Source organism: Bos grunniens, chromosome X, assembly GCF_055505025.1.
Source record: "Bos grunniens cultivar Pamir isolate PY7600 chromosome X, Bosgru_T2T1.0, whole genome shotgun sequence".
Taxonomy (NCBI): domain Eukaryota; kingdom Metazoa; phylum Chordata; class Mammalia; order Artiodactyla; family Bovidae; genus Bos; species Bos grunniens.
In genome coordinates, this window is record NC_141194.1 from 38,193,657 (window position 1) to 38,265,745 (window position 72,089).

Below are 72,089 nucleotides of genomic sequence, written 5' to 3' on the forward strand. Positions count from 1 at the left end.
CCACAAACCTGGGGTTTCTCTCTACCCTTTCGCTGCATGGATGGGCTGCATGCCCATGACTTCCTGTGTCCCTGGTCCTGCTGGTGGCTCTAGCCAAACCTCAAGCCATCAGGGCGGTAAATACTGTGCATTTCTTCTCTCCTTGGAGCGCTTCCTGGGATCCGCCCACACCACTGCCTTAACCTTGTACCCTGCCCTCCCCCAGCGCTCATCCCTGTGGGCGACAGTGTAACCTACAACCCCTGCCACTTTTCCCACCATCACCCAGGTGACTGAATATCTAGAATGAGTCATCAGGGGCCCAGCTCTGCTGAAAGGAAGGAAGGCAGCATATCACCATGTGTCCTGCGTTGTCCCTTGTGAATGGAGCCCAGAACTGACACCTTCCAAGATCCCTTCTCATTCAGGCGGTGTGATAATAGCAGCCATTTGTCAAGGCCCCCGTCTGTTCCAGGCTCCTTAGAAACATTATTGCTCTTCCTCCCAGCACCTCCAAAAGACAAGTGTCATTATCCTCTTTTCTCTACCACTTTAGAGGGAGGAAAACTGAGACTTGGAAAGGTTAAGTGACCTCCTGGCCAAAGGTCCCTGCAGGAAGTCTCCTGACTCCCGTGTGTGCTTAGTCATTCAGTCGTGTCTGACTCTCTGCGACCCCACGGACTGTAGCTTGCCAGGCTCCTCTGTCCATGGGATTTTTTAGGCAAGAATACTGGAGTGGGTTGCCATTTCCTCCTCCAGGAGATCTTCCTGACCCAGGGATTGAACCCAAGACTCCTGCGTCTCCTGCATTGGCAGGTGGGTTCTTTACCGCTGTGCCACCTGGGAAGCCTCCTCCTGACTCCCAAACCTCTCTTTTCCCCACATCGTGTCTCCCTAATGATGTCAGAGAAGAGCTCTGAGGTTAGCTTCCAGGCTCCTCCTGCCTTTCTTGCTCCTTGTCCTTCCTTTCTTCTTCTAATTTTCTAAAAGTTAAATTTCTACCTGCCCTTGGTTGGGAGGCAGGACAGGACAGGGGACCCTTCCTTCTGCCCAAAGAAGGAGCAGTTGGGATGGAGGAGGGCATGGCCCCTTTCCCTTCCCTCCATGAGCACTCCGCTCCTGACAGTTACCCAGGTGTGATAGGATGCAGATCTAAAGCTGGAGGTATGTCAGGCCGAGGGCACCGCCAGAACATGTGTGCGTGTGTGTGCACTGGAGGGCGTGCCTAGAGCGGATGTGCACCTGCACGCCCAGCAGTATCTGTGACAGGGAGCAGAGTAGATTTGAACAGATCAGGAAGGAATTTTTCCTGCCGGCTCATTCGACACTTTGTTCTCACGGGGATGCAGGTGGCTGAAAGCTGGAGCCGGAGAGCTGGGAGGCTTAGGGCTGTATGCACCTCAGCTTCACGAGACCCATCTTCCAGCTGCCCACAGAGCTGAGACGCAAGACTCTGGGTCGCCTTTGCAATGGAAGCGTATTTTGTTTGCTTGGAGTGTCCAAAGGGGACAAAGCTGGAAAGGAAGTCTGGGTTCTGGAAAACTCCTGGCAGTTCTGGGTAGTGGGAGGGAGAAGAAGGAATCCTGAAGAAGATCAGACTTCCCCACCCCTCACCAGGGGAGACACCTTTGACTTCTGGGACTTCAGGGTGGGGAGATGTGCTAAGAGGACCGCAGTGGTAGTTTAAGCTCTGCAGGAAGACCTTGGCTGGAACCTCCCAGCTGATGCTGAAGCTGACCCTCCAATACTTTGGCCATCTGATGTGAAGAGCCAACTCACCGCAAAAGACCCTGATGCTGGGAAAGATTGAAGACAGGAGGAGAAGGGGGTGACAGAGGATGAGATGGTTGGATGGTATCACCGATTCGATGGACATGAGTTTGAGCAAGCTCCGGGAGATAGTAAAGGACAGGGGAGCCTGGTGTGCTGCAGTTCTTGGGGTCGCAAAGAGTTAGACACAACTGACCGACTGAACTGAACTGAATTGAACTCCCAGCCAGTTGCCTCAGCATGAAACTAAGGCAGAAAGGAGAAGCAGGAGGGGCCAGTTGTCCTGTCCTAAGAGGACCCAGATTGCATAAGTGCTTGTGCCAAATGCCTGGGGAAACCTCTCTGTGTGGTCCAGTGCCCCACCCCCACGTTCCTGTCCCTGCCAAACGGTCTGGACCTCGGTGCATTCTCATTACCAGGGCTGTCATCTGCAATGCAGGCAAGGGCAAGTGCCTCCTCTCCTGCTGGTGTGCTGAGACATTAGGTCCAGGGGCACATCAATCTCTTTCACAGCACAGTTTCATGCTAAGAACAGACAGCTTCTGGTAGGGAACCCAACAGATGCAAAGCCTTGGGTATCATAGATACAGCTTCCAGAAGACAGACTGAGGCCTAATCCCAACAGATGTGTGTCTCCATCCCTTCATGGTCACTCAGCTTTGGCACACACACCAGAGTTATTAGGGGAAATACAATGATAAGGCCACTGAGTGGCCTCTGCACATCTCATGGCCAGGAAGAGAGGAAATCTGGGGACATCCATGTTTCAGATTACTGATCACTCCCTGGGAGTTGGAGCGACCCTCGAGCTTCCCACACACAGGGATCAGCAGAATTTCTGGAAACTAGAGTGGTTCCCCAGTCTGTGTCCCGATCTGACCTGAGTGGACCAGCTTTGCTGGAAGGAAAGCTTTTGCGGCCCTCACTCAGAGTTTTCTTTCAGCCAGTGCCTCCCCATCCTCATTCACAGGAAAGACGAGGGATGGAGTCTTAAAGAAAAATGCTCCCTGCCTCCATCCTCCCCTCTGACCCAAGACAGCGTCCCTCCTAGAAGGCTGAGTCAGCCTGGCCAGGGCCCGCCTCCTGCAGGCCCCTGCTGACTCCGGCTTCTGAGTGGATTTGTAATGAAATTCAAATGAGATTGAGGTTATCCCGGGTGAATGAGGCTGCTCCTCATCCCTCCTTTCTCTGGAGGGGGCTGCAGACTGTAGATGTTAACCTCCTTCAAGAACTGTTTTTGAAAGTGGAGTTAGACTGGATGGAGAGGATACAGGTCAGAGTAGGAGTAGGAGAGGCCCTTGTGGTCCATCCTAGCCCCGTGGTTGCAATTCCAGAGCCAGAAAGAAAAGGAACAGGGCACTTCCACCCCTCATCAGAACACCTGTGTGCCCTTGAGATCTTCAGGAGGCTTCTGGAGTCAGCTTGCCATCGCTGTGCATGCAGGCATCACTGCATGTGAACCCCAGGCCCATTCCAGTCATCGGCCTGAGAACTGAACTCAGCACAGTGGGAAGGGCATAGGCTTCATTGCCTCTGCTGGCTGAGTCTGCTGTTTTAATTTTCAGCTGCGTGTTTTCTTTTACCACCTGAAGCAGTAGCCTATCTCTGTGTTCTTCCTACACAGACAGGATGCAGTCTGCTGACCCCAGGAGCATCCACTGAGAACCACACTGAAAGGAAGTGAAAGTGTTAGTCGCTCAGTTGTGTCCGACTCTTTGTGACCCCATGCACTGTAGCCCACCAGGCTCCTCTGTCCATGGGATTCTCCAGGCAAGAATACTAGAGCAGGTTTCCATTCCCTTCTCCAGGGGATCTTCCTGACCTAGGGATCGAACCCGGGTCTCCTTCATTGCAGGCAGATTCTTTACCATCTGAGTCACCAGGGAAGCTGAGAACCACACTAGCCAGGACTAAAAGCCTAGTGCTTTCTGCCCTGGAGTCGGCCCTACTTCCTGAGACCGTGGGGCAGGCCCAGCTTGGCCAGGCAGCGCTGTGGAAGTCTGGTCTCCAGCCCGCAGGATTCCAGCAAGGTGCCATTTCCATATTCTCTGGCAATAACTAATTAGCGATTATAAAGCTCTTTGAAATATGAAGTGTTGCATGATAATATCTGTAATGAGCCTGATTCTTTCCCTCTTGCATGCGAGGCAGGCGGTGGGGGTGGGGGGAGTAGGTTTTACACCATTAAGGGGAGTTGGGCTGCCAGGCAGCTTCTTTCCCGAGGGGCACCAGCGTCCTGGTCTAATCAAGTGGTCCTGGGGAGGAGGCCTGGCAGTGCAGCCCACTGGCAAAGCAGCACTTTGATCCCCACCCTCCTCCAGTCTTCTAACCAACCCCATCAGCTGCTTACACACTTCAGACTTACCCTCCCCTGGGTAGGAGGAGGAAGGGGCAGTGAGGATGATGGATGGAAAGGGGAGAAGAGAAAGGTGGAGTTAGGGTGAGGAGAACGAGTTGGGCTCGTGGTCTCCTTAATGTGATTTAGAATTTCATATTAATATATCACCTCAGAAAAAAATTAATGAGAAACGTGAAGAAAATAGGATAATGAATATGATAATATATGGGGAGTGCTTTGGGCTTCTTGGAACAAAGGTGCAAGGAATTATTGCTATGATTTTCTCACGGTGCATATATATTTTTATTAAACTCTAAAAAAAAAAATGCCAGTAGATTCACTTCTTTGCAAGGTATTAACACCCCGCAGAGGAGTCGTTCTTCAATTAGTTGCCTGAGCCTCAGCCCACCTCTTGACTGTTTTCCTGTCACTCTTCTGGAGACTTCCAGCTTAAGGGACGCAGAGTGTAGATTAGAACAATCAGTGGCTTTGCCTGGAGCGTCTGGCGCGCACGTGCCTGGAGAGATGGTTTCCTGAGAAGGTGGGGCTCAGGAGGGCTGGAAGTAGGATGGAGGGGAATTGAATGCAAAACAGAAATAGAAGTCAGGGTTCTAGATGGATGAAAACTTGGGGAAAGAGCAACTTCCTTGTGTTCAGTCTCCTGACTGCCCTGCCCAAGGGTCTACTCAGGCCAGACCTCTTTTTAAAGATTCAGACATTAAATGTCAGTTCTCAGTTGGAAGGGAATTTTGTGGGGCTACCTTACTAAGGGACCACAGAAACTAGAATGAAGATGAAAGTGAAAAAAGTGAAAGTTTTAGTCACTCAGTCATGTCTGACTCTTTGCAACCCCATGGACAGTAGCCAGCCAGGCTCCTCTGTCCATGGAATTCTCCAGGCAAGAATATTGGAATGGGATGCCATTTCCTACTCCAGGGCATCTTCCCGACCCAGGGATTAAACCTGGGTCTCCAGCATTGCAGGCAGATTCTTTACCATCTGGGCCACCAGGGAAACTGAAGGACAAAGATGAGACCTTCACAATTTCTATTTCTCACTTCCCTATACCAGTGGTTCTCACAACACAGTCCCTAGACAGCAGCCTCGGCATCACCTGGAATGAATCAGAAATGCACATCCCAGGGGCCCCACCCCAGACCCAGTGCATCAGAAATTCTGGGTGTGAGGCCCAACAGTCTGTGTTTTAACAAGTCCTTTCACACACTCAAGTTGGAGAACCCAGACTCAGGAATGAGTAAGCTCCAGAAGTTGCAGATTGTTCTGCTTCAAGAAAAAAAAAAAAAAAAAAGTTGGGGGGTGGACTGCCCTTGGTAAAAATGCATTAACTATGTGCAAAAGCTAAATAGGTAATGGGAAGGTCTGGAGACTGAATGTCACAAGTTGGATGTCCCAGAAAGCTGACTCTGAGATGGAGTTTAGCAAGTGGAATGTCTACTAGGGAACACTCTTGAGATATGTACCTTTGGCGGGGGTCAGGGGGAGGAAGCGGGAGAGGGCAGAGAAGAGTTTGAGTTGTGATGTAGGCCTGGAGACACCCTTGGCGGTCCCGCAGGGAGCTCTAGAGCTTGAATGGCCCACAGTGATACAGTGAGTTGAAGCAAGATGACTAGACCTTTACACCCCATGTCAAGTGATCAGTGGATGTGGGTTGCTCTGGGAGAGGCATGCTCTTGGCCCTATGGGTTCCACCAGTCACTAGCTGTGTGACCTTGACCAAATTTCTCTCTGCCTCTCTGAGCGTGTTTCTTAGTAGGAACTGCTAAGTATTAGATGAAACTGTTCAGAAAGGACCTAGGAAATTTTAAATACTTTCATTCACTCAATGAATATTGAGGGCTAACTATATGTCAGACTAGGAATGCCCTCCTCCCTAGCCTTATAGAATTGACAATCTCATGGGGGTGATCAGAAGTCCACAAACACAAATATTTGACTACAAACTGTGGTGTTACCACACTTGGGAACAGAACAGGCTGTCAAAGAAGATACAAAGGAATCTATTTTAAATGGAGAGTTGATTGGGGAAGGCGCGGGGTCTCTCCAGTTGCTACATAAAGTGGAAGAATGGAGGATGAGAAGTTTTCTGGGGGTGGTGGGGGATGTAAAGACATTTGGCACAAAAAGAGCAGCAAGTGCAAAGGGCCTGAGGCGGGCAGGGGCTTGGCTTATTAAGGAGCCAGGGTGAGGATAGAAGGAACTGGATACAGAGCCCTGAGGGCTGTGCTTAGGAGTTTGGGTTTTCTGCCTGGTGGAGTGGGAATTCATCAAGATGGTTTAAGTAGGGGAGTGCTAACGACAATGACTGCTCTGGCTGCTAAGCGGAGAGCAGATCGTAGAAGACAATGTAAGAACGCTTAGGGATGATGGCTCTGTCCTGCCAAGATGATGGTGGCTGGAACTGTGTGATGTCATGGAGGTGGAGAGCTGTGGGCAGGTTCCAAACACCCTGGAGGGAGCGCTGATGGGACTTGGTGGTGGTTGTAAAGTGATGGGTGAAGGAGAGGAAGAAGCCAGCTCCGGGTCCTTGGTTTCTGACTGGAGCAGCTGAGCGGAGGCTAAATGTTTGTTGAATTGAATCGAGGAGGAGGGTCTGAGACAACTCAGGGGCTGTTGCATTACAAGCAGCAGAGATTCAGACGGCTAACCGAAAGGAGCCCGCTATACACAGCGAGAAGGAAAAGGACAAGGAGGAGGAAGAGGAGAAGAAAAGCAGATGATGAAGCAAGCCATCAACAACTAATAGTCACTGAGTACTTGCCATGGGCCATGTGCTATTCTAAGCACTATCCTATCTTACTATCCTTGACAGCTGTTCAATGAAGCCTATAAATTTTATTATCCTCATTTTACATATGAGGAAAGGAGGACCAGAGAGGTTACGTAACTTGCCTGACGTCACATAGCCAGCAAGTGGTGCTGTCAGCTTTTGAACCAGGCAACTCGGTTTCTGGAGCCTGAACTTCAACACCTTGTACCTTTGTGGCCCTCACAGTAGCAGCTGCTGGTAAACATGCATCCACGTGGACCCCCTGAGCTGTCTCACCTACCTTGGCAATACTTCCACAACCCCCGTTTCACTACTGGGGAACCGGAAGGCGCGGAGGTTTGATAACTTTGCTTGAGGTCACTCGGCTTGAAAAGGGCTGAACCAGGGTTCAAACTAAAGTCAGTCTGACTTCAAAGGCCCATTTGAAACCATGATACTGCACCTTTTACCCAGAGACATTCAGGCGATCCGCAAGAGGAAGGAGACAAAATAAGTTTGTTATATTTCATTCTAATGGCCAGCTTTCCTGCCTGTGATAGTACAGAGACACGCTGGCTGTCTTCCCCCTTCCTATTCCTTGATAGGCTCTGGGAATCTTCTTGGAACTAAAGTCTTCACCCTTTGTCCATCTATCCATCCCTCAGTGCATCTAGCCAGCTTACCTTGATACACAACCGTGTGCTTAGTTCTGTTCTAGGTCCTGTGGTGCATCCAAAATGAATAGAACCCAGTGTCCCTGACCTCGGGAATTTTACCATCTAGTTGGAGAATAGTAAGAACCACTCATGTAGCTCTTTTTGGTATCCCAAGCACCTTCTCCTGTTTGTACCATTGATTCTTATAACGTTTAGCACAAGCCCTTCACAGATAAGGAGACTGAACTCTGCCAAGCCGTGCTCTAGTTCCTGGCCCACAGGAACGGTAAAATTGTACACGGTGGTGAGCCACTAAGTGTGTGGAAAATCCTTCTGAATGGCCAAACAATGTATCCCATCGCACATCCTCCCCTACAAGTGTGACTTTGACGTTCCTCCCACCAAGATGCGGAGTCCAACTCCCCTCACCTTGAGTCCAAATGGGCTTAGGACTCCTTTGATGATAAAGGACTGTGAACACCACACTGATTTTTCAAGACTGGGTCATAAAAGGTGATGCAGCATCCACCTTGTCGCTGGATCCCTTGCACTTGGAGCCCTGAGCTACCATGTAAGAAGTCTGACTATCCTGAGGCTGCCATGTTGACAGACAGCCCAGGCTCTATGTGTGAGAGAACAAAGCTTCCAGTGGCCCCAGCCTCCAGCCACTGAATCACTACCAGCCCTCTATTCTTTCCAACTGAAATTCTAGATATCATGGATCAGAGACAAGCCATCCCCACTGTGCCCTAACCAAATTCCTGACCCACTGAATCCATGAAGGTAATAAAATGGTGGTTGTTTTACTTGATTAACTTTGGGAGAAGTCTGTTACACAGTAATAGTGGTCAGCTGTGGTTTTTCCAGTAGTCATGTACAGATGTGAGAGTTAGACAATAAAGAAGGCTAAGCGCCAAAGCCAAAGAATTGACACTTTAGAATTGTGGTGCTGGAGAAGACTCTTGAGAGTCCCTTGGACAGCAAGATCAAACCAGGCAATCCTAAAGGAAATCAACCCTGACTATTCATTGGAAGGACTGATGCTGAGGCTGATGCTCCAATACGTTGGCCACCTGATGCAAAGAGCTGACTCATTAGAAAAGACCCTGATGCTGGGAAAGATTGAAGGCAGGAGGAGAAGGGGATGACAGAGGATGAGATGGTTGGATGGCATCACTGACTCGATGGACATGAGTTTGAACAAACTCTGAGAGACAATGAAGGACAGGGAAGCCTGGAGTGCTGCAGTCCATGGGGTTGCAAAGAATCAGACATGACTTAGTGATTAAACAGTAACAACAACAAACACTGATCAGAAAACAGGTCAAACCCAGGATCTGATAGCTTATGGTGAATGATGTCAGATTCGAGATCTCCGAAGAAGATTTAGCTTCGGGACTAGGGACCAGGCTTGATCACTCAGAGCTTTTGTGTGGCAAAAGTTTTATTACAGTGAAAAAGGGCAGAGAAAGCTTTTGACATAGACATCAGAAGGGGACAGAGAATGCCCCCCTTGCTAGTCTTATCAAGGCCTTATATAATTTTACCAGACCCATTCCCACAACATATGTCTTAAGGTAACAAGATTAGTCAGAAGGTTCTTGTTAAGAAGGAGAAACATGTCCCTGAGCAAGACACATTGTTGTTGTATAAGAGTACTGGAGTGGGGTGCCATTGCCTTTTCTGATATAATCATTAGTACAGAGCTTAAGGAAAAACATACCCTTGAGCAAGATGAGTTATTTTGTTGTGTGATCATTTAGTTCAGTTCAGTTCAGTGGCTCACTCTTTGGGACTCCATGAACCGCAGCTCACCAGGCCTCCCTGTCCATCACCAACTCCTGGAGTCCACCCAAACCCATGTCCATTGAGTTAGTGATGCCATCCAACCATCTCATCTTCTGTCATCCCCTTCTCCTCCTGCCCTCAATCTTTCCCAGCATCAGGGGTCTTTTCAAATGAGTCAGCTCTTCGCATCAGGTGACCAAAGTATTGGAGTTTCAGCTTCAACATCAGTCCTTCCAATGAACACCCAGGACTGATCTCCTTTAGAATGGACTGGTTGGATCTCCTTGCAGTCCAAGGGACTCTCAAGAGTCTTCTCCAACACCACAGTTCAAAAGCATCAATTCTTCGGTGCTCAGCTTTCTTTATAGTCCGACTCTCACATCCATACATGACCACTGGTCACAGCCTTAACTAGACGGACCTTTGTTGGCAAAGTAATGTCTCTGCTTGTCAATATGCTGTCTAGGTTGGTCATAACTTTCCTTCCAAGGAGTAAGCGTCTTTTCATTTCAGGGCTGCAATCACCATCTGCAGTGATTTTGGAGCCCAGAAAAATAAAGTCTGACACTGTTTCCCCATCTATTTCCCATGAAGTGATGGGACCGGATGCCATGATCTTCGTTTTCTGAATGTTGAGTGTTAAGCCAACTTTTTCACTCTCCTGTTTCACTTTCATCAAGAGGCTCTTTAGTTCTTCACTTTCTGCCATAAGGGTGGTGTCATCTGCATAGCTGAGGTTATTGATATTTCTCCCGGCAATCTTGATTCCAGCTTGTGCTTCTTCCAGCCCAGTGTTTCTCATGATGTACTCTGCATATAAGTTAAATATGCAGGGTGACAATATACAGCCTTGACGTACCCCTTTTTCTATTGGGAACTAGTCTGTTGTTCCATGTCCAGTTCTAACTGTTGCTTCCTGACCTGCATACAGGTTTCTCAAGAGGCAGGTCAGGTGGTCTGGGATTCCCATCTCTTTCAGAATTTTCCACAGTTTATTGTGATCCACACAGTCCAAAGCTTTGACATAGTCAATAAAACAGAAATAAATGTTTTTCTGGAACTCTCTTGCTTTTTCAATGATCCAGCGGATGTTGGCAATTTGATCTCTGGTTCCTCTGCCTTTTCTAAAACCAGCTTGAACATCTGGAGGTTCACAGTTCACGTATTGCTGAAGCCTGGCTTGGAGAATTTTGAGCATTACTTTACTAGCGTGTGAGATGAGTGCAATTGTGTGGTAGTTTGAGCATTCTTTAATCATTAGCTCTGGGCTTTAAGAAAGTTAGTCTTAAAGATTGTTGTCATAACAACTCAGAGGTTAAGAAAAAAAAGTCTTATGTGACTAAGAGAAAGCAATGTAGAAAAGAAAACAACAACAACCATTTATCCTTTTCTCCTCCTTGAGAGCCCCAGACCCCTTCCTCTTTGAGGGCCCTGGACTCCTTATCAACCTACCTAAGGATTAGCTCTCTCAGATCCATGGGGTAGGAAAGGAAGCTCTGCCTACTCCAATGGGAAATGCTACAAATTCACATGGCAAAGGACGCACATGTATAATTTTCTAATAGCAACAGCCTGAACGATGGGGAGCCATACCACGATCTATCAGACAGCCACAATCCAGTTATGTTAAGGATTCAGCTGAGACCCAGAGAAGGTTTGTGCTTTGTCCATAATCACACAGCATCAGCATCAGCATCAGGGCTTCAGAGGGCATCTAGGACTATTCATATGTGTGTGTTTGCCACACTCAGAGCTGGGCTGGTTGAATACACTTGACCTGAGAATAACCTTTCCAGTGAAAGAAGAACCTAGTGAATGTAGACCCTGAAGGATTTCCTTAGCTTTTAAAAGCCCCAGGCTGGTACCTCTTGTAAATGGTTGTGCAATATCGATATTTATTGGATTTTGCACTCTGTGAGTCTGTTTTGTGGCTGCACACCCATGCTGGGTCACCTTTTTTTTTTTAAAGATTATAAATGTAACATGCAAAAATCATATTTGTTACACTTATACATATTTATATCATACATTTGCAGGATATAGAGGCACTCAGAGTATATATTATTTATAAGCATTGCTGCATCTCAGGTTTGTTAGAAAGGCTCAGAATAAGAGTGTGTTTGTGAAGTGCTCCAGGGTCCTCTGGGATGAGGGCAGCTATGTAAGTGTAAGTCATTATCATTAAACTAAACTGCCTTCCTCCGATTACTGACAGCACCGAAGAGGTTCTCCCGCCTCCCCGGCCCCTGTGCACGGCCTGGTAATGCTGGGGTAATATAAAGATAATATTACTGTAATAAGTGCTTTGCCGCATTTATGCCTTTATTAGCAGCGGCCATATTGTAAGGAAGGGAGAGGCTCCCAAAAGTTCACCAGAGGGTTGGTGGGGAAGGCAGAACACTCAGAAAGGCAAGCAGAATTCTGGGTCCAAGCTAAGTGCAGGGCTGTGTAGCAGGAGGTAAAATTGTCCCTCCTCATCTCTACCCACAGAGCCAATTTTCAACTTCAGTTGATCCTCAAATATGCTATTGAGTCCAGCTGAGTCGGGTGTTAGGTGGTGTGTAATTGATACGGGGGCTTCTGTAATTCTAGCACTAAGGACACCCTAGTACATTTTAAGTGGTCTCCAAACTGAAGGGAGGCCCCAAATTGATAGCAGAAACCCTCAGTTTGATTGGGGTATAAGGGAGAGGGCCACAAAGCCATGGACTTCCCCAAATGAAATGAATCTCCACAGCTGGATGGTTCCATTGGTTGCTCCCACGTAACCTATGATAGAGCCTAAAAATGAGAAGGAGCTTCTGAATAGTTCTTATATTTTACAAAAGGCCCCTTTTCCTCTTAGAGTTGCACATAGGTTACACTTGCTACAGGTTGCATAGATTTTCTGGCCATAGACTTGTGATGGGGAGAAGCGTGTTATTTATCTGATCTTGTGTCTCAGGGTGTTGGGAAATCTCAGCATTACATCCACCATCTCATTTGACCTTTGTAACATCTCTGTGAAGCCAGCCTTAGCCACCATCCCCATTTTATAGATGTGGAAACTGAGGCCCAGAAGGGTTGAGTGAGTGGACCAAGGAGATATGTCAGAAGAGTCAGAACTGAGGTTCATTCGGCCCTTTTGTCCTGAGGTCAGCAACCCATTCCTTCAGGCTGTCCTGTCAAGGGAGGGTTTGTACAGCCAAAGGGGACCCACTTTCCACAATGTTGCTTTGGAAGAGACAAAATCAGAAGGCAGGGGGCCAATGTACTGGTTATCTATTGCTGTATATCAAACCACCCCAAACTTGATAGGGTAACACAGAAGCAGCCATTTTATCATTACCCCTCGAGGTTCTGGGGTGACTAGGCTCAGGGAGGTAGTGTCTCCAGTTGCTGCAGTCAGATGGCTGGAGGTAGGGATATCTTGAAGGCTTCTTCTCTCAGATGTCTGCTGCTTGGGCTGGGACAACTCCGACAGCTGGGGGCTGGCACAGCTGGGCTCCTGTTCTCTCTGGGTGGTCTCTCCATGTGGTCCCGCCAGCGTGCCGGCTTTAGAACAAGTGGATCTTTCACATGGCTGCTTAGGGGGCCCAAGGTGGCTGTCCTGTGAGAGAGAGAGCCAGGTGGAAGGTGCATGGCCCTTTTAATCACCTCTCCTTGGAAATCACCCAGCATCACTTCTGGTTATTTCTGTAACTCTTTGTTAGACATGAGTCATGAAAGCCAGCCCACATCAAAGGGGAGGGCCTGAGGCTTCACCCTGTCATGGCAGGGAGTGTGGAAGAATTTGGAGGTCACTTTTAAAACCAGCTGTTTTAAAACCCTCCCTTGACAGGTCTGTTCAGACTACTATTACCTTCCAGCTGCTTTCAGGACTGCGAGCACCATGCAGGCAGGGGTTAACTGCCCCCTCCCAACCTTGCCTCCCACCTGCCTCCCAACTGGCCAAACTACCCTCGTCTCCAGCATTATCTCATGAGGCCACCCTGTCACCTTCTGCTTGTGTATTGATGACCCCAAAAGGTACAGCCAAACCAGACTCCCTGGGGACACCCTATTGCCTTTTGAGCGACCCGTATCATGGTTAAGGAACCCCAGCGGCCCATCAGCAAAGTCTCCAGTAAGAGGACCTCAGCGGGAGCTGCTGGCAGGTGCGGCAACCCCTGCGACAGCCCCTGGGCCAGAGCTGCCAAAAAGGTGTGTTTGCCTTTTGCCAGAGATGCTTTAAAACCCCAGCGACTCAGTTTCATTTTGAACCTGACAGATAAAAGGCCGACTTTGACTGAGAATATTAACTTTCTGGCTCCTGCCCAAGAAAGCTGAACAGATGAGGAAATAATATAAAATAAAAGGCGTCTGCAAACACTGATTGTCGGCTGCTTTCCATAAAATACGCCCACTGTGATGTGTAACACTCCCCGAGTCTTTCATTCTTGGCCCCCTCCCTCTTTTCGCTCCCAGTACCGAAGGAACTGCCTTCTCTTATTTGGGGAGGGGGGGGGACGGGAAAGACAGAAAGAGAGGAGAGGATGTATGTGCTAAAAACAGCCCCTAGCTTCTCTCCTGGAGGCTCCGAGCAGGTGTGCCCACAGGCTAACGCTTCCGGCTTCATGATGAGGATCGTGGGTGGTCCCTGGGCCAGCCCCACGGAACTGGCTTCAGAGGCCCAGGAAGAAGGCTGGGCCTTCAGGGCCAGTTCCTCCCCAGCGACGCACTTGCAGCTGTGTATCAGGCAACCAGGGGAGCAACTTCTGGCTATGCTGCAGGCAGTGCAGAGGGCCCCGGAAAGTTCTGCTACAGCCACTCCTGGACTGCCCATGACTGGTCCCCTGAGCCTGTGGGAATAGACGGGAGGGGTGCTGAGAGCGGAGGCCTGGGGGAGTGTTCTGTATGGCACCTCTCTGGTCCCCACCTCATGGCTGCTGTAGATGGCTGTCGTCTCCCCATGTCTTCTCATGGCCTTCCCTCTGCACCATCTGTATCCCCACTTCTTCGTATAAGGACAGTTGTGTTGGATGAGGGCCCACCCTCATGACCTCATTTCATCCTAATCATTTCCATGAAGATCCCATCTCCAAACACAGTCACTTTCTGATGTCCTGGGGGTTGGGACTTCAACATATGAATTTAAGGGATATAACAGAGCCCATAACAACTCTGAAGCCTAAAAAGAAAAATGTTACAATAGGCACTGGCCCTCAGCTGTGTTTCAGAGCCGTAGTCTAGCCCAGCATGCTGCTCGGTGGATACCTCCCACTATTCATCACCCTGCTTTGGTCTTTTGCCTCCGCTGTCTGTCGGCCTTCCCTGCCTGGATCAGTGGAGGCTCGGAGCTTGCAGGCAGACAGCCAAGGGGCTACTTGCAATGCAGGAGACTTGAGGGCATCAGCTTTCTGCTCCACCACCCTGGCTATTGCACTGTGGGCCTGGCTCATGAGCGAAAGCCTTTTGGCTGTCTAGAAAGATCAGGTCAGTTAAGGACAAGAACCAGAAGGTTAGTAGCACCCTAATGCATCTCCCATGCATGATCAGAGCAGTGGACAGAAACTGATAGTCTGCCACAGACTCTGTCTGGGAGACTAGGTATGTCACCAGAGTTCTCCACACCTGTTTTTTTTTTAAATCAATAAAATGAAGTAAAGGCTTTGTGACCTGTCCATTTGTGACTTGAAACCCCATTGAGTGGGTCCAACCTACCCAAGTCGGGCTGGGCTCCTGAAGCCCAGCCATCCAGTGTGTCACCTGAGGAGAGTGGCTCTTCTTCCACAGACCTCGGGGGAAGAGGTCAGACATTCCCATGAAGCCAAAACAGTGACCCTCTGCTCACATTCCAAGCACACATTCCCAAGTCTGGGGCATCCAAGGGCTTGAAGCACTTGTGAGACCTGAGTCAGCCTTCCAGTGAGCAGAGTGGAGGGGAAATAGAATCATTGCAAAAGCAGTCTTCTCACACTTTTTTTTTTATTGCAACAGTAAGACATTCTCATCAGAACCACCCTTCAACACACACACACACTCTACAACCTGTACTTTCAAATTATGTCCAAAACTAAGCACTTCTCCTCACCTTCACTGCTTCTGCTTTGGTCCAGGCCACCATCATCTGTCACCTGGATTATCTGAGTAGCCTCCTGTGTGGTCCCCCTGCTGCATCCTTCCCCACCCCCAGCTCCGTCCCTATCACCCCCTTCAGTCATTTCCCAACTCAGCAGTGAGAAGGAGTCTATTAAAAGCTAAAGTCAGATTGCATCACTCCCTGGCTCCAAACCCTCTCATGGCACAGCTCCGAGGAAATTCCAAGTCCTCCCAGGGACTGACTAGGTCCCCTGCCACCTCTGTCCTCACTTCCTCTTCTTGCCTCTTCTCCCCATGCTCCAGCCACATTGGCCCCCTCACCCCTTACACATGCCAGGGCCTTCCTATTTCCTCTTCCAAGGACCCCTTTCTCCTTTTTGCTGGCTGCTTCTGAAAAGGCCGCAGAGAACGGGAAGGGTCTCCAGCCCTCTTCTCAGGAGCCAAGGGGAGAGTTAAGAGTCTTCAGTACAGAGCTCTCCATGCTCACCTCTGCCCTGTCCACAGAATGTGTAAAAGAACCAGTGCCTGCTCCTTGCAACTTCATTAAAAATCAGTTGGCCATGCTGCGATGAGTCTATTTCTAGACACTCCATTCTGTTTCATTGATCTCTGTGTCTATCCTTTGCCAATACCACACTGTCTTGATTATTATAGCTATCGAGTGAGTCTGAAAATGGAGAATGATCATACTTGATATCTTTATTCTTTTTCAAATTTGTTTTAGCTCTTCTAGTTCCTTGGTCTTTCTGTATAAGTGTTAGAATCAGCTTGTTTGTACAAAAAGTCTGCTGGGGTTTTGATTGGTGTTGCATTAAATCTATAAATCATTTCAGTGAGAATTGACATATTTATTATGTTGAACTTTAACAATCCATAAGCATGGTCTATCATTCTGTTTCTTCAGTTCTTTTAGATCTTCTTTGATTTCATCACTGCTTTGTATTTTTCAGCATACAGATCCTGTACATATTTTGTTACATTTTTGCCTACAAAGTTTATTCTTTTGATGTGACTATAAATTACATTGCTTTTTAAAGTTTTACTTTACAATTGTACATTACTAGTACATAGGATTCAGAGAAGGCAATGGCACCCCACTCCAGTACTCTTGCCTGGAAAATCCTATGGACGGAGGAGCCTGGTAGGCTGCAGTCCATGAGGTCGCTGAGAGTTGGACATGAGTAGGCGACTTCACTTTTACTTTTCACTTTCCTGCATTGGAGAAGGAAATGGCAACCCACTCCAGTGTTCTTGCCTGGAGAATCCCAGAGACGGTGGAGCCTGGTGGGCTGCCGTCTATGGGGTTGCACAGAGTCGGACACGACTGAAGCAACTTAGCAGCAGCAGCAGCAGCAGTACATAGGATTGCAGTTTATTTTTCTGTATTGACCTTATGTTTGCACCCTTGCTAAATTTATTAGTTCTAGGAAGTTTTACTTTGCAGTTTCCTTAGAATTTTCTATGTAGGCAATCAGGGACAATTTTATTTCTTCCTTTCTGATACATATGCTTTATTTCTTTTTCTTGCCTTATCGCACTGCTTAATCCACTGGTTCTGAATTGGATGGATGGCTGTGGACATCCTTGCCTTGTTCCTGATCGTAGGGAGAAAGCATTCCATTTTTCATCAAGTATGATGTTAACTGTAGGGTTTTTGTAAAGATGCCTCTTTATCAAGTTGAAGAAGAGCCTTTCTATTTCTTGTTTGCTGAGAGTTTTTAAAAAATCATGAATATATATTGAATTTTATCAAGTACTTATTCTACATCAATCGATAGGATCTTATGGTTTTTCTTCTTTAGACTGTCAATATTGTGAATTACGTTTATCCATTTTTGAATATTGTGTTTCTGAGCTAAATCCCACTTGGTTGTGCTGTGGTTTTATATATTGATGGATTCAATTTGCTAATATTTCATTGAGGATTTTTGTGTCTATGTTTATGAGAAATATTAGCATGTAGTTTTTTATTTTTCTGCTCTTTTTGTCTTTGGTATCAGAGTAATGTTAGCCACACAGAATAAATTGGAAAGTGTTCCATGCTCTGCTGTTCTCTGGAAGATATTTTATATAATTGATGTTATTTCTTTAAATGTTTGGTAGAATTTACCATCAGATCCTAGAGATTTCTTTTTTGGAAGGATTTTAATGACAACTTTAATTTCTTAAATATTTAATGGACTATTCAAATTATCTGCTTCATCTTGAGTGAGCTTTGCTAATTTGTGATTTGCAGGGAATTGGTTGGTCCATTTTATCTAAGTTATCAAATTCATATCCATAGATACCCATGCTATTCCTTTATTATCCTTTTAATATTTTCAGAGTCGGTAATGACATTCTCTCTTTCCTCCCTGATACTGGAAATTTGTGTTTTCTCTCTTTCCCTTTTTGTCAGTCTGCTAGAGATTTATCAATTGTTTTGATCTTTTCAAAGAACTGGTTTTTGGTTTGATTGGTTTTATCTATTGCTTGTTCTCTGTTTCATTGATTTCTGGTCTTTATTATTTCCTTCATTCCGCTTGATTTGGATTTAGATTATTCTTATTTTTCTAATTTCTTAAGATGGAAGCTATTGGTTATTATTTGAGAACTCTTCTTTTCTAATATAAGCATTTAATGCTATAAATTTCCCTCAAAGCACTGCTATAGATATCTCACGCAAATTTCAATAAGCTGCCTTTTTATTTTCATGCAGTTCAAAATGTATTTAAATTTCCCCTGATATTTCCTGTTTGACAAAAGATTATTTAGAAGTATGTTAGCTTTCCCAGTGTTTGATGCTTTTCCTTTTACCTTTCTATTACTGATTTTTAGTTAAATTCCATTATAGTATGAGAGCACACTTTGTATAATTTCAGTTCTTTTAAATTTGTTAAGACACGTAGCATACTGTCTATCTTGGTGAATGATTCATGTTCACTTGAAAATATAGCATATTCTCCTGTTGTTGGATGGCATGTCCTATAAATGTCTATTAGATCCAGTTGTTTGACATCATTGTTTATATGCTTGCTGATTGTCTATTGAGACAAGTGTTGCTGCTGCTGCTGCTAAGTTGCTTCAGTCGTGTCCGACTCTGTGCGACCCCATAGACGGCAGCCCACCAGGCTCCCCCGTCCCTGGGATTCTCCAGGCAAGAACACTGGAGTGGGTTGCCATTTCCTTCTCCAATGCAGGAAAGTGAAAAGTAAAAGTGAAGTCACTCAGTCGTGTCCGACTCTGCGACCCCATGGACTGCAGCCTACCAGGCTCCTTTGTCCATGAGATTTTCCAGGCAAGAGTACTGGAGTGGGGTGCCATCGCCTTCTCAGACAAGTGTTGAAAAGTTTCTAAATATAATTGTGGATTTGTCTATTTCTCTTTTCGGTTTTTGTTTCATGTGGTAGAAACTTTTGCTAGGTGCATGCACATTTAGCACTCTCATGTCTTGATGAATTGATCCTTTCATTGTTATATAATATCCCTCTTGATCCCTGGTAATTTTCTCTGCTGTGAAATCTCTTTTGTTTGATATTAATAGAGCCACTCCAGCTTTCTTTTGATTAGTGTTTGCATAGTACATCTTTTTTCTCCTTTTATTTTTAACCTACTCATATCATTATATTTGAATGAGTTTCTTGTAGACAGTGTATAGTTGGGTCATGTTTTTCTTTTATTTATCAATTCTGACTATCTCTCTTTTAATTGGTATTTTAGACCATTTATATTAATGTAATTATTGATATGTTTGGATTAACTGTACCACTTTGTTATTTGGTTTTATTTGTTCCCTCTGGTTTTTGTTCTTCTGTTTGCACTTTCTTGCCTAATTTGGGGTAATTTGAACATTTTCTAAGTAAAATCTTTATTTTAGAAAGCTTTCAGATTTACAGAAAAGTTTCAATGATAATACAGAGAATTCTCCTATCCCTTACTCAGTTTCCCCTAATGTTAACAACAACTTACATTACTATGATATTTGTCAAAATCAAGAAACCAAAAATTATCACATTGTTGTTAATTAAAGTCCAGAATCTATTCGGATCTTACCAATTTTCTGCTCATTCCATTTTTCTATTCTGAGATTCAATCTAAAATATCATGTTGCATCAAGTCATAGTGTTATCTGAACTTTTTTGGTATTCAAGTTTAATTTATCTATTGTGATTTTGACTGTAATTAATATATTTATTTTAGTGGTTGTTCTAGGTATTATAAAATATATACATAACTTTTCACCATTAATTTAGAATTAGCATTTTGCCACTTTTATTGGAGTGTACAAAATGTACCACTGTTTAAAGTCTTTTATCTTCCCTCTTGTGTGCTATGCCCATCTTATGTATTATATCAATCTATGTTAAAACTCCCAGAAAATAATGTTATAATTTTTGCTTTCAATGGGCAAGCACATTTTAAATGTCTCCAAATAGAAGAATAATCTATTATATTTACTCAGGTGTTGACCATTTCCGTTGTTCTTCCTTTATTTTTGATAGCCCAGTTTTCTTCTGTTGTCATTTCCTTTTGGTTTGAAGAACCTCCTTTAGCAGTCTTTGAGAGTTTTGTGGGTTACAAATTCTCTTAATTTTCTATTATCTGAGACTATCTTGATTTCACCTTCATTTATTTCTGAAGTATACTTTTGCTCAATTTAGAATTGTGTTGACAGGTTTGGGTTTTTTTCTTTTTAGCACTTTAAAAATGCTGTCCCACTTCCTTTTGGCCTCTATCATTTCTGTGAGCCATCTGCAGTCATTGAAATTGTTGATTCCCTCTAGGTAATGCATTGTTTTTCTCAAGCAGCTTTCACGAGTATTCTTCATTTTTATTTTTTACCAGTTTATAAAGTGTCTAGTCATGGATTTCTCTGGGGTTGTCCTATTTGGGGTTCAATCAGCTTCTTGAAAACATTATATCCTTTGCCAAAGTTGGGGAGATTTCAGCCATTATTCTTGAAATATTTTTTCAGTGTTGCCTTCTTTCTCTTCTCTAGGTCTCTGATGACATAAATACTAGACCACACAGTTCCCTGAGGCTTTATTCACTTTTTCCAGTATTTTTTTCTGTCTGTTATTCAGATTGGGTAGTTTCCATTGATCTCTCTTTACGTTCACAGACTCCTTCGGCCCAGCCTCTACTATAGTCTGTTCTAAGCACAGCAGCCAGAAAGATCCATTTAAAACTGAAGTCAGAGCAGTTTCTTTCTCTGTATGGAATCTTCCATCTCCCTTAGAGTCAAAGCCCTTATAATGTCCTTACAGAGTTCAAGTCTTACAATGACTTACAAGGAACTGCCCTCATAGCTCAGTTGGTAAAGAATCTGCCTGCAATACAGGAGACCTGGGTTTGATTCCTGGGTCAGAAAGATCCCCTGGAGAAGGAAACATCAACCCACTCCAGTATTCTTGCCTGGAGAATCCCATGGACAGACAAGCCTGGCAGGCTACAGTCCACGGGGTTGCAAGAGTTGGACACGACTTAGCAACTAAAGAGAGAGAGACACAATCTGGCCCTGACTACCTTGCTAGGTTCATCTCATAGTTCTAGCCTCCCTTCCTCATTTGATTCTGGCCACATAGGCCTCTTTGCTGTCCCTCTAATACTTCAGCATGTTTCTGGTTCCTAGCCTTTGCCTTGGTTGGTCTTGCTCCCTGCTATTGTCTATCCAGATATTCATCCAGCTGACTCCATCACCCCTAAAAGTCTTTGCTTAACTGTCCTATTTTTGATGAGATCTCTTATGACCAGCCTATCCAAAATTATAGCCCCACATTTGCCATTTTCTGCTTTTTATCCTACTATATTATCTAACATAATATGTAATTTATTTATTCATTATTCCTTTAGAATGTGAGCTCCATGAGAGCAGGGTTTTTTTGGGTCCTGTTTCCTCCTGTACGTTCATGGCCTAACTCATAGATGTTTGATAAATATATCTTGAGAGAATGAGTTTAAATACCCCCAGAATCTGCTTCAACCATAGCCTGTAGAAGACAGAAGTTTTAACTTCTTATTGAGTGTTTTGAGTATGGGCATCGAAAAGTTCCTGAGTATTTACAAGAGCAGATGAAATGTTGTTGATGGTGTAGGATCCTCTAAAAGAAATGAATGGTTTTAGACACCTGCTGTTACTGCATCCTCCTTAAAGCTGAGGCCCAGAAATGCCAAGAGTGTGAGGTTCTGCACAGATTGACTCTTTGCAAGGTGTTGGAAACAGGTACCGAATTAGAAACCAAGCGCTTTGTGCTTGGATTGATTCACAGGTTTGAGCTTTTCAACTTCCCAAGTGCTGCTGCTGCTGCTAGTTTCTGAAATATCTCACGAAGTGCCAGCACAGTGCTTGCGGGTGTGTGCACGTGCTCACGCAGGCACACACGTGCTGCCCGACCCCAGGTGCTGCTCCGACATAACCCATTCCATTCCCAATCCCAGCTGAAGTCTGGAGTGCTCAGATGACTGTTCAAAGAGGCTTCTGCCAGGACGGAATTTCCCAAGCTCCCCCAGTTCCCCAGGGAATGAGTTGTGTCTGATGGCATCCACGGTTTCCACCCACATCTGTCGACACAGTAATATACGGCAGATAATAGGATTTCACTGCATCATGGTGGTTTAAACAGGCATGACAAGATTGTGATTTCAAACCTGTGTGAGTTGTAGATACCTAGGCGATTGTGGCTTCTCCATCTTACTGGTTGGCAAGGTGAAACAGCTTGGTGATTCTTCAGGTCTGGACCTGACCGTCAACCCTTCCTTCCCTTCCACAGTGCAAGGCCAGCCTTGTACCAGTCTTTGGAACTTCTCCTTTTCCACCATGGCCCTGCGCCTGCAGAAATCCTGCTCCCCAAAGCTCCCGAGTTCTGTGAAGGAAATCGTCTGCTGGGTTTGTCACACAGAATGTTTATTTGAGGTGCTTTGTTCTTGTGTGTCTATGTTAAAATCAAGTTGCAGACACTCCTGTCAGAGTAGAACCTGAAGAAAATGAGAGCCTGTTTCCTGTAATACACACCTAGGCTCACAATCGTATATATTGTTTTATGGATCCCAGAGACTCCAGAGAGCACAGGTCAAGAATACCACGTCTACTGTGTCAGCGACTTATGTTCTTAAATCGCCTTTACAGATGTATAATGAACATATGAAATGCACCCATTTGAAGTGCACAGTTTGATGAGTTTTGACAAATGCTTGCACCTATGTAAACACTACCCCGCTAAGATAAAGAAAATTTCCATCTCCCTAGAAAATTCCCTGTGCCCTTCTCCAGTCAAAACATCTTCCAAATGAAGGTAATCACTATTCCAACCTCCCTCACCGTAGATGAGTTTTGCCTGTTGTAGAACTTTATGTGAGTAATGGAATCACAGTTTCTGTTCTTTTGTACCTGACTCCTTTCACTCACTGTGTTTTTGAGATTCATCCACGTTCTTGCATGCATCTATAGTTTGTTCCTTTTTATTGCTGAAAAATATAGATATACCACAAACGGTTTATCTAGTCATTGGTTGATGAACGTTTGGGTTATTACCAGGTCTGGGGTATTGCAAATGAAGCTGCTCTGAGCGTTCATGGACAAGTCTTTGAATGTATAATGTTTTTTTTTTCTCTTGGGTAAATACCCAGGGAGAGAATGAAAAACACATGTTTAACTCTTCAAGAAACTTCAACTTTTCCAAATTTTCTGAAGTTTTTTTTTCTTTTTAACCATTTTACAATCCCATTAGCATTGTAGAAGAGTTCCAGTTGCTTTTTGCATGTCCAAAGAAGATTTCAAGGGGAAGGCAACGATTAGTTCTCAGGGCTGACTGTAGCCATGGTGAATTTCAGGTTTCAGCAATGGAAGGGAGCATTTAGAGTTTAGGGAGTTTCTCAGAAGTCCACACACCATACCAGTTGCTGTTTGGGACTCCTCTGGGAATGAACTTCCTGATGCATATTGCACAACAAGAAGGGAGTCAAGGAAAGGAAGTGGTTGGATAGAGATTGAATAGGGCAGGGAAACATGGAAAGAGGATGGGACTTATAAAGGAAAGACCGAATTTCAAGTCCCAGTTCTGCCATGGACCAGGTCGTGATTTGACCTCTGCCCTGTGTCTCAGCGTTCCTATCTGTGGAATAGGGATCATTAGGCGCAAGCTGTCTGACCCACAGAATGACAGGGATCCCTAACCCTGACAGAGCGGACACATGTGCAAGGGCTTTGCCAAGGGCAAGGGTTATGATGGCATTGATGGAACCCATACAGCTGTCCAAACACTCAGAAATCTAGAGCTTTGGGATTCAGGCAGAGTGGTGGGAAGAAACTGCAGATGGCACCACTTCCTGGGCAGGAGCAGTGTCATGTAGAAGAGCATCCCACCTCGCTTCCAGCCTAAGCCTTGGATGAGGTGTGAACAGGTTGTAGTAGAAGGATGGCTGCGGCTGGGGCCGGGGCTGTCCAATGAGCCAAAATACCCAGACTTTCAAAGTCTGCTGAAGCCCCCATCCCCTGGCTAAACATCTTGAGCCTCAGGCCCCTGTGTGCAGAATAGGGTAGTGACATTCCAAGGGTTGAAGGATTAAATGGCTCGACTATGGATAAATTACCAGGCTCAGGGTTGAGCAGAGAGGAGCCTCTCATACAGGAAGTAGCGGTCACCAAATAAGAAGATTGAAACTACCTCCACAGTGCACTTGTGACCTTGATGAGCTGGAGGTTACTTATCCTCCTACCTCAGGTGCAATCCCTGGGGGACACATCCTGAGATGGAGATGAAGATGTGGGTGCAAGAGGTTCATTGAGAAGGGCCCTTGGGGTCCACAACACTGGGGCAGGGTGGGGGGCAGTGTAAAGGAGGCCTGACTGGGTTAAGGGAAGAGTTGAACTGCGATGCAGTCACAAAGGAGACCTCAATGGACCCCCAGGAAGCAATGGCTCTCAGGCGGCCCTGTGGAGTTGTTCTGAGGACTTGAGGCAAGATGGCAGGACTTTCTATCCCTGAATGAGCCTGTCTTTCAATATGGGTCGCCCCCAGGAAGAAGGTGTGACCTTAATGGCAGTTTCTACAGGGGCATTAAATGTTGTACACCTTAGATGTATACAGTCTTCATTTTAAAAAAAAATTTATATGTGAACTGTCTGCTGTCCATGCTCCCAGAGGCTGGAGGAGTGAGTGTGTCAGTCGTGAAAGGCCATCCGGGCAGCACGCCACAACATCCATTATACTGTGCCTCAGTTTCCTCACCTGTAAAATGGGGATATTAATAGTGTCTCTCTCACTGGATTACAATGAGGATTAAGAATTCATAGATACAAAGTCCCTTAAATAGTGATGGCTGCATATTATTCTTGGTACTAGCATTTTAGAAAACATTCAATAAGTCCTTTTTTTATCAAATGAATACATAGATGAAGGCAATCTCTCAAACTTGTCCAGAATAAAATGCTGTGTCTGCCCATTCAGGGAATAAACCCACTGGCCAGGTGGCAAAACGTTTGGCTAGAAAGGAGAGGGTTCAATATATTTGAAACCTTGGGACTCGGACTTAGAGGAAATTGAAATCTCACTTTCCAGACCTAGCTGTACCTGAGGGTCCGGCTTTCTCCAAGTCGGCGTTGCCAAAGTGCTTTACCCTCAGTGTACTGAGCTGCAGTATGGGGATCTGACAGCTGAAGACAGCTCGGCGGGGTGCAGAAAGGCAGACATTTAATGTGCTTTGACAATACAAAGGGTTATATAAACGACCCAGTTTTTGTAATTTTGCTGTAACTGTCATGGGAATTGCTATAGACAGATACGGAGAAGGCCCTGTTTATGCACTTAAACTTTAAAAGGTTTAACCACTAAACAGTCTTTTTTTCTTCCCCTCCCCTCCTCCCAATCCTGCATTTAAATCATATCAGAGCTGGGGTGTGGGGAGAGGGGATGGCAGTCGAAGTAATGACGTAGCCTTTATCTGCCCAGGTCCTGGATTAGGGCCCCTCTTTCTGACTCACGGGCCAATCTCCTGCCCCTGGCCAGGCTCCTCGAGGGAGACTGCTTAACCTGCTCCCAGCGACAAGAGGCAGAGATGGGGAGGGATGGCAGGAAGGGAAATGCACTTGCTCTGAGCTCAGGGCTTTCGCCCAATTTAAATCTGGTTCCTGTCCCAGTGTTCAAAGCACGTCGCTGTTTGATTCTTGCCATCTCATCTTAGAAGACTTTTCCCGAGGTGGGGGTGGGGAGAGTTCTAAAGCCAGAGAAGCAGGAGGCGGAGGGTTTATCCAGGCAGATACCACAGGCTTCCAAGCTAAGTGCCTTAGTGGGGAAAGCTCCTGGCTGCTGCTGACATTTCTCAGACAGGAGATCAATAAGTGGGCAGAGCTTGAAAAGCAAATCATGCTTCCACCTGCCCTGGGGAACCCTCAGCAACTGTCATGGCAGAGGAGGCATCCCAGAGGAGGCCAGAAAAGACAGGGGCCAGATAGCCTTGATAAAGCCGAGATGGAGGCCAGGGAAATTGAGACTGCCCACGGAGATGAAAGAGGCAAATGCTGGGGTCCCCCACCCCACCCTTCCTTTGCATTTCTTGCTGTGTGTGTTAAGAGCCCTGACTTCTGCCTTCTAGCTAAAGCCAGACCCGTGGAGATGAGTTTGACACTGATGTGGCTTTTCCAGCCCAAATGAGCCCAGTCTGAGCTTGGAAAGCTGCCCCAGCTGGGAGACCCTGTATCTGTGGGTGGGTACCTCCAAATTCCCTGCCCCATTCACAACTATGAAGATTTCTTCTACATGCTCTGCTCAGATCTTCCAAAAAATTTTCTACAGCAGACTGGGGCTTTCTTATGAGCCCAACATGCCTTAGCATATGCACACACATACGTGTGTGTGTGTGTGTATGTCCATGGGAGGGCACAAGCACACACATGGAAGTGGGCCACAGAACTGGAAGTTAGTATTAAACTTGGCTATGACCTGGTAAGCCTCATCTACTCTAATCAGTTAAACCATCATTTTTGGAAATTCAGTCTCCTTTGCTTGAAATAGTTACTCTTTCCATTTTGTTCTCCCTATCTTGATCATTTCCAAGATGGCGCCTGGGTATGGGGAAGGAGTATGCTACATCCTTATATTTATGGGGGTCAGAATCCATTCAGTACCATTCACTCTCTGGGTCCCTTATGTCACCACTGTAATAGACGTCCATAATGCTGGCAACTGCTGAAATCAGTGCTTAGGGCCTTGAGGTCCTCCCTGCTGATTCAGGTCCTCCTCAGACTGGCTGCTATTGAAGACCCCCTGAGGCATGGTCATGATCCCTATTCAGTCTCCAGCTCAAGTATCCCAGCCAATTTCCTGGACTTTAGGATCTTTTTCAGTCCACAGTACTAACCCGCTCTGGTGAGTTCTGCAGCTAGCATCTTGCATGTCTTGGATCCCTTGCCTTCCAGGATATCTCAGGGCTGCTCCCTTGGGTTTTCTCTCTGCCTGATCACTCCCTGCCCTAGGTGATCGCAGGTGGATCATGCTAACCAGCTCCTCCCAGAGTCTCAGGCAGAGTGAGTGTGTGCTAGGTCACTTCAATCATGTCTGACTCTTTGCAACCCTATGGACTGTAGCCCACCAGACTCCTGTCCCTGGGATTCTCCAGGCAAGAATACTGGAGTGGGTAGCCATTCCCTTCTCCAGAGGATTTTCCCAACCCAGGGATTGAACCCAGGTCTTCTGCACTGTAGGCAGATTCTTTACTGTCTGAGCCATCAGGGAAGCCCCTCCCAGGCAGAGTGGATGACTTCAATTCTGCTCTTGGCTTTTGCCTTCACTCCCATCACATAACTCTCCATTTTGAAATTTGATCCAGAGAGAGCCAGAAGGAGCAGGCTTTTCTGGTCTGCTTGGGACTCCACTCGCATCACATTTTTGTCTTCCTGACCCAAACTTTCACATGGTTTAGCCTTAATGGCAAAGGACGGACAGAGAAAGAAATGGCCTCCTTCTTAGTCTGGGTTCTCTGGAAAGGAGAGCATGACACAAGGTCCTGCATGAAGTTTATTTATTTAGTTTATTTAAGAGGTCATCCCAGCAATTAAGAGTGAAGAAAAGGCTAGAGTGATTTAGGGAGGGAAGAAACATGAATATTACAGAAGTCAACAGTGAATGATTTCACAGAGAATATAGAGAATGCCTTGCAGAATTTTCCACTGGAAGGACAGGAGGTAGAGGTGTTTAGCCACTAGCTGCCATCTGACCCTGGTTGAGGATTGTCATTAGGGGTGCTAACTCCATCCGACTTGTGAACTGCACATAGGCACATAGACTAGGCAAACTCTCACATGGGTTGAGAAGGCCCAGGGAGAGAAAGAAGATGAACACCCTCAGCTTGAGGTGAGTATACCCACGGTAGATGCAGATGAAATTAGACTGCAGCGAAGGGGATGATGAGGGTCAATAAAGGTGTCTGATACACTGCCTCAAAGTAGATTTAAATGAGGAAGAAGTTTTCAGGACATACTACTTATTGTTGTTTGGTGGCTAAGTCATGTCCAACTCTTTGCAACCCATGAACTGTAGCCTGCCAGGTTCCTCTGTCCCTGGGATTTCTCAGGCAAGAAAACTGGAGTGAGTTTACAGTAGCCTTAAAGAGCTAATCTCCTTATTTTAAAGGTGGGAAAACCAAGGACCTAAGATGTTGTAACGTACCCAAGATCAAAATAGTTGAAAGCTGATCCAAAAGTAGAATTTGGATGCCAGAGACCCATGTAGAGCTCTTTCTGGTGTATCACAGATCCATTCAACCACTGGTTATACATTTATTGACTGCAGATGGTTCTCACAGGATTACAAAGTATAAGACAGAATTCCTGCTTTCAAGGAATTTGCAACCTAGCTGCTGAGAGAAGTTTGGTACTTCATCATCATGCATACTTGTTAGAAAGGAGACTTGCTTTTATACCCTATTCAATTGGACAGTGCTCCAGAAACATAAGGAAGAGACAAAAGGACCCCAGAAAACACAGAGTACCTATGGTAAATCTATGAATACATTCAGCAAACTTTGAGTATTAATCCAAGCTCAGGTGTAGAACTTCAAGAAACCACCTCAGCACCATGATCCTCACTTTTGAGCATTCATGCCTTTGTGCAGGGCTTCCCAGGTGGCGCTAGTGGTAAAGAATCCACTTGCCAATGAAGGAGGTGAAAGAGATGTGCATTTGATCCCTGGTTGGAGAAGATCCCCTGGAGGAGGAAATGGCAACCCACTCCAGTATTCTTGCCTGAAGAATTCCATGGACAGAGGAGCCTGGTGGGCTGCAGTCCATGGGGTCGCAGAGTCAGACACAACTGAAGTGACTTAGTACACACGCATGCCTTTGTGAATTCCTCACCCCCTTAAGGATGGGCCAGACCCAGTGGCTCTCTTCTAACAGAATATGGCAGAAGTGTTAAGATGTCATTTCCAAGATTCAGCTGTGAAAAGACTGGCTCCTGTTCTGGGTGCTTTCTCTCACTCTCTCTTGCATTGCTTGCTCTAGGAGTAGCCAGCTGCCACATCTTAAAGGAAGCCTGTTACATCTTAAAGGAAGCCTGTAAAGAGGCCCATGTGCACAAGCTTGGAAGCAGATCTTCTGAAGCCCGCCAGCAGCCAGGCGAGTGGGCTTGGGAGTACATCCTCCCCTAGTTGAGCCTTGAGATGGGACTACAACCACAGCAATACATCCATTGCAGCCTTGCAAGGGACACTGAGCCAGAAAACCCAGCTAAGCCATGTCCAGATTCCTGACCATCAGAAACCGTGAGATAATTGGTTTTACTTTTTTTTCTGTCTGTGTTTTTAGCCACTATGTTTTGGAGTAATCTGTTGTACAGCAATAGATAACTGATACAGAAGGCATTGCAGTAGGAGTTGGCAATGAAAGTATGAGTAGTATGTGGACTTAGGAGGAAGTGACGGAAATCTATTCAAACTGTCTTAAGCAAAAAGGAGCACATATTGGAAGGGTTTGTGGTTGTCTCCCAGAACTCTAGGGTAGGAATGGCAGCAGGACTCATGAGGAATGTAACAAGAACTTAAAATCCACTGGGAAGCAGGTAGTGAGCCATTTCCCATTGATGCTCTCTATGAGGCCCTTAAATCCTATCTCAGCAACCGGCATTTTCTCTTTCTTCTCGTTGTTCTTGGGAAAAAATTTGGACCTACCTTGAGGGCCTGATGTGTGCTTTCCATTTAGGCATAACAGATACTTAAATTCCCAATTCCTGGAAAAGATTTATCAAACAGTACAACTTAGATCAGCCATCCATTCTTGCCCCCTCACCCCCCACCAACAGAGGCTAGCAGATGGGGTTGTGGGGCTGACTGGCCACCCATTAGGGACTTTGAAAAGAAGGTATGGGAAATGCAGGCAAAGTAACCAGCAAATGACTTGAACTGCCCTCAAGAAGCTTGCAATGGTTTTGAGCAGACTAGGAGTCTAGTAAGAGTACTGTCTTCCAAGGTCTAGCTGGCTGGCTTCTCAAGAGCCAGCGCTCTTCCCTGAGCTTTGGTCATCTATAAGATGAGCAAGTTGACCCCAGATGATCTCTAATGGCCCTGACAGCTTTGAAGTTCTGGGTCTCTAAGAGAAATAGAAAGCAGAGGTGGCATCTCCAGACATCCTCATGGAATTGTGATGCCCAGCATTGTATGACCACATGGTCTAGATCTCTGGCATGAGCTGAATGTGATCAGTGCAGGGAAAGGGCAAGGCACAGAGATTGGCCTGAAGAACAATCAAACCGCAATGTCCCAGCTTTTAGAACAAAAGCTGTGTTTGGGGGCAAACACACAGATACACTGAGCTTTGCAAGCAACTCAGTGGCCTTGTATTAATATCTTGTATAGTCAAAAGCTTCCTGGAGAATTGACAAAGCAGAACATTTTTAAAATAGGAAACTAATTTTACCTGTGAGGTTGTACTGTCTTCTTACAAGAGGTTCTTGGGATGACCAGAGTGACTTTTCAAATCATGGGCTAAGGTGCACCCACTCTCCCATTTTTCCATTCTTCACACACACACACATGCATGTTTGTGCACGTGCTCATCCTCCTGAGTCTTGATCTCAATCATTCCCCACCATGCTTTCTCCCAACCACTCAGAGCTCAGCGTGCCGCTGACACCATCACATCCAGAGAGCAGCCCCCTTCAGCCCACTCCCTGCCTTGGGTTATTTGCATGTCATTCCACTGTTGGTGGAGATTTTGGGTTTTGTTTTTATTATTCTCAGGGTAGAAACGCCCTCCTACCCTTCACATTGCCATTAGCTGGAAGGAGAAATGGGTGGAAATAATTACCTATGTGCAGTTCAAGCCTCAAATAGAAACTGTAACTCGGGTCTGGAATCTGATAAGGAGGTGCCTTTCTAGGAAACAGGGCTTGCACAAGGAATATCAATTTACTGTGGCAGATGCGTTTTTCCTTTCCTATTTTCCACTTCCACACAGTAAAGCACAGTGTCTGCTAAGCAGCTGCAAACTCAGCCCCTCTGTGAGAGTGGGGTGCCACCTCCCTCATCAGCAAAGATGGATTAGTTAATGCCTCTTAAATGCTTTGAAATGAAATATCTCCTGTACCCCAATACTCAATCTGATTGTAGCCCTAGCTCTGATATCACGGGCAGGGAAATGTTGCTGGCTGACATCACAGCTATCAGCAAAGCTATTTCTTTGCGGGCTCTGTGATGCCTGCTTCCTTGCTAATCTGGGAAAGACACGTGGGAAAAGGGAAATGGCATTAGGACTTTGCCCAGTGGTGAGGGATGGGAGGGAGGGGGCAGAGAGAGAGAAAGAGACGCAGAGGCAAGACCCAGAGAAAAGGAAGGAAGGGGGTGAAGTGAGGAGTGGGGGTGGGGGAGTTGGACGGAGAATTCCAATTATTAGCAGGATCAGGGAGTTAGAGCCTACCCTTCTATTTCTGTGAAACCTGATGAAAACAAATGTCGTCCTGGAAGAGATAAGGTTTACCCTGAAAAAGAAAAGCTGCTTTTCCAAGTTAAGGTGTCGGGGATGGTTTTACTTGGCTTTGCTTTATCTGTTTACTTATTTGGTTGGTAGGTGGCTTGGTTGGCTGCATTTTGTTGTTTCAGTTTAACATCCGACAAAATGGGATGTGTTCACATTTTGCAAAGGGGGCTCTTTCTTTTGGCCTGCAACGTGGCCTGATTACCACCCCCACCCCCGCCAGCTGTGAAAAATGCAGGCTTCCCCTTATATTCACACCAACTCCAGTCTGCCCGGACGCCCTTGGACTCTGTGCCTGTCTTTGTCCATCTCGGAAAGACGTGTGCTTGACTGTCACTCCAGCTGCCCTCTGGTTGGCAGCAGCCAAGACTTGCTCTTCCCCGTTGGTCATGCTGAGCCTGCTAAGTTGGATTCCCTTCTTGATCTGTGGGGGAGAGGACACAGGGTGGCTCAGGGATAGCAAAGATAACGAGCAATGACAAGAGAGGATTCCTGTCAGGGAAAATCTGACAAAGAGAAGGTGTGCATGCTGCTGAGTCTGTGAGTTATCCACCCTGGAGGCTGTCAAGGCTGAGGCCGGCCAATGCTCACCCAGAAGGAGCTGTGTGATCATTTATTTATTTATTCATTCATTCCTTCATTCATCCTTTTCTCTTTCTCTTTCTTTCTTCATTCATTCATTCTAATTTTTTATATGTGCATCCATTGATTCTGCATTCATTAATTATAATATTCATTCATTCTGCATTTTTAATGTATCTATTCTTTCAGCAAACATGCACTGAGTACCTTCTGTGTGCCAGTTACTATTCTAAGTTCTGGGCTTACATTGATATGAAACTAACACAATATTATAAATCAACCACTGTTGTTTAGTCGCTAAGTCATGTCTGTGTCTTTTGTGACCCCATGGACTATAGCCTACCAGGCTCCTCTGTCCATGGGATTTTCCAGGCAAGAATACTTGAGTGGGTTGTCATTTCCTTCTCCAGGAGATCTTCCCGACCCAGGGATCAAACCCAAGTCTCCTGCATTTGCAGGTGAATTCTTTACCACTGAGCCACCAGGGAAGCCCAAAAATTCAACTACATGTCAATTTTTTAAAAAGATAAAAAAGATAAGCATGCTCACTTAAAGGAATCAAACATACCTGTATAACCATAATATGGATAAAGTATTATAATAGAGGCACCAATGAAGTTCTCTGGGAGTTCAGACAAGAAGGGCTGCTTCAAGTTGAAGGGAGCTCAGAGACTCCATAGAGGAGGCAGCATTTGAGTTGAGCCTGGAGAGATGGAAGGAATTTTCCCACACAGCTGTAGGAAATTGGCAAGAATACAACTGGCAGCAGTTCAAGGAAGGCCATGGAGGCAAGATGTTGGGTGAATGCCAGGAAGGACAGGCCACTCAGGATGACTAGAGTATGGGACAGAGCTATCGAGGCCAGGAGATGGGGTAGAAAGCTGGAGGAGCCCAGGAAGCTGCACCACTCTCCTCTCCAACATGGCCCACCACAGCCCGTGTTAAGGACCTGTTTATGGGACAGCACAAGTATCTCAAAAGGTCGCAGTGAGCACCTGGTCACTCAAGAGAAGCAGAAAGAAAGGCCACATGTGTGGTGGGCAGGTCTCTCAGAGTCTTTTTTTCATCTGCCATTCAGCCTAGATGAGTTTTTCACATTTGCTATTTTTTATCAAAGAATCGTGTATCCTAGTCCAAGCTTGTACAGCAAAGTGATTAAGAGCACTGAGCCTGGGTTTTGTATTTCACAGACCAATATAATGTTTTAGAAATCAAGGGGACTGCCATAATGATGTCAACTTTTAATTTTGGCAAGGAAGAATATACTCAGAATTTGCCAATTTACTATCACCATCTGTGGTGAGGACTGCTAATTGCCTACTGAGTATCCATTTCCCTCTCCTGCCTGATAAACAGAATACTATTTTATTTGGGGCGGCAATATGGCCAAATCAAAACCACATTTTCCAGCCTATATTGGTCACTGGGTGGAGTGTCTGTGAAAGCTCTTAAAGGGGGCTGACTGGTCGGCATGCATTTTCCCCCCTTCATTTCTGGTTCCTTCTTCCGATTTAAAATCACGACCTCTGTGAGACCATGTGTATAAGCATCAGGTTGAATATGGGGCTTACTCTGAAGGCCTTGCAACTTCCCATAGGAGACAAGGAGCAGCACACCCGCCCATGCTTCGAACCCTCCATATCTCTCTCAGTGTTTCTAGTTCCTTCCATTGCCACCTTCATGATTTGACCACAGTAGGTGTGCGTGGGGAGTGAGCATGCTGACAGCTGCCCTCTGGCCATTTTCTCTCTGAGACTCCAACTTCCATGAGCTTTCACTTGCTCCTCTTGTCTGTTAGTAACTGCCCTTGAATGATGAACTTTTCATTTCATAGATGGCACTGTGCCTTTTGTTATCAGTGAATGTTCAGTCAAGACAGCATAATACGCTCTAGGTATTTCAAAACTGAATACACAGAATTGGGTACCAAAGTATTGGATGGGCAGGGAGACGAGTTGTGTGGTGGACACCATAATGTTCTACCCACAATTCCCGGAAGGAAGGACTTTTGTCCCAGATGCTGAGAGTGTTGGGAGTGCTGGGGAAGAAAAGCTTCAGCTGTCAGCTCTCGTCAGGGTGGGCCTCAGCCGCAGAGAGCACTTGGTCAGGCCACACCCTCGGAGACACCAGTTTGATGCACTGATTGGATACCTCTGAAGGGTTCTATATCCAACATCTGTGGGGTTGGTCAAAGCTCGGTCAGATCGGAATCACAGTTTGACTTCTGCCTCTACCCCATCTTGCTGCCTCCTTCTCCCTCTCCTTGGTAAATATCCTGCCCCCAAATCCCACTTCAGTATCAGCTTCCAGACAACCCAACCGATGATATGAGGTAAGCTGCTGCTGCTGCTAAGTCACTTCAGTTGTGTCCGATTCTGTGCTACCCCATAGAAGGCAGCCCACTAGGCTCCTCTGTCCCTGGGATTCTCCAGGCAAGAACACTGGAGTGGGTTGCCATTTCCTTCTCCAATGCATGAAAGTGAAAAGTGAAAGTGAAGTTGCTCAGTCTTGCCCGACTGTTAGCGACCCCATGGACTGCAGCCTACCATGCTCCTCTGTCCATGGGATTTTCCAGGCAAGAGTACTGGAGTGGGGTGCCATTGCCTTCTCCAATGAGGTAAGCTAGAGATTAGCAACTCCTGGTGGAAAATCACAGACACTCTTAGGCTGAATGACAGACAGCAGGAGCCCAGAGGCATGCTCTTCACCAATGCAGCTAGAATATTTGCCAGAATAGAGCCATTGTTGAAATTCCAGAAGGCCCTCTAGAATCACCAAAGTCCCTAGAGACTAGAGATGCCCCCTGCTCATGAAGATGCCACTCTGAAGAGAAAAACAGAAAAAGATCTTCTGTCTCCTTCTCACCTTCCCAGTCACCTGCCACTTTTTGCCATTACAAGAACCTGCCTGAGAGCCCACTGGCCAATGAGTCTGGGAAATTGGTTTTGTAGGATTCCAACCCTGAATGATGCAGAGTGGAGCACAGAAGGGCAGAAATGAAGCTGAGAGGAAAAGAGGCAAACAACTGGCAATAAACCTCCACCTCAGGAAGGACCAAAGTGGGAAGGGAGGGGGATAGGCTTTCAGATGAAACAGCAGACCTAGCTGACATCTTGATTGCAGCCTCGTGAAAGACTCCAAAACAGAGGACCCAGTTAAGCCACGTGGGCTCAGACTGTCAACCTCTAGACATTGGGAGATAAGAAATGCACGTTGCTTTAAGCTGCTAGTTTTGTGGCAATTTGTTACGAAGCAGTGGATGACTAATACAGTCAGGGATTAGCATCATGGGGTGGGGGAAGCCCAGGAAAGCATCTTAGCGAATGTCTGGGATAAAGAATAATGCTTCAGTGGATAGCACAGGGAGCAAGAATATTGCAAGTAGAAAGAACAGCCAATACAAGTGCTTGGAGGTATGAAGCTGCCTGGGATGTTCTAGGACCTATAGGCATTTAGTGCTGCTAGATTGCAAATGTAGAGTACACCCAAGGCAAGAGATGAAGCCAGAAAGTCAGGAAAGCTAGACTGAGGTTCTCAAAGTGGACTTAGAATTAATCAGGAAACTTCCAAAATATTGATGCCTGGTTCCCACCTCCAGAGATTCTGTTGTAATAAGTGTGGGTTGTGGTGTTGACACAGGGATTTAAAAAAATTCTCCAGGTAGCAGAAGAGGGACTAGAGTGAACCAAATGAAGTACTTGTTTTGCCTATGAAATTTAAGAGGACAGCAACAAACCCAGTTATCAAAATAAGTGATAGGTGAATGCAGTAGTTTAAAAAAATAAAAATGAATGCAAAAGCTCCATGAACAAAATATAAACATTTTTAATAAAGGTAGAATCCTCGGGTGGTTCTCATGGGCAGCCAGCACTGAGAACCACTGTTCCAGACCCTGAAGGAACTTGTGTATCTTGCTGTAGATGTCAGGATTTATACTGGGTGAAGGAATCAGGCTTGGGTCTCATGCAGCAGGGAAACGTGGTCAGATTGTTAGTTTGAAATCAGCAATGGTTAAGGTATTTACACCAAAGAAATTGGCCCACATACAAATTGTAGGTGGCTGTTTTTGTTTTGCTTTGCTTTTTTTTTCTTTTTTGGTAGAGCCCATTGTTAAACATTCACAGGTATACCCACGGCCAAGGGGCGTGTTTAGGAGCATTAGAGAGAATTTCGTGATGAGTTAGACATACAGGGTAGAGAGAGAGGTGGACTAACGTGACCCACCATGACTGTGTGGTGTCAGCCAGTAAATCCTGTAACTCTAAGGAGAGGAAACTGGCTCCAGGTTAATTGTTCATTGCACAGGGCAGTGTGACCAGAGGCATCTGAGATCACCCTTAGTCTTGTAAACTCAGCAGCTGGAAGGAATATTTCTATGGTGCCTTTTATTATAGTTCAAAGCAGTTCCGAAGCACCACAGGCCTTGAAAGATTTAGGGTATGCTAGAGGATGCTGAGAGACAGGCTGACTAGGAAGAAATTCAAGCCACCTTCTTCTCAGCCCTTGCTCTGTGATTTTGTGTCCGGGGAGGAACCGTGAGCACCACTGGAGCATCACAGATGTTCACTCGAGCACCATAGAAACCATTGCAGGATTAATATTATCTGGTTAACTAGGAATTAGGGTTGAGAGTGCCAATTCCAGGGGCTGGCCTGCCAAAATATTGTTGGCTAAGTTGGACAATGTATAAACCCTCCTGAGTGCCTCATTTCTCTTTATCTGTAAGATGGACTTACTAGTCCATCGCATCTTATGGTATGATTATGAAAATAAAATGAGATAATCACTGTTAAGATTCCTCAAAAAATTTGAAGGAATTCTCCAAATACAGTAGATGATCTCATAATTATGGAAATCATCATTATGCTAATCACCTAATAACTTTCAAAGACTTCAATGAACCACTGTGAAGTCACGGAATCCAGGCTCCTAGAAGGATTTGGAAAGCTGTATAAATTCTCTGGATGGCAACTCATTAAAACTTTGGTTTATTTTTCACTTCCTACTTCCTTCCTTTGGAATTTAAGAAACTATTGCTCTGCCTTAAAGAGAGGTAATTTATTTGGTTTCATGATAAGAAATTTCAACTTAGCTTGCCTACTTGCATTTGAGTTCAAAGTTTCTCTAGATATATTATCATTTAAACTGGAGGGAAACAATCTTCCTTAACTAGAGCATGGGCCATGACCTTGCCTACATGATGGGCAGCTAATCCACTTAGAACCAGTGACTCGCTTTGTATAATTTATAAGATCTCATGAAAAGACAGGCCTCCATAGATTAATATTTCAGCTGTCTTCCCTTCCATTTCATCCTCTGGATGTGGCAGCAACAATCACATGAATCATTCCTGAACTGAGTCGATATCAAACATCCGGAGCTTCATCTGCATTCGATGAAGGATCAGCTCATTCAAGGGAAGATCCTATAGGATTTCAAATACATGGATGATTTACCTTTGACACCTCTTATCCCTTCCTGGCCATTGGTGGGTTTTTTTGTTTTTAAAAAAAGCTTTAAATTCTCTGACACTCCTCTTACTTAGAGATGGGAGTTAGGTACCCTCCCTTTGATCTAGGCAGACTTGTGACTGCTTTGTCCAGTAGAGTATGGCAAAAGTATGTTATGTATATGAGTTCTGAGATTTGGTCATAAGACACCCTGCAGCTTTCTCTATGGCTCTTGAAATGCTTATTCTTTTAATACTCTCTCCCTCTGGATGCTCCCTTTACAAACCAGTTCTCGTGCTGAGAGAATCCAAGCTACAAGGAGAGACCATATGCTAGATGCTTTGGTCAACCATCCCAGAGAAACCCAGACTTTGAATCATCTTAGCTCTGACACCTTGCATATAAGTGAAGAAGCCTTCAGATCATTCCAGACCCCAGCCACGGATTCACCCAGCCTTTCAAGTCTTCTTACCTGTGGTACATTGTGGAATAGAAACATTGTGCTGCTGCTGCTGCTAAGTCACTTCAGTCGTGTCCGACTCTGTGCAACCCCAGAGACGGCAGCCCACCAGGCTCCCCCGTCCCTGGGATTCTCCAGGCAAGAACACTGGAGTGGGTTGCCATTTCCTTCTCCAATGCATGAAAGTGAAAAGTGAAAGTGAAGTCGCTCAGTCGTGTCTGACTCTTAGCGACCCCATGGACCGCAGCCTACCAGGCTCCTTTGAAACATTGTAGGGCAAAAACAAAACATTCCAGTTAGAAGGTGTGGCAGGGTCCAGACAGAGACGCTGGACTGCCTGGTTGAGAGCTGATGGAGGTAGGAAGAACTCAAGAATAATTGAAATCAATGGACCTGTTGGAAAATTCAGTGACTGAGGACACAGTCTAGGTTTGGTTAATTGTGGAAAAACATAGACAATGTAAAATTTTAATGTGTGTAAGTATGAGTTTTAGTTTATAAATCTGGGTGTAAGAAGTGAAGTGTATATTTTACTAAATTCAACTTGATCTGCTCTAAGCTGGTGGGGAAGTCAATCTCAGTTACTCCTAATTCTATGTCCCTGCTTCCCAAGGCTGTGTGAAAGGTTTTAGTACTTTATACAGATGACATTTGAGGAAGGACCCTGGGGTGTGTTTAGTGCTCAGTAGTCACCTTTTATATATATATCTTGGTGTTCAGTAGCCCATTTCCCTGTAATTTTGAAGCACTCTGTGCCAGCATGCATAGCTCTTTGGTTCTTTTGGGTAGGCCATTGTAGCCAAGAGAAACTTTGAGACAGGGAAGTAATAACTACCCTTCCTATAACCTTGCCCAAAGAATGCAAGTTTGTAAACAAATTCTGCCACTTGCACGGACATTTATTGACTTTTTTTTTAAAAAAAGGAAAGCACAGGAACAATTCTTACAACCTGGAGGCTTAGAAGCCCTGGGTTTCTGTCCTTCCTGGTGCTCCAATAACCACCTTGCTTAAAAGGTTTACTAAAGGTAAATCTCAAAGCTCCAGAGGCAGGATTTTTGAATGGTATGATTGAATCTCTCCTGTTCAAGGTTGGGTACAAGATCATTTCAAATTTCAGTTTAGAATTGCAAGTGAATATAGGCTACAGGCCTTGCTAGCTTCTTATGGCCTGTTCATGCTTCCATTTGGGTTTTCCCATAAGCCAGATAGTCCATTTAAGAGGTGAAGGAACTGATAGGAGAATGGCTAAGACCATTCAATAAAAGGTGTATTACCGAGTCCATTATCACTGTAGGTGACTAGAAGTTAAATCTATAGGCTAAATACTTAGAGCCAGTGTATACCACAGACCTGAGTTATCCCATTTGAGGGGAAAGGAAGCTGGAGTATTTATGCACCAACTCTGGTTAATGATTGATTGAGGGCTACACAAGAGGAATAAATTTCCTGACCCCTGTGACTAGACACACAGACAACAAAGTGGACTTCAATGACAAAATAAAGCCCACAGGCCAGGCAGTGCAGTTACTGGCCCTTGGCAGTGGGCTTGTATGCCCAAAGTGTACAGGCGAGGGGACCACAGGTGAGAAGAGAGCCCGTTTCTGGCATTCCTCCTGCTAGCTAACAAGTCACTCATTCCACCTATGAAAACCCATTTCTGATATGCGCTATGTACTAATTAGTAGGAAAGCCTTGAATGTTTATTGGAACAGTATGGATGGCATGCTTGAAGGAGCCCCCTTTCAAAGGTGACCTTTTTGATTGAATATCAGCTAAGTACTCCTGGAGTGGTGTAACTGATGGCCCCTAGCACTGAAGCTTAAACTCTCACATACATCCAATCACATGGTCTATGCTGAATCACTTAGAGTAAATGACAGACATCATTATACTTGCCATCCCAGAGCCCTTTAGTCAGAGAATGTAACCCTACTCAGTCACCGTGTTCAGGAACAGGGTTTGGGTGTCCAATGCTAGCTAGACCTGCAAGAAACCAGCCCCTTTCACCAAAGAGTCCCAGACAGTCTCTAATTCTCCTCCATCTTAAGGGAGATTTCACCTTCTTAAAATCTTTGAACTCCAACATTCTCCTCCATTTCCTCCTGCCCACCTCCCCACCTTCCCTGAGCACACACACACACACATGCACATTTTTCTAAATTTATTTTTTATTGAAGGGTAATTGCTTTACAGAATTTTGTTGTTTTCTGTCAAACCTCAACATGAATCAGCCATAGGTATATATGTATGTATGTATACATATGTGTATATGTCCTCTCCCATCTCCCCCCTCCCCATCTCACCCCTCTAGGTTGAAACAGACCCCCTGTTTGAGTTTCCTGAGCCATACAGCAAATTCCTGTTGGCTATCTGTTTTACATATGGTAATGTAAGTTTCCATGTTACTCTTTCCATACATCTCACCCTCTCCTCCCCTCTCCCCATGCCCATAAGCCTATTCTTTATGTCTGTTTCTTCATTGCTGCCCTGTAAATAAATTCTTCCATACCGTTTTTCTAGATTCTGTGTATACGTGTTAGAATATGATATTTATCTTTCTCTTTCTGGCTTACTTCAGTCTGTAGAATAGGTTCTAGGTTCATCCACCTCATTAGAACTGACTCAAATGTGTTCCTTTTTATGACTGAGCTCAAACTACCACACAATTGCAGTCATCTCACACGCTAGTAAAGTAATGCTCAAAATTCTCCAAGCCAGGCTTTAGCAATATGTGAACCGTGAACTTCCTGATGTTCAAGCTGGTTTTAGAAAACGCAGAGGAACCAGAGATCAAATTGCCAACATCCGCTGGATCATGGAAAAAGCAAGAGAGTTCCACAAAAACATCTATTTCTGCTTTATTGACTATGCCAAAGCCTTTGACTGTGTGGATCACAATAAACTGTGGAAAATTCTGAAAGAGATGGGAATACCAGACCACCTGATCTGCCTCTTGAGAAATTTGTATGCAGGTCAGGAAGCAACAGTTAGAACTGGACATGGAACAACAGACTGGTTCCAAATAGGAAAAGGAGTACGTCAAGGCTGTATATTGTCACCCTGTTTATTTAACTTATATGCAGAGTACATCATGAGAAACACTGGACTGGAAGAAGCACAAGCTGGAATCAAGATTGCCGGGAGAAATATCAATAACCTCAGCTATGCAGATGACACCACCCTTATGGCAGAAAGTGAAGAGGAACTAAAAAGCCTCTTGATGAAGGTGAAAGTGGAGAGTGGAAAAGTTGGCTTAACGCTCAACATTCAGAAAACGAAGATCATGGCATCCGGTCCCATCACTCCATGGGAAATAGATGGGGAAACAGTGGAAACAGTGTCAGACTTTATTTTTCTGGGCTCCAAAATCACTGCAGATGGTGACTGCAGCCATGAAATGAAAAGACGCTTACTCCTTGGAGGGAAAGTTATGACCAACCTAGATAGCATATTCAAAAGCAGAGACATTACTTTGCCAACAAAGGTCCGTCTAGTCAAGGCTATGGTTTTTCCTGTGGTCTTGTATGGATGTGAGAGTTGGACTGTGAAGAAGGCTGAGCGCCAAAGAATTGATGCTTTTGAACTGTGGTGTTGGAGAAGACTCTTGAGAGTCCCTTGGACTGCAAGGAGATCCAACCAGTCCATTCTGAAGGAGATCAGCCCTGGGATTTCTTTGGAAGGAATGATGCTAAAGCTGAAACTCCAGTACTTTGGCCACCTCATGCGAAGAGTTGACTCATTGGAAAAGACTCTGATGCTGGGAGGGATTGGGGGCAAGAGGAGAAGGGGATGACAGAGGATGAGATGGCTGGATGGCATCACTGACTCGATGGACGTGAGTCTGAGTGAACTCTGGGAGTTTGTGATGGACAGGGAGGCCTGGCATGCTGCGATTCATAGGGTCGCAAAGAGTCGGACACAACTGAGTGACTGATCTGATCTGAATATTCCATTATGTATACGTACCACAACTTATTTATCCATTCTTCTGTCAATGGACATCTAGGTTGCTTCCATGTTCTAGCTATTGTATATAGTGCTGCAATGAACAATGGGATACATGTGTCTTTTTCAGTTTTGGTTTCCTCGGGGTATATGCCTAGGACTGGGATTGCTGGGTCGTATGGTGGTTTTATTCCTAGTTATTTAAGGAATCTCCATACCATCTTCCATAGTGGCTGTATCAATTTACATCCCACCAATAGTGCAAGAGAATTCTCTTTTCTCCACACCCTCTCCAGAATTTATTGTTTGCAGAATTTTGATGATGGCCATTCTGACTGGTGTGAGGTGATATCTCACTGTAGTTTTGATTTGCATTTCTCTAATAATGAGCGATGTTGAGCATCTTTTCATGTGTTTGTTAGCCATCTGTATGTCTTCTTTGGAGACATGTCTGTTTAGGTTTTTTTCCCACTTTTTGATTGGGTTGTTTGTTTTTCTGGCATTGAGTTGTATGAGCTGCTTGTATATTTTGGAAATTAATCCTTTGTCAGTTGTTTAATTTGCTATTATTTTCTCCCATTCTGAGGGTTGTCTTTTCACCTTGCTTATAGTTTCCTTTGCTGTGCAAAAGCTTTTAAGTTTGGTCAGATCCCACTTGTTTACTTCTGTTTTTATTTCTGTTACTCTAGGAGGTGGGTCATAGAGGATCTTGCTTTGATTTATGTCATCGAGTGTTCTGCCTATGTGTTCCTCTAAGAGTTTTATAGTTTCTAGTCTTACATTTAGGTCTTTAATCCATTTTAAGTTGATCTTTGTGTAAGGTGTTAAGAAGTGTTCTAATTTCATTCTTTTATGTGTAGCTGACTAGTTTTCCCAGCACCATTTATTGAAGAGGCTGTCTTTGCCCCATTGTATATTCTTGCCTCTTTTGTCAAAAATAAGGTACCCATAGATGCATGGGTTTATTTCTGAGCTTTCTATCTTGTTCCATTGGTCTACATTTCTGTTTTTGTGCCAGTACCATACTGTCTTGATGACTGTAGCTTTGTAGTATAATCTGAAGTCAGGAAGGTTGATTCCTCCAGCTCCATTCTTTCTCAAGACTGTTTTGGCTATTCGGGGTCTTTTGTGTTTCCATATGAATTGTGAAATTTTTTGTTCTAGTTCTGTGAAAAATGCCATTGGTAATTTGATAGGGATTGCATTGAATCTGTAGATCGCATTTGATAGTATAGTCATTTTCACAATATTGATTCTTCCTACCCAGGAATGTGGAATATCTCTCCATCTGTTTATGTCATCTTTTATTTCTTTCACTAGTGTCTTATAATTTTCTGTGTACAGATCTTTTGTCTCCTTAGTTAAGTTTATTCCTAGATATTTAATTCTTTTTGTTGCAATGGTGAATGGGATTGATTCCTTAATTTCACTTTCTTATTTTTCATTGTTAGTATATAGAAATGCAAGTGATTTCTGTGTATTGATTTTGTATCCTGCAACTTTGCTAAATTAACTGATTAGCTCTAGTAATTTTCTGATACTATCTTTAGGGTTTTCTGTGTACAGTATCATGTCATCTGCAAACAGTGAGAGCTTTACTTCTTCTTTTCTGATCTGGATTCCTTTTATTTCTTTTTCTTCTCTGATTGCTGTAGCTAGGACTTCCAGAACTATGCTTAATAGTAGTGGTGAAAGTGGACACCCTTGTCTTGTTCCTGATCTTAGGGGGAATGTTTTCAGTTTTTCACCATTGAGAATAATGTTTGCTGTAGGCTTATCATATATGGCATATACTATGCTGAGGTAGGTTCCTTCCATGCCCATTTTTTGAAGTTTTAATCATAAATGGGCGCTGAATTTTGTCAAAGGTTTTTTATGCATCTATTGAGATGATCATATGGTTTTTATCTTTTAATATGGTGTATCACATTGTTTGATTTGCATATATTGAAGAATCCTTGCATCCCTCAGATAAACCCAACTTGATCATGGTGTATGAGCTTTTTGATGTGTTGCTGAATTCTGTTTGCTAAAATTTTGTTAAGGATTTTTGCATCTATGTTCATCAATGATATTGGCCTGTAGTTTTCTTTTTTTGTGTTGTCTTTGTCTGGTTTTGGTAGCAGGGTGATGGTGGCCTCCTAGAATGAATTTGGAAGTGTTCCTTCCTCTGCAATTTTTTGAGAGTTTTAGAAGGATAGGCATTAGCTGTTCTCTAAATGTTTGATAGAATTCTCCTGTGAAGCCATCTGGTCCTGGGCTTTTGTATTTTGGGATATTTTTGATCACAGTTTCAGTTTCAGTGCTTGAAATTGCATTGTTCATAATTTCTATTTCTTCCTAGTTCAGTCGTGGAAGATTGAACTTTTCTAAGAATCTGTCGATTTCTTTCAGGTTATCCATTTCATTGCCATATAGTTGTTCATAATAGTCCCATGATCCTTTGTATTTCTGCATTGTCTGTTGTAATCTCTCCTTTTTCATTTCTAATTTTGTTGATTTGATTCTTCTCTCTCTTTTTCTTGATGAATCTGGCTATGAATTTGTCAATTTTGTTTATCTTCTCAAAGAACCAGCTTTAACTTTTATTAATCTTTACTATTGTTTGTTTTTCATTTATTTCTGCTCAGATCTTAATGATTTCTTTCCTTCTACTAATTTTGAGTTTTTTTTTCTTCTTTTCCTAGTTGTTTTAGGTGTAAAGTTAGATTGTTTTTCTTGTTTCTTGGGGTAGGATTTTATTGCTATAAACTTCCCTCTTAGACCTGTCTTTGCTGCATCCCACAGGTTTTGAGCTGTCATGTTTTGATTATCATTTGTTTCTAGAAATTTTTTTATTTCCCTTTTGATTTCTTCACTAACCTGTTGGTAATTTAGAAATGCACTGTTTAATCTCCATGTGTTTGTTTCTTACAGTTTTTTCTTGTAATTGATATCTAGTCTCATAGTGTTGTGGTTGGAGAAGATGTTTGATATGATTCCAGTTTTCTTAAATTGACTGAGGTTTGATTTGTGACCCAAGATGTGGTCTATCTTAGAGAATGTTCCATGTGCACTTGAAAAGAAGATGTATTCTTCTGCATTTGGATGGAATGTCCTGAAGATATCAATGAGATCCATCTCATCTAATGTATCATTTAAGACTTGTGTTTCCTCATTAATTTTCTGTTTTGATGATCTGTCTATTGGTGTGAATGGGGTGTTAAAGTCTCCTACTATTATTGTGTTACTGTCAATTGCTCCTTTTATGTCTGTTAGTGTTGTTATGTCTTCCTCTTTGATTGATCCCTTAATCATTATGTAGTGTCCTTCCTTATCTCTTATAATATTCTTTATTTTAAGGTATATTTTGTCTGATACGAGGATTGCTCCTCCAGCTTTCTTTTGCTTCCCATTTGCATGGAATATATTTTTCTATCCTCTCATTTTCAGTCTTTATGTGTCTTTAGGTCTGAAGTGGGTTTCTTGTAGAGAGCATATATATGGGTCTTGTTTTTGTATCCATTTAGCCAGTATGTGTCTTTTGGTTGGAGCACTTAATCCGTTTACATTTAAAGTAATTATTGATATATGTGTTCCTATTTCCATTTTCTTAATTGTTTGGGGTTGATTCTGTAGCTCTTTTTCCTTCTCTTGTATTTCTTGACTATATAAGTCCCTTTAACGTTTGTTGTAAAGCTGATTTGGTGGTACTGAATTCCCTTAACTTTTGGTTGTCTGAAAAGCTTTTGATTTCTCCATCAATTTTGAATGAGATCCTTGCTGGGTACAGTAATCTTGGTTGTAGATTTTTTCCCTTTCAGTACTTTAAATATATCCTGCCATTCCCTTCTGGCCTGCAAGTTTCTGCTGAAAGATCAGCTGTTAAATGTATGGGGTTTCCCTTATATGTTACTTGTTGCTTTTCCCTTGCTGCTTTTAGTGTTCTTCCTTTGTGCTTAGTCTTTGTTAGTTTGATTAGTATGTGTCTTGATGTGTTTCTCCTTGGGTTTATCCTGTATGGGACTCTTTGTGCCTCTTGGACTTGATTGACTATTTCTTTTTCCATGTTGGGGAAATTTTCAACTATAATCTCTTCAAAAATTTTCTCATAACCTTTGTTTTTCTCTTCTTTTTCTAGAACCCCTATAATTCGAATGTTGGTGCATTTGATATTGTCTCAGAGGTCTCTGAGACTATCCTCAGCACTTTTCATTCTTTTTACTTTATTCTGCTCTTCATAAGTTATTTCCACCATTTTATCTTCCAGGTCATTGAATCATTCTTCTGTTTCAGCTATTCTGGTATTGATCCCTTCTACAGTATTTTTAATTTCAGTAATTGTGTTGTTTGTCTCTGTATGTTTATTCTTTAATTACTCTAGGTCTTTGTTAATTGATTCCTGTTTTTTTCCATTTTGTTTTCAAGGGTTTTGATCATCTTTACTATCATTATTCTGAATTCTTTTTCAGGTAGTTTGCCTATTTCCTCTTCATTTATTTGGATGTCTATGTTTTTAGTTTGTTCCTTCATTTGTGTAGCATTTCTCCGCCTTTTCTTTTCTTTTTTTTAATTTATTGTGTTTGAGGTCTCCTTTTCCCAGGCTTCAAGGTTGAATTCTTTCTTCCTTTTGGTTTCTGCTCTCCTAAGGTTGTTCCAGGACTTCCCTGGTGGCTCAGATGGTAAAGCATCTGCCTACAATGTGGAAGACCCAGGTTCAACCCCTGGGTTGGGAGGGTCTCCTGGAGAAGAAAATGGCAACCCACTCCAGTATTCTTGCCTGGAAAATCCCATGGACGGAGAAGCCTGGTAGGCTACAGTCCATGGGGTCACAAGGGTCAGACATGACAGAGAGACTTCACTTTCACTTTCAAGGTTGTTCCAATGGTTTGTGTAAGCTTTGTATAGGGTGAGATTTGTGCTGAGATTTTGTTTGTTTGTTTGTTTGTTTTTCCTCTAATGGGCAAGGCTGAGTGAGGTGGTAATCCTGTCTGCTGATGGTTGGGTTTGTATTTTTGTTTTGTTTATTGTTTAGATGAGGTGTCCTGTACAGGGGGCTACTGGTGGTTGGGTGATGCCAGATCTTGTATTCAAGTGGCTTCCTTTGTGTGAGTTCTCACTACTTGATACTCCCTAGGGTTTGTTCTCTGGTAGTCTAGGGTCTTGGAGTCAGTGCTTCCACTTCAAAGGCTCAGGGCTTGATCTCTGACATTGAGAGGCTCCGTGCTCTCAATGAAGAGGGTCCAGGTTTGATTCCTGGTCAGGTAACTGCAGAGGCACATTTTGTCAGGGCCATTCTTTTCAGTGGCTTGATGTTTCTGTAAAGCAACAGACTGGAATGACATTTCCCATCCCATGTCCTGGGACAAGCATACTCTACTTTTTAGCCATTCTACATGGAGCCCTTGAAGCAAAGGAGCCCCAAACTCACATTTCCTTGGGGGACCCTGGAGAAGGAAAAATACCTAAAGCAGCAAAATCAAATTGCAGATGAATATTTTAATAAAACGAGGCAATTTAAAAATACATAACATAGATTGATGCCTATTGATGCCCACAGCATAGATGCCAATCTATGGGATATGTTGTAGGGTCTATGACCAGATCAGTAAATACATTATATCATCAAATTCTCATGAACTGTACATGAGGCAAAATTATTCCCTTTTTACAGATAAGGAAACTGATCTTCATAGGGATTCTTTAAAAAAAAAAAAACTGTTTTATAACCACAAAAAAAAGTTAATTGGCAAGAAAATTAAAAAACTCAAAGAAGGAAATGGAAATGCTTATAATCTCTCAATCCATAGATAACAATTTATAGTGTTTTGATATTATCATTCCATTGTTTATGTCCATTTGTGCATTTATTTTGAAAAACTAGAACTGGACTCTTTTGGTAGCAGTCTTTTAACTGGATCTTCTGTGAAAGCTGAAAGACAATTTTCTGACATGGATTTTCTTGAGCCGGAAACTAAATCTTCACCAGGGCAATCCAAAAGCATGCAGCCTTCAAATCATTCATGGTGTGAAGAGAAATGCGGTGCAAAAGGGAAGGGAGGGCTTAATTGTGCCATTTTTGTGGGTTCTTTGTAAGACTGTTGGCCTGCAACTTACAAAACCTTTGCTTGGTTTGCTAAATAGCCCTTCTCACTCCGCCTGGGATCTTCCATCTGATTGAACATCAGCAATTTAGATTGCGTTACTTTAAAATTTGAGGCCCTGCTCATGCGTCCTCTGGGACCATAACAAAAATCTACATGTTTGATTCTCCCTCTTTTCTATTTTCTCAAATACAGACTAGTTGGTGAACTCCCATTAAGCAGAAAACAACACTTTTTAGAGTGGCTCTCAAAGGCTAAAAGGAAAGAAAAGAAACCCTTCTTGAGCCTCCTGGCCAAGCTCCCCACAAGCCCACGATTGTCTTGGGTTTGAGTCCCAGCTGAGCGAGCACATTCCGGCCTGGGGCAAAGACAGAGCCTGGCTTCTTCCCAGCCCTACTCATTGTGACTGGAGGCCGAGCCCCGCCACTGCCACCGTTGCCCTGGGAGGAGCAGGGAGGGTGGGGTCCTCACCAGGCAATGGGGAGTGGGTAGCCTCGCCCCTAGCAACCAGGCTCTCTGTGGCTACAGTTCCTCTCAGGGGCACTCACAGCTCCCCCCTCCCCGCCTGCCTCCTTGCTGCAGACCATAATACCCCAGGCTGTGAATCCCTTTAGAGCAGGAACTCTGTCTGACCTATTTTTGAGTCAGTCCCTAGCAGTTCTCTAAGTATGCTTATCGAATGAATGAAGGAACAAATGATCTAATTTCCATAACACCCAGGCATTTCCCAGAGGTGGCCTTCAAGGAGCCGAATGCACAGGCTGGTCCTGGTACCAGATTAAACAAACCCCTGGCCCCCAAGCCAGACCAAACTAAACAGAGCCAGAGATTCCAGTCAGGCTCACCTTCTTGCTTTCTGTCCCATGTCCCATCTGCCTGCCACCAGCTGACCTCAGAAGAGGGACTCAGATCTGGCCTCTGCTTGCTTGTTAACCTCACTAGTCACTTTCGCCAAGACCTACATCCCATCTCTCCTATAACAGTGTGATCTAATCAGTCTTAGAGCAAAACACTCCCATCCAAGGAAATTTTACCACAATAAACAGCTGGAAACTGTTGTTCTGGATAACAGTGATAGTGTCCCACACAGCCTCATATGCTAAACCTGTTGTCAAGCTTGGGTTCTAAGAACATGTTTGAAACCAACCAACCAAGACTTCTACAACAGCCTTGAACCTGGTCTCTCTGCCTCAGCCTGATAAAACGAACACCAAATCATGCAACACTCCTGCTTAGAAGTGTATGTTGCTTCTTTTTATGGATACCAAAGCCATTAGAAATTCTTAGCTTGCATCCAGAGTCCTTTTGGATCTAGCCGGTCTCTGCCTGCTCTTCTTCCTGATGATAGCACCACCCTGATAACACACTCTTATGTATTGGCTCACTTTCCTTCCATGTCTCACTCTTTCTGCTCCTTCATGCCTGATTCCTGGGATGACCTCTAAAATAAACTATCTGCCCTCTGTTTCAGACTCTGCTTTCTGGAAGAACAGCTGAAGACACCAGGTTTGATGTGTGGAGCATCACATGACCCATGCAGTCGTGCCGGACCTTCAGGCCCACTAGTGCTTTAAGAAAGCTTCTCTGTTTGACCTTGGAGACCACAAAGTCCACAGCTGAAGGCTATTCCCATTGGAAGCGGGACCCATTTTTCTCTCTTTACCTTCTAGGACACAGCCTGGCCAGCTCCTTCTCTCACTTGTGATCTTTGTCTCCCAACACAGCTCCCAACACCCAAACCCATGCTCACCAGCAGAAGCCTGAGCAATAGAAAAGTTTACCTTCCTCCTTGAGGTAAGGAATTCTACTGGGGCCTTATTAGGCTTTCAGTGTCTGCTGGTCATGCCTTCAGTGAGCATTCCAGCATCTGCTGTTGTGATCACTGGAACTCCTTAAACAGATCTAGCACATTTCATGGATGGAAATAATGTGACAGGAAGAAGATAAGGAAGGGCCGAATCGGTTTTGAAATCTGACTGGGGGAAAGTCAGGATCCCCACTGTGTTAGGAATCTGCTACTATGTAACCAGGGCTTACCTGGTGGCTCAGTGGTAAAGAATCTTCCTGCAATACAGGAGACCCGGGTTTGACCCCTTGGTTGGGAAGATCCCCTGGAGAAGGAAATGGCACCCCACTCCAGTATTCTTGCCTGGGAAATCCCATGGATGGAGGAGCTTGGTGGGATACAGTCCACGGGGTTGCAAAAGAGTCAGACACGACTTAGTGACTAAACAACAACACTATGGTACCAATTCCCACACCTTTAGAGGCTCCAGACAACACCCACTTGTTATCTCACATTTGCCACGTGTCAGGAGTCTGATATGGCTTTGACTGGTTCCTCTGCTCAGGGTCTCACAAGGCCACAGTCAAGGTGTTGACTGGGGCTTGGATTCTTAAATGAGGCTCCCAGTTTCTCCCCAGGTCATGTAGTCATTGGGTGAATTGAGTTCCTTGCAGTTATAGGACCAGTGATGGCTTGCTTTTCCAAGGCCAGCAGCAGAATCTCTCTGACTTCTTCCATCTCAGACTTCTAGACCCTGTTTCAAGGGCTCATCTAATTAAGTCTGGTCCACCCACACTCTGAGGGAGGGGGTTACACAGGGCATAAGTCATTGAGAATCTTAAAATTCTGCCTCACACCCACGCTGACTGGCCTCCTTTGAGAAATACAAACTGAGAGAGGGGATGGCAGAGTGAGGAGGAAGCTGATCTGACCTTAGTTGTTTTCTCTACTTGTCATTCTCTGTGAGGAATGCCTTCTCTAATGAGAAAACATTTTTCATTTTTAAATTAGCTATCAAATGAGAGAAAAGCCCAAAGAGTTTTGAGAATACAATTAACTTCTTCGGTGAGATTAAGCAGAACCAACCCCACATGGCCCTCTTCACCTTTGCTATCACCAGGTTCTCAAGTCTAAAACTGGGGGTCGCCCTTGAAACCTTCAGCTTCTTTTTCTGCCATGTAAATAATTAAATTCTGTCCATGGGCTTCCCTGGTGGCTCAGACAATAAAGAATCTGCCTGCAATGCAGGAAACCTGGGTTCAATCCCTGGGTTGGGAAGATCCCCTGGAGAAGGAAATGGCTACACATGCCAGTATTCTTGCCTGGAGAATTCCGTGGAGAGGCGCCTGGTGGGCTACAGTCCATGGGGTCAGAAAGAGTTGGACACAACTGAGCAACTAACATATTACTTCCTTAGTGTCTCATGAGTTCATGACTGCTACCCAGGCCTCCTAATTGTCCCTTGACTTCCACTCTTGTCCTCTCTATTCCATTCCACCCACAGTAGTCTGAGCTGGGTGACCACACTCTTGACCCAGAGTGTTCCTCTGTGACACTCCTCTCGAGCTGCTCAGTTCAGATCCCTAGGGACAGTTCTTTGAGTGGCTCCATCACTGTATTAATTTCCTAGGGTTGCTGTAACCAAGTGCTGTAAACTGCTTGGCTTAAAACAAGGAAAATGGATTATCTCACAGTTCTGGAGGCTAGATGTCTGGAATTAGGGTGTTAGCAGAGCTATGCTCTCTCCAAAGCTCCTGGGAAGGATCCTTCATTGTCTTGTTGAGCTTCTGGTGGTTCCAGGCATTCCTTGGCTTTTGGCTGCATCACTCCATCCTCTGCCTCAATCTTCACATGGCTGTCTTCCTTCTGTGTCTCTCTGTATCTTCCCACAACATTCTCCCTAGGGGTCTGTCCAAATTTCCCCTTTCTATATGTATACCATTCATATTAGGTTAAAGTCAACTCTAATGACCTCTTTTTTTTTAATTGCAATAGAGTTGTTTCAGGTGTGCAGCAAAGTGTTTCAGTTACACACACACACATATATATCTGTTTATATTATTTTTCACATTCTTTTCCATTATCAGTTATTATAAGATATTTGAAGCAAAAAGCAAAGGAGAAACGGAAAGATATAAGCATCTGAATGCACAGTTCCAAAGAATAGCAAGGAGAGATAAGAAAGCCTTCCTCAGCAATCAATGCAAAGAAATAGAGGAAAACAACAGAATGGGAAAGACTAGAGATCTCTTTAAGAAAATTAGAGATACCAAGGGAACATTTCATGCAAAGATTGGCTCGATAAAGGACAGAAATGGTATGGACCTAACAGAAGCAGAAGATATTAAGAAGAGGTGGCAAGAATACACAGAAGAACTGTACAAAAAAGATCTTCATGACCCAGATAATCATGATGGTATGATCACTCACCTAGAGCCAGACATCCTGGAATGTGAAGTCAAGTGGGCCTTAGAAAGCATCACTATGAACAAAGCTAGTGGAGGTCATGGAATTCCAGTGGAGCTATTTCAAATACTGAAAGATGATGCTGTGAAAGTGCTGCACTCAGTATGCCAGCAAATTTGGAAAACTCAGCAGTGGCCACAGGACTGGAAAAGGTCAGTTTTCATTCCAATCCCAAAGAAAGGCAATGCCAAAGAATGCTCAAACTACCACACAATTGCACTCATCTCACATGCTAGTAAAGTAATGCTCAAAATTCTCCAAGCCAGGCTTCAGCAATACGTGAACCATGAACCTCCAGATGTTTAAGCTGGTTTTAGAAAAGGCAGAGGAACCAGAGATCAAATACATCTGCTGGATCATCGAAAAAGCAAGAGAGTTCCAGAAAAACATCTATTTCTGCTTTATTGACTATGCCAAAGCCTTTGACTGTGTGGATCACAATAAACTGTGGAAAATTCTGAAAGAGATAGGAATACCAGACCACCTGACCTGCCTCTTGAGAAACCAATATGCAGGTCAGGAAGCAACAGTTAGAACTGGACATGGAACAACAGACTGGTTCCAAATAGGAAAAGGAGTTCGTCAAGGCTGTATATTGTCACCCTGCTTATTTAACTTATATGCAGAGTATATCGTGAGAATTGCTGGACTGGAAGAAGCACAAGCTGGAATCAAGATTGCTGGGAGAAATATCAATAACCTCAGCTATGCAGATGACACCACCCTTATGGCAGAAAGTGAAGAGGAACTAAAAAGCCTCTTGATGAAAGTGAAAGTGGAGAGTGAAAAAGTTGGCTTAAAGCTCAACATTCAGAAGACGAAGATCATGGCATCCTGTCCCATCACTTCATGGGAAATAGATGAGGAAACAGTGTCAGACTTTATTTTTCTGGGCTCCAAAATCACTGCAGATGGTGACTGAAGCCATGAAATTAAAAGACGCTTACTCCTTGGAAGGAAAGTTATGACCAACCTAGATAGCATATTGAAAAGCAGAGACATTATTTTGCCAGCAAAGGTCCGTCTAGTCAAGGCTATGGTTTTTCCTGTGGTCATGTATGGATGCGAGAGTTGGACTGTGAAGAAAGCTGAGCACTGAAGAATTGATGCTTTTGAATTGTGGTGTTGGAGAAGACTCTTGAGAGTCCCTTGGACTGCAAGGAGATCCAACCAGTCCATTCTAAAGGCGATCAGTCCTGGGTGTTCTTTGGAAGGACTGATGCTAAAGCTGAAACTCCAATACTTTGGCCACCTGATGAGAAGAGTTGACTCATTGGAAAAGATTCTGATGCTGGGAGGGATTGGGGGCAGGAGGAGAAGGGGACAACAGAGGATGAGATGGCTGGATGGCATCACCGACTCGATGGACATGAGTTTGGGTAAACTGCGGGAGTTGGTGATGGATAGGGAGGCCTGGCGTGCTGCGATTCATGCGGTCGCAAAGAGTCAGACACGACTGAGCGACTGAACTGAACTGAACTGAAGGTATTGAATATAGTCTCCTGTGCTATACAGTAAATCTTTGTTGTTTATTTTATTTATAGTAGTGTGTGTCTGTTAACCTTGTACTCCTAACTTATCCCTCCCCACTCCTTTCCCCTTTGGTAACCATAAGTTTGCCTTCTATGTCTATGAATCTGTTTCTGTTTTGTAAATGAGTTCAATTGTATCATATTTTAGATTCCTCATATAAGTGATATCATGAATATTTGTCTTTTTGACTTACTTCACTTAGTGTGATAATCCCTAGGTGCATCCATGTTGGCTGAAAATGGCAGTATTTCATTCTTTTTTATGGCCGAGTAATATTCCATATTATATGGTAACATGGTCCCACATCTTCTTTATCCATCCATCTGTTGATGGGCACTTAGGTTGCTTCCATGTCTTGGTTATTGTGAATAGTGCTTCTATGAACATTGGGGTGCATGCATCTTTTCAAACTGGAGTTTTCACCTAATGACCTTGTCTTAATTTGACCCTCTGCAAAGACCCTATTTCTGAACAAGGTTACATGTGTGAGTACTGAGTGTTAGGGCCTCAGCATATGTTTTTGTAGGAGGAGAAGATGGAGGGAACACAGTTCCTCCCGCAGCAATCACTCTGAAAGAAATCCAGGTATCCCACTGGCCTGTGGTTGTCCTTGCAGGGCAGCTGGACACAGGCAATGCCTTACTTTTGTGAAGACTGGAAAGTAGTCTGACTAGACCCCCAGTGTGGATGATGTGGGATTCCTAACCACAGGAAGATGGGATTTAGAGCTGGCAAGAATCTTAAGTGTACCTCTGGCAGTGGCCTCTCTCTGGCTTCCACCCCTACCCTATCCCTCCTTCAGACATCAGTTTCAGTCAGTTCAGCTCAGCCACTCAGTCGTGTCCGACTCTTTGCAACCCCATGAACCACAGCATGCCAGGCCTCACTGTCCATCACCAACTCCTGGAGTCCATCCAAACCCATGTCCATCGAGTCGGTGATGCCATCCAACCAGCTCATCCTCTGTCATCCCCTTCTCCTCCTGCCCTCAATCTTTCCCAGCATCAGGGTCTTTTCTAATGAGTCAGCTCTTCACATCAGGTGGCCAAATTATTGGCGTTTCAGCTTCAACATCAGTCCTTCCAATGAACACCCAGGACTGATTTCCTTTAGGATGGACTGGTTGGATCTCCTTGTAGTCCAAGGGACTTTCAAGAGTCTTCTCCAACACCACAGTTCATAACATTAATTCTTTGGTGCTCAGCTTTCTTTATAGTCCGACTCTTACATCCATACATGACCACTGGGAAAACCATAGCCTTGACTAGATGAACCTTTGTTGACAAAGTAATGTCTCTGCTTTTTAATATGCTGTCTAGGTTGGTCATAACTTTCCTTCCAAGGAGTAAGCGTCTTTTAATTTCAGGGCTGCAATCACCATCTGCAGTGATTTTGGAGCCCAGGATAATAAAGTCAGCCACTGTTTCCCTATCTATTTGCCATGAAGTGATGGGGCCAGATGCCATGATCTAAGTTTTCTGGGATTTAGAGCTGGCAAGAATCTTAAGTGTACCTCTGGCAGTATCCTTTCTCTGGCTTCCACCCCTACCCTATCCATCCTTCAGATATCAGTTTAAGCTATCCTTTATCAGCAAAGCCAACCCTGACTCCCAAGGCTGGCTCTGGTCCCTTGTAACTTGCTCTCCAAGAGCCCATTTTCCTTCTTCATTGCAGCTTCACAGGTTATAATATCATACTGGTTTGACTATTGGATCTATGTCTACCTCTCTTTCTAGAAGAACTCCATGAGTTCAGGATCTATAACAATTTTGCTATTTTTTTCCCCTTACCCAGCACCCATGGAGACACTTCCCTGGTGGCTCAGGGGTAAAGAATTTGCCTGCTGATGCAGGAGCTGCAGGAGATGCGAGTTTGATCCCTGGATAGGGAAGATCCCCTGGAGGAGAGCATGGCAACCCACTCCAATATTCTTACCTGGAGAATCCCATGGACAGAGGAGCCTGATGGGCTACAGTCCATAGGATCACAAAGAGTTGGACATGATTGAAGTGACTTAGCATGCACACACCCAGCACCCAAGCATGTACCTGGCAGTGAGGAGGTATTTGATCAATATTTGTTTTATGAATAAATGAATGAATCCCTTTGGAACCATTTTGCTTCCTGGACATCTTGATGAATGGCACAGAGATGAGGACAGTTGGGGAACTCTACAAGCTTGATTATTTGCGATGGAAGCATCGTTTGCGAATCCTCAAGTCTCTGAAGAGAGAAATGTTTATATGGACTTTCTCCAAAATTACATTCCCGTGTAAGCCAAGTGACTCCCTCACCCTAGCCTCAAAGTGGCTGTAATTTAAGCATGGACTTTAGCAAAAGGGGATGCAATGTGATGGGTCTTCAGGGCTGCTCGTGAACAACTGGAGCTCCTTATGTTAGACCAGGAGATGTTTCTGGGGATAGAGATTTTTCTGTGTATACTGCCTTGGCCAACACCTGGATTCATGGTGGCCTTTGACAGGTCCTGCAACCTGGAGTCCCCTGGAGTAAGAATAGCATCATGGTCAGAGCCATTAACAGCCCAGTGCCTCTGGCTCTATTCCCACTCACTCTTCAGAGACCAGGAGCCCCTCAGATTACTTCCCTCTGGTTCTGAGCCTTCCTACCGCTGCTGTGGCAGAGTCTGCCTAAGTCAAAATGGCCCTCTCACCCTCAAAGCCTTCCAAAGGCACTGTTGCTGCTACCCAACCCTGCCAGAGATGCCCCAACAGCCTCTGGCAACCAGTAATGTCTGACTGGAGTGCCCAAACCCTATGCCAGATGGCGGGTGTCTGGGCAGAGGAACCAGCTCCTGTAGGCCATCAAGGGACTGGCATCAGAACTGCCAGGTACATGTTCAGTGCCCACTGAAGGTGGAGAATTCCCAGGCCCTTTAATTATATATTCCTCCCCCTTGCCTCAGGGCTTGGAGGCAGGATCATCTTTGTGAAGGTTGATGGTGCTGACCAGCTCTGGCCCATTGGTCCAAGCACCAAGGCAGTGAGGTAAGAGGTTAGGAGCACAGGCTCTAGAATCAGCTGTCTGGGGCTGAAACGCTTAGCTCCACTCTCACTAGCTGTGTGACCTTTGGTTTGTAACTTAACCTCTCTGAGCCTCAGTTTCTTATCTGCAAATAAAGATATTAGCAGCACCTATGTTTCTAAGAATGCTGTGAAGTTCAATGAGATAACCCATGTCATGCACTTAGAGTGTCTGGCATATAATAAGTACTCAATAAGTGTAGACCATTAGTATTTACTACCATCCTTCATGGGCTTCCCTGGTGGCTCAGAGGTTGAAGCATCTGCCCGGAATGTGGGAGACCCGAGTTCGATCCCTGGATCGGGAAGATCCCCTGGAGAAGGAAATGGCAACCCACTCCAGTACTCTTGCCTGGAGAATCCCATGGAGGGAGGAGCCTGGTAGGCTATAGTCCATGGGGTTGCAAAGAGTCAGAAATGACTGAGCGACTTCACTTTCACCATCCTTCACACTTAGGGTGAGTTCTTTCCCAGGGGTCTCTTTGATCACAAATGCTAATAGATTGGTGGTGCCCTCTCACCCCCACCACTCCTTACAGACATTACTGGGTAAGTTGGAATTCTACCATAACAATACCCTAAGCTCAACCTGCAACACTTACTGTAGTCAGAATCACTGTTCTTGCATTCAACAAAGAGTTTAGATTTATTTCATATAGCGTAAGTGCTACACCTAATAGTTATAGTAGCTAACTCTTACGGAGTGCTTGCTTATGCCAAAGACTGGGCATATAATAAGCTTTTAGCTTATTTAATCCTTGTGACAATCCTGCAAGATAGCTGCTATTATTATCCCCACTTGACAGATGGGAAAACTGAAGCCCAGAGAAATTAAACAAGTGTCCCAAGGGCACACAGCTGCTAAGCAGTGGAACCTGGGCTCAAGTCCAACTTTCTGGCTCCAGAGCCCCAACTCTCTTCCCAAACATAAGACTTTTATCCCCTCATTAATGGATAAATAAAATTCAGATGCAAAATCCATTAAGTACCTTTTGCTGTGTAACAACTACTCCAAGGCTGAGAGGCTTAAAACAGTTATTTATTATTTTTCTTGATTCTGGGTGTTGGCTTCAGGTTCTTTGTTGATCTTGCCTGGGCTCACTCCATGGGCTGCATTCAGCTTGAGGGTTGGCTGGGCATTGGACTCAGTAGGGATAGCTGGGTCTGCTGAGCATCTTTGTCTATGTGGTCCTTCATCCGACATGGATGATGATGTCAGAGCATGGTGGCCTCAGGGTTCCAAGAGAGCGGGAGGTGGAAGCCACAAGATCTCCTGGCTTCACAAGTTGTATAGCCTTGCTCCTGCTACATCAGCAACACAAGTCACAAGGCCAGTTCAGATTCCAGGGAGGGGGACATAGACTCCACTTCTTGTAGGAAGAAACTGCAATCACATTGCAAAGGAGCGTGCCTACTGGGAGAGGAGGAATTTGTAGCCATTAAACTCTCTACCACAAGCAGACAGATAAAACTTGGTAACATGTAATACAGCTCTCTTAGAGGGACCCCTGGATGTCACATGACAGAACTCCAACTCCAACTGGCTCATCAAGGAAAAGGAAGGGGGAACTTATAGGGTCATTTTCCTTTTAAATCCAAGGGTTAGTCCAGCCTAGTCACCAGCACTTTGTATCTTGTTCTTTCCTTCTTTCAGGTGAGATAACATCCATATAGTGGTGACTTTGACATTATCAGCTTCCTCCTTACCTTCCCACTAAAAAGGACTTTTTCTCCAAATTTTTTCAACAAACATCTCAAGATTGCTTGTCAGGGGTCTGGCTCTGGACGTGCATCCATCTCTGAACCTGTCACTGAAGCCAAGAAGGTGAAATATGCTGATTGGCCATTCTTAGATCATATGGCTATGGAATGGAGTAGAAGCTCAAGGATGTGATGTTAAACATTTAACAACCAGCTCTGGAATGAGAAGAAGGAGATGCTTATTTGCAGGGTTTGCCAGGGTCACTGGTATAAATATTCTCACCATGGCTGATTGCATGTGGCTGTCATGATGCCATTGAACACGGAATTTGAAGGGATGGCAGAATCACAAACAGAGCTAGTGGAAGTGATGGCCAGCACACCACTACAAAACCCTGCCCAAGTTCCAGGACTAAGAGTGGGGGAGGGGTGATGTTCCGGGGGAAATCAGGAAATAGAAACTAGACAAACAAGCAAACAAAAAAACCCCACTGGATTTCCAATCTAATTCCTTTATATTTTTCCCCCCACAAATGGACAATATTTAAAGGACTAGTACTTTGCTTGGGATTCCAGATGGCTCAGTGGTAAAGAATATGCCTGCCAATGCAGGAGACGTAGGAGACCCGGATTTGATCCCTGGGTCAGGAAGATTCCCTGGAGGAGGCCATGGCAACCCACTCCATTATTCTTGCCTGGGGAATCCCATAGACAGAGGAGCCCAGCGGGCTACGGTCCATGGGGTCACAAAGAGTCGGACACAACTGAGCAACTGAGCACACACACACACACACACACACACATAGTACTTTGCTTGCTATTCTGGTTGTTTTTAATAATCAAAGTCAAAAGGAAGTTTAGAGATAGAAGATGTTCAACATGATAAAACGTTGAAATGAACCATCTGCTCAGTGTCTTTCCAGGCTAAATCAGTTTTTTCCAAGAATGTGAAGTTCTCAGCTTATCTTTGACCTTTGTTCCTTCCCAAGAGGAGTGTAGGTGGATCTTTGATTTTAAAAACATCAAAATTCAAGTAACAACTCACCTATTTTGAGGGCTTATTCTGTGCCAAGTACTGTGCCCAGTGCCCTGCCTGGATTATCTCACTTGGTCCTCAAATCAACCTCATGAGGTTGTTATGATTATTGTCCTCATTTAACAGATGCAGAAATTGAGGCACAGAGTGGAGAGGTAACTCGCAAGTGGTCACACAGCTAGTTAATGGCAGTGTTCGGGATGAGCCTCAATGACAGTCCCTCCTGTCAGTGGTCTCACTTCTACCTGCTATTGCCTTCTCACCGCTAGAGATGGTTATCTCATAATCTACAAGAACCCTTCATGTGTCTGTGACAGCATGTCCCATGGTTGAATATGGGTTTTTATTAAAGAGGGAAAGACATGCCTTTTGAAAGAGCAGTCTCTAGCTGGTTTCTCAGGGGAGGACACACGTGGGCATGTCACGGCTCCGGCTACATCTGTTCATAGCATGGAACTCTGGCCTGTGGATGTGTGAGCTCTTCTGGCCTCTGCCTCAGGAGCTAAACCCCATCCTAAGCTCCTTTGGGCCAGGTGCCTGGAGTTAGCTGCCAGGAACCCACAATTCCAGGAGAGACTCGGTTCTCCCTAAGAACCGTTTCTTTGACCATTCACCAGTCCTGGGATGATCTGAGGAGAGTCGAAATGACTGGGCCCTGAGGCGGGGAGGACTGCTCCATGACTAATATGTGTCCAGGAAGACCTTGGCTGGGTTGGGTGTCTCCTTCAGGCTAGAAAAAATGATTTGTGAGTCTGGGAGTTGGGATTTTATGACCTGAACCTTTAGCCTTTCCAGGGCCTGCACGAGAGGCCCAAGAGGAGAAGTTGCCAGAGGCGGTTAACGTTTGGCCTTGGTTTCATTTGTTCCAGTTGTTCCGCAGCTGCCCCCAGTCTGTTGTCATCGATTGCGGGGAGTCCCTGGGCACCCAACTCCCCAGCTGGAGCCTGGCTGAAGGCAGAAGAAGGCAAGAAATAAAACAAGGATGAGGACCCCAGAAAGGAGGGCAAAAGGGAAGAACAGAGACCTGCATAGTGGCGGGGCATCTCTGGGGACCCCATGTGTTTAGAGCCATTGGAGCTCAGTGGAGAGAGGGAGGGATGGAGGGAAGGAAAGCTTTTTGGAGAAAGGGGGCTTTCTGACTATTCAAAGGGCACATATAGGCATCTCGAGAGGAAGGCAAAAAAGCATTTGAGCTGAAGGAACAGCCTGTGGAGAGGTAGAGGTGGAAGGTTCTGGGTGGGAGAAGAAAGTGGAAAGCAGAGGACAGAACTGAGGCCAGGAGATAGATAAGGACAGCTTCAAACCCACAGCAGAAGGTGGAGAGACCACAGATAGAAATGAAGGTAGGATCCCTGTTTTCCAGGAGCTTGCCAGTGAGTCTGTAATGTTTTTTAGGAGAATCCATGTTATCCAGGAAATTGAAGAAATTTAGAGGAACCCCTTGGAGGGAAGCATTGTCCAGGCGTCTGCTGTACAGGAAGCGTCTAAGTTACACACTCGGGTGCTTTTCCTCCACCCAGACAATGTTTTTCTTCTCCCATAACAACAAGCCCACAGCTGGGGAAGAGGGGGGGTGGTGATTTAAAAAAACCATTCCAAGAGATAAATCTTGTAATACTAACCGCGGAACAGCTGGCCCTTTAAAGCATAGAACAGCCATTTAGCCATTAATCCATCCCTTTAAAATGCAGAACCAGCCCACCCCTAACACACACACACACACACACACACAAGTATGCACACAAAGGATAGTTCCATTTCATTTGGTGCAGCTATAGCAGCCGCTGCTCTTGTACTTTTCAGGTTCACAGACATAGTCCAGGGTCCAGTTGAAAGAGTTAAAACCAGCAACGGGAACCAGGGGTGGAGAACAAAAGAGAAGTCACAAATTCTAAATAGCTTTTTACCCAATTCTGGCCTGGATCCTGACGCAGCAGTACCTGGTGCCCTTTCTAGAACCTCCTGCCTTGCCTGAGCGTCTCACTTTCCTGGAAATGATCTGCCAAGGCAGCTGTCACCACCAGGCCCCACAGCCCACCAGACACTCACCAGATCTCTCCCCCAGGCCCGACTCTACTGTTTCTCTGTCTTATTCCCAATGGTCACCTTGAGTGATTGATACCACGTGTTGTCCTGATGGTGCCTAGTTGCTGTAGGACTTAGGTGAGACCACTCTGTCCCTCCCAGCTTGCCATTGGGGTAGTCTCTTTGCATCTGTTATTTGTGACCTTCCTGAGAGGCAAAGAAATACAATGAAGCTCCATCTCTCTCTCTCACACACACACACACAAACACGCATGCACATGCATGCAAAGACATGGCTGTGACTGACAGGTTTGGAGGAGTGCGTGTGTGTGTGTGTATGTGTGTGTGTTTGGGGAAGGGGAGAAGAGGTGAATCAGATGAGTAACTGTTTGGGTTGGGAGGAATTGGTTAGCTGTCAGGTATAGGAAAATTAAGGCCATTAGCTATTTTCTATGTTTTTTTTTTCTGTCCTGTCAACAAGATTAGCAAGCCAAATGCTCAAGGAGCACATTTGGGGGAGTTCTGAGTGCTCCATGAAACCTGCAAACCTCTGCCGAGGGAGATTGCCTGGAATCCTCTCCCGCCTGCCCTTTCAGTGGGTAATAATAACGGGAGAATTAGTGAGCAGACAGATGCTGCGCGCACTGGCGCACAGCGCTCAGCATTGTATAATAATGAATATATTCACAACGGCTGTTTCAATGGTTGTTTCTTAAAATGATAAAGTTAATTTTGCGGGGCCCTTATTTATTTTTTAAACCTGAACCTCACAAAAGATGGAAGCTGGAATCACCTCTTATTCTTTTACTCACAATGGTTTTGCTATGACATTTGGAAATACAAACAAACAAACAAAAAATAATGTGTTCTTCAGGGAGCTAGGAAACACAGAAAGCCTGGTATGTTCTCCCTGCATCTGGATGTCCACTGATTTTCGCTTTGTTTTGATCTTGGTTGGTGTTAAGATAAGTAAACAGGGTCCTTGGGTGGTGGGATGCTATTATCAGTATTTACTCAAAATCTGAGTAGAGTTTTATACTTTCTACAGTGTGATCTCCATAAGATGTTATCTCAATAATAGTCAGAGCAGCTGTAATGGTACATCGGGTGCCTACAGTGGTCATGTCAGTACACTACATGCTTTTCAGTTATTAATTTAAATCGTCACATCAACCCTACAAGATAGGTCTTAGGTTGAACCACATGAAATTGCCATTTCTGTAGCTCAAAAACAGGCGATGTCATGTGATTTGAATTAACGTTATTTCTCCATTTTATAAAGACACGATCTCAGAGACGTTAGGTAAGTGGCACAAAGTCAGCCAGTGAGGAACAGGCAAAACTGAGGTTTAGCCCCAGGCCTGCAGAGCCTGAGGGTTCTTCTCTGTGGGCTCCGCATTGGTCACTTGCTTGTATCAGTGTTCTTTCTTTCCCCACCTCACGTGTTCATTCCTCTATCAGAGTTTCCTAGGATTAACTTTGAAATCAACTCCTCACACTCAAATCTGTGTCTTAGGATCTGCTTCTGGGGGAACCCAAGCTAAGACAGTGCCCCAAACTTCCTCCACTAAAATGCCACCATTCCAGAGTGGCAAAGATTTGGGGGTTCAGGAAGAAGTGGGGCTTTCTGACTGAACAAGTTGTGAATGAAACGTTGGACAGAAACTCAAGATTAATCCTCTGGGCAAGGATGGGAGTAGCAGGTGTGTTGGAGGGGCTGGGGGGACTAGGTACAAGAGGTGTGATTCCACTTGCTGATTACCAAGCAGAAAGGTCTGGCTCATCTTTCATTGCAGTTCTGCTTGGAGCTTATCCTATTTTGGGGTTTTCATTGTGAAATGGGAAAGATGAATGGGTTCCCATAAGACACAGGGTGTGAGTTTTGCCTTGCCTCTTCCCGGGTGTGTATCCTAGTCATCTTGTTTCTCAGTGACGTCCTTGGATGTAAGATGATGGAGATTGTAATAATGCACACTGAACTAAGCTACAAAGAGCTTGGGATAGAGAAGAACCCTCAGGCTCTGCAGGCCTGGGTCTAAACCTCAGTTTTGCCTGTTCCTCACTGGCTGACCTTATGCCACTTAACATCTCTGAGATCATGCCTTTATAAAATGGAGAAAGAACATTAATTAGAATCACATGATATTGCCTATTTTTGAGCTACAGAAATGGCAATATTCTACTATTGCCAACAAAGGTCCATCTAGTCAAGGCTATGGTTTTTCCAGTAGTCATGTATGGATGTGAGAGTTGCACTGTGAAGAAAGCTGAGCACCGAAGAATTGATGCTTTTGAACTGTGGTGTTGAAGAAGACTCTTGAGAGTCGTTTGGACTGCAAGGAGATCCAACCAGTCCATTCTAAAGGAGATCAATCCTGGGTGTTCTTTGAAAAGAATGATGCTAAAGCTGAAACTCCAATACTTTGGCCACCTGATAAGAAGAGTTGACTCATTGGAAAAGACTCTGATGCTGGGAGGGATTGGGGGCAGGAGGAGGGGACGACAGAGGATGAGATGGCTGGATGGCATCACCGACTTGATGGACATGAGTTTGGGTAAACTGCGGGAGTTGGTGATGGACAGGGAGGCCTGGCGTGCTGCAATTCATGGGGTCGCAAAGAGTCAGACACGACTGAGCGGCTGAACTGAAATGAACTGAACTATTGCCCCAGTGTTATCCCAAGCAAGAAGTGAGGAAGTTGGTGTATGATGGCTTCCCAGGGTATAAACTCCGATTTGCCTTCTCAGCCCCCTAAATGTGCTCCCATGGGCCAGAATCCTTGGCAGGTATTCACTGTAAATGCCTGCAGGCTATAGGAGGGAGTGCCAAGGGCCTGAGGCCAGGGTATCACCGCATCTGCCACAGGCACCTGAACATCATCTGAACTTAAAGGAATGATTCTGTTCATTAAACTCAAGCACTTCTCTAAGCTCAAGGACAGGCAGTCAGGTCAGGACATCCTGAGGCTTGAGACCCAGTGCCATTCACCTGGTACTCCCAAAAGCCACTTATTTCTAAAGTGTATCCTGACCGAAGTAGATCTTACAGCATTTCACTCCCTCCTTTTTCCAGAGCCCCTTACCCACAAATGTGAGACTTCTCTGGAATCCATCCAATGGGATTCTTCAGCCCATGATATCTCTTGAGGTCACCCTCATGCTAGTAAAATGGGTGATTCCTTGGAGGAGATTGGGAGAAAGCACCTTGCAAGTTTCACAACTTGATTGGTGATGGAATTTTTTCTGTCTCTTCCTGACTTTAATGTGGCTCTAATTCTGACTTCGTTGCAGAGCCGTGAAATCAAATTAGGAAATGGGAGGAGATGAGCAACCCCTTCAAGCACAATCAACTTCTGATGGCTTCCCCAAAGCTCTAATGAATCTGCATAGACCTCCAGTAATACAAGATTGCTTTTTGCTGCCCTTTGTTTTTCTCCTTCTCTAATAAGAAAATGGGCCAGAGCATAGGGATGCAGGTAGCTAATGCAGCAAGCAGATGGAGAACCTTGGCTTTTTACTGCAGAGTTGGGAAGCCTTGGTGATGGTGAGGAGGCCGATTAGAAGGAAGGGATGGCGGGAGCAGCGCAGCAACTTCCAACCCCAATGGTGGGTCTGTTATATCTCAGCTAACGTGTGGAAACCAAGAGAAGGAAAACATAATCCCTGATCTTGAATGGACAGCAGGCTGTTTGCTCAGAGTCTTGCAACTCAAAGTGGGAAATAGCAGCATCACCATCACCAGAGAGCTTGTTAGAAATGCAGAATCTCAGTCACCCCCATCCAAGACTTACTGAATCAGAATCTGAATTTTAACAAGATCCCCAGGGGATTCTTATGCACAAAAAGTTTGAGAAGAGCTAGCCCAAGAGATTCTAAATCTGATCATGTCACAGCCATGCTCACAACTCCATTCTGATCTCCTCCTAACTTCCCATCCTCAGTTCTCCCCACTCCTTATCATCCTTTGGAACCTTCCACTCCAATCTTGTGATCACATCACATCCTTCCATCCATCCCCATGCTGTTTCCTCCAGCAACAATGTCCTCATCTTTGTCTCTGCTATCAGAAATCCTCTTCATCTTCAGGCCCAGGTATCGCCTCTGTGCAGCCTGATCCAATCCCCCAGTCAGAAGGTGTCATTACTATTCATTTGCCACTGTTTCACTGCTTGACTTTCTTATTCTTAGATGTTTGCACGCAGCATGAAGGTTAGAAGGATGGGCTTTAGAACCTGATCACTCTGAGTCTGAGTCCCAGCTCTCCCTGTTTTGATCTGTGTATGCAGATTAGATCACTGGTTTTCATTTTTTTTTGCACCCTCCATTAGAATTATACACCCACAGCCTTTTCTGTGCAACTTTGCAATTTCCCCCACCTGGTTGGGCATAAAGTACTTCCTTGTCCATTGATGTTAGTCTTGCCACGTGACTTGTACAGTTAATAGAATATGAAAGTGATAGTGTGTGAGTTCTGGGCCTATCGTGTGTTTCCAGTTGTCTCCCTGTGATTCTACATTGTCATGAGCAGTCTACCCCAAGTTAGCTGTTGGGTCCAAAGAGGATGAGATACACAGGAACAGACTTGAACTCGACCCGTGGCCAAGTCAAGATGACCAACATCTTGAAGCAGAACTCCCCAAGTGGACTCACAGATCCATGCTCAAGAAAAATAAGATTTACTATGGTATGCCACTGAGTTTTGTGGTCATTGGTTGCATAGTATTATTTGTGGTACTAGGTAACTGATAAATAAATATATATATATATATGTTTGTGTGTATGTATGTATGTATAGCCTATATATAGGCTTCCCCCGGTGGCTGAGTGGTAAAGAATCTGTTTGCAATGCAGGAGCTTCCAGAGACATGGGTTTGATTCCTGGGTGGGGAAGATACCCTGGAGGAGAGCATAGCAACCCACTCCAGTATTCTTGCCTGGAGAATCCCATTGATAGAGGAGCCTGGCAGGCTATAGTCCAGAGGGTCACGAAGAGTTGGACACAATTGAAGCAATTTAGCATGCATGCATATATATATATATATATATATATACACTTATTTATATTGGAGAAGGCAATGGCACCCCACTCCAGTACTCTTGCCTGGAAAATCCCATGACAGAGGAGCCTGGTAGGCTGCAGTCCATGGGGTCTCGAAGAGTCAGACTCAACTGAGAGACTTCACTTTCACTTTTCACTTTTCACTTTCATGTATTGGAGAAGGAAATGGCAACCCACTCCAGTGTTCTTGCCTGTTCTTCCTCCCCAGGGGCGGGGAAGCCTGGTGGGCTGCCGTCTATGGGGTCGCACAGAGTCGGACACGACTGAAGCGACTTAGCAGCAGCAGCAGCATGCTATGCCTCTTTAAACCTCAGTTTTCCCATCTGTATAATGGACAGATAAATATCTGCCTCATATTATTGTTGTGATGATTACAATGTAATAATGTATGTAAACATTATTGTATATTCACAGTAGTGCCTGGTAAATACCAGGTAACTTACTTAATAGTATTATAATGTCTTCCCACTAAACTGGAGACTTTGTTACAGTAGGATCTTTGTCTTATCCATCTTTTTATCCTCCCAAATGCCTATTGGGCTCCTAGAAAGCACTCATTCTATGAATAGATGCAAGCATTAATATAGAAAGTTGCCCTTTTGCTTGGGCAGCTCTTGCCTTGCAAATCCTCACTCAGCCTTTAGTGATGAGCCCCAGCTTGTCAGAGCAGATGAAAGCTTCAGGATTGAGGGTGTTCTGTTCAAAGCAGTGGTTATAGTAGGCCTTGGGGGTATTTTGCTGAGTTTTGTGTGTAGTTAAGGAATCTAATAGTGTTTTGATTTGTTTCTCAATTAGAAATGCTGCACATAGAATTTCATGGAAAAGAAGCATTTCTTCTTCAAAGGAAGTTGTGGGAAATATGGAAATACCCGCCCCTCTGCCTTCCAACTTCAAGTGTGAGCCTTACCTGAATCCTTCACCCAGTCTGGAGTTTAACCTCTGAAAAGCTGGCTGTGGAGGTGGGAAGGAGTGATGACTGGGGCAGGGCCCCATGGCATCTGTCTCTTTAAGAAACAGAAATGAAACCTAATTAGCATAGACTGGCTGCAATTAACATATAAGTCCCAGTTCTGGGAGTTGGAGGAAGGGAAAAGGATAGAGCTAAAACTTAATGGGGTTTTGTTAGACAAAATTAGCTTCCACAGAACAGCCATAAAAATATCTAAATTATGAGAGCCTCTTGCCATTTGCCATTAACACGAAGGGACATGCTAATATTTAGTGGCGCCATGTCCTGGAAATTAACTGCAGTGAAGAAAGCCCCAGGGGCATCCCCGTGAGCAATAAGGGCACGTCCACTGACTCAACTGTTACCAAACTGCTTGACTAAATGTTTTACAGAAACTTAGACTCTACAAATCACACAGGTCTCAGCCAGTCTTTCTGGCAATGGTTCCAGAACTGTAGGATGACACCCCCATGGGTAATATATAGAAAACTGAAGTCTCTCTGTATAGTCTTTGAATTTGGCTACGATTTTCCTCCAAAGAAGACATTCCTAAGATTGATTTCTGGACATTTGAAGATGCCTCCATTTCTACCTCTCTCCATCTTACCCTCTCAAAGAAAACTGGCCCCTTAGCTTTTCGTATAGTGCCAAAGCAACTGGTGTGAATTTCATTGTAGACTCCTCCCATGGGTTTACTTCTTGCTTTCCCTTGAGGGAAAGGGGTAAACCATTACCCTGTATTTTCTTCTCCTGAAAGTCACCAATGGTCACCTAAACATAGAAAGGATGTTTTACATGGTCCTCAGTCTCTTTTACCCCCGTTTCATTAGACAGAATTGACCCATCTCCCCTGCCCTAATCCCCATACCACTTTCTCTGAGGCTCTTTCACTCTGCCCTTCCTCTTTTGGTGGGTTTCCTTTCTCCTTTCATATCTATAGTCATTGATCGTGACTCCTAGCCTCTGTCCTAAGGTCTTCTCTTACTATTCTTTTTGAAGATGAATTGCTCATCATTTGCTGGTGTCCACCATTACTTATAGGCTGCTGCTGCTGCTAAGTCACTTCAGTCGTGTCCGACTCTGTGCGACCCCAGAGACGGCAGCCCACCAGGCTCCCCCATCCCTGGGATTCTCCAGGCAAGAACACTGGAGTGGGTTGCCATTTCCTTCTCCAATGCATGAAAGTGAAAAGTGAAAGGAACGTAAATGGGTTGAATGCCCCAACCAAAAGACAAAGACTGGCTGAATGGATACAAAAACAAGACCCCTACATATGTTGTCTACAAGAGACCCACCTCAAAACAGGGGACACATACAGACTGAAAGTGAAGGGCTGGAAAAAGATTTTCCATGCAAATTGGGACCAAAAGAAAGCAGGAGTCACAATACTCGTATCAGATAAATTAGACTTTAAAACAAAGGCTGTGAAAAGAGACAAAGAAGGTCACTACATAATGATCAAAAGATCAATCCAAGAAGAAGATACAACAATTATAAATATATATCCACCCAACATGGGAGCACCGCAGTATGTAAGACAAATCCTAACAAGTATGAAAGGAGAAATTAACAATAACACAATAATAGTGGGAGACTTTAATACCCCACTCACACTTATGGATAGATCAACTAAACAGAAAATTAACAAGGAAAAAAAAAAAAAAACATGTATCTATAAAGCTCACTAAAGCAAAGCACAGTAAAATGAGGTATGGCAATAAAAGGTGTTAAATTTATCAAATAAAAAAATAAATAAATAAAGTGCTGAAAAATTAAAGCTGTCAAAAAAAAAAAAAAAAAAACAAAGTAGGGGCAGTATTCTTTAACAATGACAATATCATAAAAAACAAAGAAAGGCTGTAAAAGTGTTCCAGATTAAAAGAGACTTTATCAACATGACAATGAAATGCAATATCTGATCCTGGACTAGATCTTGTACTAGAAGGAAAAAGTGCTAAAAAGGACACTGAGGGTCAGTTAACAGTATTAGAATACAGACAGTAGATTTAATAAAAGTATTTTATCCATGTTAAATCACTGAAGTTGACAACTGTACTATTACAGTTATTAACCGAATATCCCTATTCTTAGGAAATTCAGAAATATGTACTGAAGTATGTGGGATACTTCATGGGAATAAAAACCATGATATCTGCAGCAGGCCTTCCAAGAGTTTAGAAAAAACTTTTTGGGTGGGGAGCAGACAAATAATAAAGAAATGGGGTGAAATGATAAGAACAAGTGAAAAATCTGGGCAGAGGTTATATGGATATTATTTGTATTATTTTTGGAACTTTTCTTTAAGCTTGACATTAAAAATTAAAAATGTGCAAAAAAAAAAAAAAGAAATCGCTCAGTCGTGTCCAACTCTTCGAGACCCCATGGACTGCAGCCTACCAGGCTCCTCAGTCTATGGGATTTCCCAGGCAAGAGTACTGGAGTGGGGTGCCATTGCCTTCTCCACTTATAGGCTGGTGTCATTCAAATCTGAAACCTAGTTCTAACTATTTAGCCCTGTGTTTCAAACTTCCACCAGGACATCTGCATTTGGAGTTCCTATTTTCACTCCCGATTTGGCCCGCCCACACCCCCATCCATTATTCTCTCCTGTTTTATGGAGATGCTCATCAGGATCTTCATTTATCTTGACCACCAATTTATTTTAGTCCCTTTCAAATTAATATATCCTACATACAGCTTGGTTCTTCCCCAATGTTTCAGCTTTAGTTATATAATGAGCCATTCCAAATTTTAGTGATTAAAAATGGTACCTATTTTATTTAGCTCTTAATTCTGTAGGTTGGCTAGATATGGCTTCTAGTCTAAAATGGCTTGGCTGGTCTCTCCTGGGTTTGCTGGTAGATAGGCTGGAGGTTGGACGATCAACAATGATCTCCCTCATATATCTGGAGGTGGCAGACTGTTGGCTAAGGCGCCTTAGTTTTTCCTCCATGTGACCTCTCCAATAGTTTAGTTCAAGCTCATTCACATGTTGACCTAATGATCCCAAGTGCAGCAAGAAGACAAGCCCCAAGGTGTAAGTCCTTTTGAAACCACTGTCTATGTCTCATTTGTTAATGTCACATTGGCTAAAGCCAATCATACACAACCCAGATTCAAGGAGAAGGGAAATAGGCCCCATCTTTTGATGGAAGGAGCTGCCGTGTCACATTGCAGGGAAGTGAATGCAGAGAGGCGAATAATTTGTAAGCATTTTTCTAATCTACCACACTCAGCATGAACTGGGAGTGGGTCTCATTAGTATTCTCATCTTGTCTATCCTGTCATGGGAATATCCTCCCTCTCTGCTCTTTTCCTTTAATTCAAATCTTCTTCCCAAAGGTTAGGGACAACTCACCTCCTCTCTGAACTCTGCTCAAAGGATCCCCAATAACCCCTCCAGCTCTCCAGCATTTCTGGCCTCTGGCCCCACTCCATTACTCTTTGGTCATTTTCTGATCATTTCTTGAATTCATGTCTGTTTTCTGAATTGGAATACAAATTAATGTATCGTTATAATACGTTACAAATTTTCATATCATTATTTATGAAATATATATTTATAGCTTTCTTTTTCATATATTTTTACTTTCCTTTCTTTTCTAAAAAAAAATTTATTTATTTGGATGCACCAGGTCTTATTTGCGGCATGTGGGATTTATAGTTGTGGCATGTGAAGTCTTGGTTGCAGCATGTGGGACCTAGTTCCCTGATTAGGGATTGAATCCGGGCCCCCTACATTGGGAGCTTGGAGTCTTAGCCACTGGACCATGAGGAAATTCCTGTGTATTTTTACTTTCATATCTAGTACAGGGTCCAGTGTCTTCTTGTTGGTGCTGTTCAGTCGTCCAGTCATGTCTGACTCTTTGTGACCCCATGGACTGCAGCATGCCAGGCCTCCCTGTCTCTCACCATCTCCCAGATTTTGCCCAAGTTTATGTTCATTGCATTGGTGATGCCATCCAGCTATCTCATCCTCTAATGCCCTCTTCTCCTTCTGTGTTCAATCTTTCCCAGCATCAGGGATTTTCCAATGAGTCGTCTGTTCACATCAGATGACCAAAATACTGGAGCTTCAGCTTCAGCTTCAGTCCTTCCAGTGAATATTCAGGGTTGATTGCCCTTAAGATTGGCTGATTTGATCTTGCTGTCCAGGGGACTTTCAGGAGTCTTCTTTCCAGTGTCTAGGCAGAGCCAAATATCACTTGTTAGTTATTTGCTATCAAGGAATAGCTCAGAATTCCCCTCAAAGCATTTTTCTCTTAAATTCATTTAAGTAAGAAAAAATAAATTTATGCCCCTAGCAGTCTAAAAAAGGTGACAGGGAAAGCTCAGATGGTGTAATTTTTTCAGCTTTCTGACTAGGTGAGACTCACGACTCCAATCGGAATGCATCACCTAACCTTGGTCTCAGTGAAATCTTGTGTACCTCCTCAACCAGTTTTCTTCAACCTCCTCAGCCACATGACCACTCTTGAAGGCTCTTAGGTATCACCCTGTAGGCTCAATGCCATACTCCACGGCTGGCCATCAACATCTTTCTCACTCTTGACTTGCCTATTAAAAGAATCCCATGAAAATTACCAGTCTTCCAGACCTCAACGAGGACAGTTTGGGGACCACAATCTGAAAATGCCTTTTGCCTGAAGACTATAATTTTCCTTGGGCTCCTGC

At 44.4% G+C, this 72,089-nt stretch overlaps 1 long non-coding RNA gene across 2 annotated transcripts; it reads left to right on the forward strand.

Annotated features, from left to right (window-relative positions):
• The first annotated feature begins 28,908 nt into the window (after positions 1-28,908).
• On the forward strand, positions 28,909-55,716 carry LOC147340166 (uncharacterized). Of its 2 annotated transcripts, none has more exons than XR_015158287.1 (3): positions 28,909-29,092; positions 49,291-49,613; positions 55,399-55,716. It is a non-coding gene; the product is annotated as an uncharacterized LOC147340166 (long non-coding RNA). The 2 variants fall into 2 exon arrangements; XR_015158288.1 differs by lacking the exon at positions 28,909-29,092 and adding an exon at positions 34,039-34,212.
• The last annotated feature ends 16,373 nt before the right edge of the window (positions 55,717-72,089 follow it).